This window comes from Dasypus novemcinctus, chromosome 27, assembly GCF_030445035.2.
Source record: "Dasypus novemcinctus isolate mDasNov1 chromosome 27, mDasNov1.1.hap2, whole genome shotgun sequence".
Classification (NCBI taxonomy): domain Eukaryota; kingdom Metazoa; phylum Chordata; class Mammalia; order Cingulata; family Dasypodidae; genus Dasypus; species Dasypus novemcinctus.
The window spans coordinates 15,319,998-15,392,086 of NC_080699.1; positions in this window are offsets into that span (position 1 = coordinate 15,319,998).

Below are 72,089 nucleotides of genomic sequence, written 5' to 3' on the forward strand. Positions count from 1 at the left end.
TATTCTTTGAGTTTGGCAGTTTGACCAGTATTATATGTTTTTCTTAATGTTTATCCTGTTTGGTGTTTTCTGGGCTTTTTGGTTGTGTATATTCACATATTTTGTTAAATTTGGAAAGTTCTTTGTCATATTTCCTTGATTATTTTTTCTATGACTTTCTATTTTTCGTCTCCTTCTGGAACTCCCATAATACATATATTGGTGCACTTGATAGTGTCCTAGAGGTTTCTAAAGCTATTTTTTGGTAATAGGTGATATTGATTATAGCACACATTGTAACATAATTAACAGCACTGAAATATATATCTGAATGTGGGTAAAAAGGAAAACGTTAGGTTATATATATGGTAATAGAATAAAAAATTTAAAAATCCATGAAACTGCACAACATAGTGAACTCTATGTTAAACTGTGGACTAAAGTTAATAGTATAATTAAAAAATTTACTATCATCAGTTGTAACAAATGTACCACACGAAGGCAAGGTGTTGATAACAGGGTAGTGGATGCATGGGAATTCTGTATTTTATGTATGATTGTTCTGAAAACATGTAACTTTCTTGTAAAAAAATGCAATTTCGTGGGAATATGGAGAAGCATGGGAAAATTACAATTAATGTAATCTATGGTCTATAGTCTATATGGTCTATGCAGCAATACTGTAATATTCTAATACAGCACTACCATGTTAATAATAGGGAGATATGGACAAAATGTGCCAAATATATGATACAGACCATAGTTAGTGGTAATAGTCTGATGTTATTATCTTGTAATCTGCAACAAATGTTCCACAATGGTGTGGTGTGTTGGTGAAGTGGTGTTGTATGGGAATTCTATACATGTGCATGATTGTTTTGTATGTTGTTCACAACTTCTGTAATTAAAATATTTTTAAAAAAGAATTCAATTTCATTTAGAATTTTACACTTTTAAAAAATTCTTCAAAGGCTTTGAATCTAGAGATTTACTGAATTATGTACTAGACCAGCAATTCTTATTATGCATCTTTTTTGCCAAGTGTAGCTTTTTTTAAAAAAGGATTCTTCAAACTAAATGTTTACTTTTCATAGCATGGTTCCATAATTCCTAGGTAATCCTTCATGTATGCTAGGCAAAATAAATCTTCAATTTCACTAAAACATGATTCTGAGTTTGGTTGGTGACATTCTTTCCTTGCCAGGTTTTTCATATTTAGGTCTATGATTTTTTCCCCATAACACCATCTGTCTTCTCCTACTCTTTTATCTTCTTTAAAACTGTTGGCATTCTTAGGTTAATGTGTAGGGAAGTCAGGCATAGTCCAGAAAAAGAATGTGTGTTCTAAGATGTTTAAACCAAACTAAATGGCTAAGAATGTCAAAAGCCCATCTTATATTCTACAGCAGCATTAAAGCAAACTTCCACTTCTTAATTCTTAATGTCACTGCTCTAATTTTTTCAGGGTTATCACTAAAAAAAAACCCCAACTTTTTATTTTGAGATAATTGTATAGTTATATGCCGTTTTAAGTAATAATACTGAGGTATCCTGTGTGACTTTAACCATATTCCCTCAATGATAACATCTTGCAAAACTATGGTATAATTTCACAACTAGGATATTAACATTTTTACAATCCACCAGTCTTACTCAGATTTTCCCCGTTTTATATGCACTCATTTGTGTGTGTGTTTTCAGTTATATACAATTTTATCATGTGTGTGCTTTCCTGTGTCTGCCACCACAGTCAAGATACAGAATGTTTCCATTGCCCCAAAGATCCTTTGTTTTACTTTCTTAAACCCATGCCCTGCCCACTTTCCTCCCACTCTACTCTGATCACTAACACCTAGCAACCACTAATATGTTATCATTTCTAAAATTTTGTCATTTCAAAAATGTTATGTAAATGGAATAATACAATATGTTATTGGCTTTTCTCACTCAACCTAATTTCCTAATTGTTTCCAGTTTTGGTCTGTTATGACTAAAGCCACAACGAACACTTAATGCACAGATTTTTTATGTGAACAAAAATTTCTTTGGAGTAAACGCCTAAGAATGTACTTACTAGTTGTATGGTAATTGAATGTGTAGTTTTATAAGAATGTGCTAGACTGTCTTCCAGAGTAGCCTGTACCATTTTTCATTCCTACCAGCAATGTATGGAGTGATCTACTTTTCCTCCATCCTTGTCAACATTTGATGGTATTACTAGTTTTATCTTTTAGTCATTCTGATAGTTGTACAGCCACATCACATTGTGGTTTTAATTTTCATTTCCCTGATGGCAAATGATGTTGAACATCATTTCATGTGCTTATTTGCCACCTGTATGTCCTATTTAGTGAAATGTCTGTTCATTAATTTTGCCCATTTTCTAATTGGACTGTTTGTTTTTTCACTGTTGAGTTCTGCCCCCAACCCTTGCGGCTTGCTTGCTGTCTGCTCTCTGTGTTCATTCGCTGCATGCCCTTCTGTGTTCTTTGCTTGTCTGCCTTTTTTTTGTTGCATCACCTTGCTAAGTTGGCACTCCGAGGTGCTTGCTGGCTGGGTGGCACTCCAAGGCACTTGCAGGCTGGGCGGCTCTCTGTGGGGTGCAGGCAAATTGCCTTCACAAGGAGGCCCCGGGAAGCAAACTCAGGGCCTCCCATATGGTAGATGGGAGCCCAACTGATTGAACCACTGTTGCTTCCCTACTGTTGAGTTTTGAGAGTTCATTATGTATTCTTGATACTAGTGCTTTGTTGGATATGTGCTGTGAGATATTTCTCCTAGTTTGTAACTTGTCTTTTTTTTTTTAACAAATCAGTTTTATTGATACATATTAATAAACATACAGTTCTTCCAAACTGTACAGTCAATGGTATTTGCTATAATCACATAGTTGCACATTCATCACTTTAATCATTATTAGAGCATTTTCATTATTCCAATAATAATAATAAAAAAACAGACAAACAAGGAAATTTCTCACCTCTTAATCTTTTTGTGCTTCCCCACTGTACATAGCTGCTGTTTCTGGCTATTCTATCCAAAGTGTATAATCAATGACTTTTAGTATAATCACAATGTTGCACATTAATCATATAAAAAATTTTAGAACAATTTCATTACTCCAGAAAGAAAGACTCCATATCCCTTAGCATTCCTTCCTCAGACCTCATAACCACTAACCTACTTTCATCTATATAATTTGATTTATATTTACATTTAATAGAAATGGAATCATACAATATGTAGTACTCTGTGTCTGGTCTCCTTCACTTAGTATAAAGCTATTGTTTTCTTTTGTCTGATATTAACATTTTATAGTATTAACTTACATTTGTTCAACTTCAAAGAAAAAAGGTCTTATTTATACAATTCTAACCCGTATTTATATTTCACATAATGTATTTATATTTCACATAAAAATTTAGTTCATAATAGTGCAGTCATACAGTATTTGTTCTTTTGTGTCTGACTTCCTTACTCAACATAATGTTTTCTAGGTTCATCCATATTGTCATATTTCATGACTTCATTTCTTCTTACTGCTGCATAATATTCCATCATGTGAATACACATCCAAAAATTGTATATTCACATTTTTTTTAATCCATTCATCAGTTGAAGGACACCTGGGTTGTTTCCAACTTTTGGCTATTGTGAATAATGCTGCTGTGAACATTGGTGTGCATGTGCAGATGTCTATTCATGTCACTGCTCTCAGTACTTCTGTGTATATACCTAGCAATGGTATTGCTGCATCCCATGGCAAGTCTATATTCAACTTCCTTAGGAACTGCCTAACAGTCCTCAACCATGGCTGTACCATTCTACATTCCCACCAACAGTAAATAAGAGCTCCTATCTCTCCACATCCTCGCCAACATTTAGTTTTCTCACTTTTTAATAGTTGTTAGTCTAATAGGTGTGAAATGATATCTCATTGTAACTTTGATTTGCATTTCCCTAATAGCTAGAGATGTTGAACATTTTTTCATGTGTTTCTTTGCCATTTGTATTTCTTCTTTGGACAGTTGTCTTTTCAAGTCTTTTGTCCATTTTTAATTGGATATTAAACCCTTATTAGATATGTGATTGCCAAATATTTTCTCCCATTGAGTTGGCTGCCTTTTCACCCTTTTGACAGAATCCTTTGAGGTAAAAAAGCATTGAATTTTGAGGAGGTCCCATTTATTTATTTTTTCTTTTGTTGCTCATCCTTTGGGCATAAAGTTTAAGAAACTCAGCAGAGTTGCAATACCTACTCTCCAGTTTGTTGGACTTACCCAGCTCAGCTGACTGGGAGGTGAGAATGGTCAACCACCATACCAGGGAACAACTCATCCATCAGCCATGTGGGATCTAAGCCCCCTCTCAGTTTAAAGGTAGAGTGAACATCACCATCCCAGGGTCCACAGGATGGAGGAATATAATATGAATTGGAGTGGACTTGCTGGTATTCTACTATAGAACTGTTGTGACTCTAGCAGTGGAAGAAATTGTATCAGATGTGGAGACGGTGGCCACGGGAGTTGCTGAAGGCAGGGATAGGCAGGAAGAGGTGTGATATGGGGCATTTTTGGGACTTGGAATTGTCCTGAATGATATTGCAAGGACAGATGCAGGACATTGTATATCCTGCTGTAACCCACTGGATGGACTGGGGGAGAGTGTGAACTACAATGTAAACCATGGTAAATGCGGTGTGGCAGTGCTCCAGGGTGTATTCACCAAATGCAATGGTGCCTTACTGATGAAAGGGAACGTTGATGTGGGAGGAGTGGGGGTGTGGGTGGCGGTGGGGAGTGGGGTATATGGGAAGCTCTTACTTTTTTTTTAAGAATATTTACAACAACATCCTGAACTCAGGATGTTCTCCCATTTATTTAGATCTTCTTTCTTTTAGCAATGCATTGGCATTTTCTGAATGCAATCTTTTCATTCTTTTTTTTAAATAGTCCTCTTATGTTTTTTAATGTAATGTTTTGTGTGATCTATTTATCTTAAAAAATAAGACAATAAAAAAATTGGCTTCAAAAACCAGTACTGGATTTTCCCTTGGTAACACAAAAACTGGGTGATGGTTGTGGTTTAGTTTCTCGGTAGTATGCAGTATTCTCAAAAAAAAGAAACTACTACCTACCACAAGATCTTGCAAATGCTTTCCTACATTTTCTTTTAGGGGTTTTATAGTTTTTTTATATTTAAATCCATGATCCATTTTGAGTTAATTTTTATATAAGGTGTGTGAGCTAGGGGTCTTCTTTCTTTCTTTGGGATATGGCTGTCCAGTTCTCCCAGTACCATTTGTTAAATAGATTGTTCTGGCCCAGCTGGTTGGGCCTAACAGCCTTGTCAGGAATAGCTTGACTGTAGATGTGAGGGCCAATTTCTGAGTTCTTGATTGGGTTCCATTGGTCAATCTTTCTATCTTTATGCCAGTGCCATGCTGTTTTTTTATGACTGTAGCTGAGTAATATGCTTTAAACTCAGAAAGTGGAAGTCTTCCAACTTCTTTGTTTTTAAAGATATTTTTAGCTATTCTGGGCCCCTTGCCCTTCCAAATAAATTTGACAATTGACTTTTCCATTTCTGCAAAATATGCCTTTGGAATTTTTATTGGGATTGAGATGAATCTGTAAATAAGTTTGGGTAGAATTGACATCTTAATGATATTTTGTCTTCCATTCCATAAACACGGAATGCCCTTCTATTTATTTAAGTCTTCTTCAGTTTCTTTTAGCAGTGTTTTGTAGTTTTTTATGTCCTTGGTTAATCTTATTCCTAAACATTTTATTGTTTTAATCATTATTATAAATCGAATTTTTTTCTTATTTCCTCCTCAGATTGCACATCAGTAGTGTATAGAAATACTACCGATTTTTGCATATTAAACTTGTATCCTGCCACTTTGCTGAATTCGTCTTTCAAAACTAGTAGATTTATTGTGGGTTTTTCAGGGTTTTCAGGATACAGGATTATGTCATCAGTGAATAGTGAAAGTTTTACTTCTTCCTTTCCTAAATGGGTGCCTTTTATTTCTTTGTCTAGCCTAATTGCTCTAGCTAGAACTTCTAGGACAGTATTGAATAATAATAGTAATGGTAGGCATTCTTGTCTTGTTCCTGATGTGAGCCGGAAAGCTTTCCGTCTTTCACCATTGAGTACAATGCTATCTGTAGGTTTTTCATATATGCATTTTACCATGCTAAGAAAGCTTCCTTCTCTTCCTATCTTCTGGAGTGTTTTTTTTTTTTTCCAAAAAAAGAGTGCTGTATTTTGTCACATGCCTTTTCTGCATCAATAGAGAGGATCGTGAGATTTTTCTTCTTCAGTTTATCAATGCAGTTTATTACACTAATTGATTTTCTTATGTTGAACCACACTTGCATGCCTAGGATAAAACCCACTTGATCATGATGTACAATTCTTTTAATGTGCTTTTGGATTTGGTTTGCAAGTATTTTGTTAAGGATTTTTGCATCTGTTTTCATTAGAGATATTGGTCTGTAATTTTCTTATATCTTAGTGTCTTTATCTGGTTTTGGTATTAGGGTGATGCTGGCTTCATAGAATGAGTTTGGTAGCATTCTTTCCTGTTCAATTTTTTGGAAGATCTTGAGCAAGATTGGTATTAGTTCATCTTTGAGTGATTGGTAGAATTCACCAGATGTGAGCCATGTGGTTCTGGGCTTTTCATCTTTGGGAGATTTTTGATGACTGTTTGAATCTCTTCACTTGTGGTTGTTTTGTTGCTGTCTTCTGTTTCTTCTGAAGTCAGTGTAGGTAGTTCATATGTGTCCTGGAATTTGTCCATCTCATTTACATTTTCTAGTTTTTTGGCATACAGTTGTTTATAGTATTCTCTTACGATCTTTCTTATTTCTATGGGGTCAGTGGTAATGCACCCTCTTTCTGATTTTATTTATTTGTGTCTTTTCTCTTTTTTCCTTTGTCAATCTAGCTAAGGGTTTGTTGATTTTGTTGATCCTCTCAAAGAATGAACTTTTGGTTTTGTTGATTCTATTTTTTCCCCCTCAACTGCATTTATTTCTGCTCTGATCTTTACTATTTCTTTCTTTCAGTTTGGTTTGGGATTAATTTGCTCTTCTTTTTCCAGTTCTTCCAGATGTGTAGTTAGATCAAGTTTAGCTCTTTCTTCTTTTTTAATGTAAGCATTAAGGGATATAAATTTCCCTTTCAGCACTCCCTTTATGGTGTCCCATATGTTTTGAAATGTTGTGTTCTCATTTTCATTTGTCTCAAGATATTTGCGGAGTTCTTTTGGAATTTCTTTTTGACCCACTAATTGTTTAATAATGTGTTGTTTAATCTCCATGTGTTTATGAATTTTCCTTTTTTCTGTCCATTATTGATTTCCAGCTTCATTCCATTATGATCAAAGGAAGTGTTTTGTATAATTTCAGTCTTTTAAAATTTATTGAGACTTTTCTCATGACCCAATATATGGTCTATCTTGGAGAAGAAACCTTGAGCATTTGAAAAGAATGTATATCTGCTGTTTTGGGGTGCAGCTCTCTATAGATTTTTGTTAGGTCTAGTTCATTTATCATATTATTCAAATTATCTGTTTCTTTATTTATGATCTGACCTGATATTCTCTCCAGTACTGAGAGTGGTGTGTTGAAGTCTCCAACTATTTTTGTAGAGACATATATTTCTCCCTTCAGCTTTGCCAGTGTGTGCCTCATGTATTTTAGGGCATTGAGATTAGATGCATAAATATTTAGAATAGTCATTTTTTTTTGTTTGAATAGCCCCTTTTATTAATATTTAATGACTTTCTTCATCCTGAATAACAGGTTTGCATTTAAAATCTATTTTGTCTTATGTTAGTATCACTACTCCAGCTCTTTTTTTTGGTCACTATTTACATGGATGACCTTTTTCTAACCTTTCACTTTTTATCTGGTTGTGTCCTTATGTCTAATATGAGTCTCTTGTAGATGACACATGGATGGCTTATATTTTTTAATCCATTTTATTAGTCTGTGTTTTCGTTTGGGGGGTTCAAGCCATTGTTAACATTCAATGTTATAACTCTAAAGGCATTACTTCATCCATTTTGACCTTTGGGGTTCTGTTGTCATATCATGCTATAGTCTTTTTACCCTTTCTAATATTCTTCATTTCTACACTCTTCTTCAAGTATCTCATCCTTGTTTTTTCCTTTCAGGCGGCATCCCTCCCTTTAATATCTCTTGTAATTTTTGTCTTTTGGTAACATATTCTTTCAGTTTTTATTAGTCTGTGAAGACTTTGAACTCCCCTTTCTTTTTGAAGGACAGCTTTGCTGGATACAGGATTCTTGGCTGGCAGTTTCTCTCTTTCTATACCTTAAATACATCATACCACTTTCTTCTCTCTTCCATGGTTTCTGATGAGAGGTTGGCACTTAATCTTACTGAGTTTCCCTTGTATGTAATGTTTTTCTTTTCTTGTGCTGTTCTCAAAGCCTTCTCTTTATCTCTGATATTTGTCATTCTGAATAGTAGGTGTCTCAGGGTAGGTGTATTTGTGTTTAATCTGTTTGAGGTGTGTTATCCTTCTTGGATATTGATATTTATGTCTTTTATAAGGGTAGGGAAGTTTTCAGTCATGATTTCCTCAAATATTATTTCTGCCCATTTTCCATTCTCTTCTCCTTATGGGGTGCCGATAACGCGTATGTTTTCACATTTCACGTTGTCATTCAATTCCCTGAGAACCTGCTCCATTTTTCCATTTTCTTCTTTTCCAGTTCAGATGCTCTGTCTTCAAAATCACTAATTCTGTCCTCAAGCAGTTCAAATCTGTTCTTATGTGCCTCAAATGTATTTTTAATCTCATCCATCATGTCTTTCATTCCCATAAGGTCTGTTACTTTTCTTTGCAGACTTTCAGATTGTTTTTTGTGCTCATCCAGTATCTTCTTAATATTCTTTGTCTCTGTAGTGATGTTTTCTTTCAATTTTAAAAAATGATTTAGGAGAGTTGTGTGATTATTGTTGGTTAATTGTCTTAAATCCTGAATCTCTTTAGGATATTTGGTTAGTTCCTTTTTCTGGGCCATTTCTTCCTGTTTCCTAATATTGTTTATAATTTTTTGCTGATGTCTAGGCATCTGATATGTTGGTGAATTTACTCTGATGGCCAGTTTCTCTCTCTTACCTATTGTTATTCTTTCACAGCTCTTTGATATTTGGTTCAACTTTTCGTAAGTCTTAAAATTGTCCAGTTTAAGTTAACAAAGAATATTAAAATGTTACTTTTAATTATAGTCCATAAGTTACATTAGTTGTATTTTTCTCAGTTATCACCATATTCCTAACACCTTGTAATAGTGAGGTACATTTGTTCTAGATCATAGAAGAGCATTCATGTATTTGTCTGTTAACCACAGTCCTCATTCACCACCAAGTTTGCTATGTTATTCAGGCCCTAGATTATTCTCTAGCTTTCTTTCATTTGATGTTTATATCCCTAGACTACCCCTTTCAGCCACAATCCCATTTATAAACCAGCAGTGTTAGTTACACTCACTATAATTTGTTAACCATCAGCTTTATCTATTTTCCCACTTTTACAAGCAAGCTTATTAAAACTTCTACTTATATTAAGCATCAGCTCCCTCTTCTAAACCCTCATTCTATCTCCTAATAACATATACTCTAGAGTTTAGCTCTATGGGTTTACTCATTGTATTTAGTTTGTATTAATGAGACCATACAATATTTGTCCTTTTTGTATCTGGCTTATTTCACTCAACATAATGCTCTCAAGGTTCATCCATGATGTCATATGCATCCTGACTTCATTTTTTTCTTACAGATGAATAGTATTCCATCATATGTATATACCACATTTTGCTTATTCATTCATCAGGTGATAGACACTTGGGTTGTTTCTAACATTTAGCAATAATGCCACTCTGAATGTCGATGTGCAAATGTCAGTTCTTGTCCTTGCTTTCAGTTCTTCTGAATATATTCCTAGTAGGGGAATTGCTAGGTCATATGGCAGTTCTACTGTCATCTCCCTAAGAACCACAAGACTGTCTTCCACGGAGGCTGCACCATTCTACCTTACCACCAAAAGTGAAGAAGTGTTCCTATTTTTCCAGACCCTGTCTGGCACTTGTAGTTTTCTGTTTTTTGTTTTTTTTTTAATAATGGCCATTCTATAAGGTATGAAATGATATATCATTGTAGTTTTGATATGTATTTCCCTAATAGGAGTTATGTTGGTGAACATCTTTTTATGTGCTTTTTTGGTCATCTGTATTTCCTCTTTGAAAAAATGTTTATTTAAGTCTTTTGCCCACTTTTTTTTTTACTTGGGTTGCTTGTCTTTTTCATCATTTAGTTGTATGATCTCTTTATATAATAGGGAAATCACTTATCAGATATAGAGTTTCCAAATATGTTCTCCTATTAAGTAGGCTGCCTTTTCACCTTCTTCACAAAGTCATTTGGAGCACCTAAGTGTTTAATTTTGAGAAGGTCCCATTTATCTATTTTTTCTTCTATTGTTTGTGATTTGGGAGTAAGGTTTAAGAAAGCACCACCTACCACAAGATCTTAAAGATGTTTTCTTATATTTTCTTCTAGGAGTTTTATGATTCTAGCTTTTTTATTTGGGTTTTTGATTCATTTTGAATTAATTTTTGTATAAGGTATGAAATAAGGTTCCTCTTTTTTACTTTTGGACATTGATATCCAGTTCTCCCAGTACCATTGTTTTGAATAGACTGTTCTGACCCAGCTGGGTGGGTTTGACAGCCTTGTCAAAAATCACTTGATATTGCTGTGGGGGGAGTGGTGGGGTGGGGGCGGTGGCGGTGAATGGGGATCTCATATTTTTTGAATGTAATATTTTAAAAAAATGAATTAAAAAAATCACTTGATCATAGATGTGAGCATCTATTTCTGAACTCTCAATTAAACTCCATTGGCAATATATCTATCTTTATGCCCATGCCATGCTGGTGTAATTTTAAAAAAAAACGCTATAGCTAAATAATATGCTTTAATATCAGGAATTGAGAGTCCTCCAACTTCTTTCATCTTTTAAAAAATATTTTTGGCTAATCAGAGCCCTACCCTTCTAAATTAATATGATAATTGGCTTTTCCATTTCTGAAAAAAAAAGGCTGTAAGAATTTTTGGGTACTTTTTAAAATGGCTTCTATGGATATCCAGTTGTTTTAGCACCATTTGTTGAAAAAATTATCTTTCCTTCATTAAATTACTCTTCCACTACGTCAAAAGTCATATTCATTTGGGTCTGTTTCTGGGGTCTCTTCTGTTCCATTGATTTATGTGTCTATCCCTTAACCAATACTAGACTGTCTTTATCACTGTAGCTATATAGTAAGCTTCAATATTGGGTAGACTGATTCCTCCCACTTTATTCTTCTTTTTTCAAGATTGATATATTATGACGTGCGATTTCATATAAATTTTATTATAAACTTGTCTGTGTACACACACACGTAGAACACACACACAAACCTTGCAGGAATTTCGATAGGAATTGTACTAAGCTTATAGATCAATTTGTGAAGAATTGATATCTTTACTGTGTTGAATTTTCCAATATGTGAGCCTGGTATGTATCTCCATTTTTTAAAAAGTCTTCTTTGATTTAAAAAAAAAAATAATTTATTGAAGTATATCACTCATACATAAACATACATAAACAATAAATGTATAAATATAGTTTTGAACTTAAAAAACACATATATAACATCATACAGGTCTCTCATAACTCACCCTACCTCCAATAACTTGCATTGTTGGTAAACCCTTTTAACTAATGATTAAAGAGCATTGTCAAAACATTACTACTAATCAAAGTACTTTCCCTCCCACCAACCTTATTATTATAATCTTTATATCAATTATATATATACATACATAAACAATTAACTGCATAGTAAAAGATGTGAACATACAAAGCAAACATGCATAACATCATACAGGGGTCCACACATCAACCTTCCACCAACACTTTGCATTGTCATGAGACATTTGTTACAAATTATGAAAAAATATTGTCAAAATCTTACTACTATTCATAGTCCTTATTTTACAATTTGGTGTGTTTTTCCTCCAACCCATCCTATTATTACTTTTTAAATATATTTTTTTATGGCAGAAGTTGTATACTTATAAAGCAATCATGCACATGTGCAGAATTCCCGAGCAACACCCTTCCATCAACACATCACACTGTGGTAGAACATTTGCTACAGATAAGATAATATCATCTGATTGTTACCATATCCATAGTGTATATTTGGTTCACATTTTCCATACTGCCTCATTATCAGCATAGTACATCTTTCATAAAGACACAAGAATGTTATGTTATTAGTACTAACCACAGTCCATAGGTCACTCCAGATGTATTTTTCCCATGCTTCTCCACATTCCCAACACCCTGCAGTAGTCATGTACATTTGCTCTAGCTCACAAAGGACACTTTTGCCTCTGTACCATCAACCACAATTCTCATCTACCTCTTGGTTTACTGTGCTATTCAGTTCCTAGATTATTCTATAGCATTCTGTCAATTGGTATACATATACCTAGACTACCATTTTCAGGCACATCCCCATTTATAAACTAGCTGTTACTCACTATGTGTTACCATCCACTCTATGCATTTCTGCACTTTTAAAGTAAAGCTAATTAAAACTTCTACCTACATTAAACATCAATAGTCCATCTCAGTCCTCTCTTATATGCTTTAAGAATCTACCACCTACCACCAGGTCTTGAAGATAGTTTCCTACAATTTCTTCTAGAAGTTTTGTGGTTCTTGCTTTTATTTTTAGGTTTTTTATCCATTTTGAGTTAATTTTTGGGTAAGGTGTGAGACAGGGGTTCTCTTTCCTTCTTTTGGCTATGGATATCCAATTTTTTCAGCACCATTTATTGAATGGATTGTTCTTCCTGAGTTGTGTGGGTTTGACGGGCTAGTAAAAAATCCCTTGACCATACATGTGAGGGTCTGTTTCTGAACCATTGATTTGTTTCCATTGGTCTATGTGTCTGTCTTTATGCCAGTACCATACTGTTTTTACAACTACAGCTAGGTAATATAATTTAAAGTCTGGAGATGAGAGTTCGCTTTCCCTTTTTATGATGTTTCTGGCTATTCAGGACCTCTTACCCTTCCAAATAAATTTGATGATTGTATTTTCAAAAATTTTTTTAATGCTGGTGGAATTTTTATTGAGATTGCATAGAATCTCTATATCAATTTGAGTAGAATTGACATCTTAATGATATTTAGTCTTCCAATCCATGAGCATGGAATAATATTCCAGTTATTTAGGCCTTTTAAAAAAAGTTTATTTTTGTCTTTATTTATTTTTTTAAATGTTACATTAAAAAAATATGAGGTGCCCATATACCCCCATCCCCCTCACCCACTCCTCCCATAACAGCAACCTCCTCCATCATCATGGGACATTCATTGCACTTGGTGAATACATCCCTGAGCAGTGCTGAACCACATGGTCAGTGATCCACATTATAATTTACACTCTCCCCCAGTCCACGCAGTGGGCCATGGGAGGACATACAATGTCCAGTAACTGTCCCTGCAGTACCACCCAGGACAACTCCAAGTCCTGAAAATGCCCCCGCATTACATCTCTTCTTCTCACTCCCTACCCTCAGCAGCTACCATGGCCACTTTCTCCACATCAATGCTACATTTTCTTCGATAACATTGAATTGCAGTTTTCTGAATACAAGTGCTTAACTTCATTGGTTAAGTTTATTACCGACTATTTGAGTTTTATCTGTCATATTTTATTTTCACCACTCTTTTGACACTTTTAGCTACTTTTATTGATATAATCTTCATTTCTAGACTCTCTTCCAGGCCTCTCTCTCCTGTCTTTTCTTTTCAGGCTCTAGGACACCCTTTAGTATTTCCTAAAAATCTGATCTCTTGCCTAGAAATTCTCTCTCTGTTTATCTGTAAATATTCTAGTCTTGCCCTAATTTTTGAAAGTCTTGCTGAATATTGGCTGGAAGTTTCTCTCTTATAGTATTTTTAAATATATCAGACCACTGTCTTCTTACTTCCATGGTTTCTGGTGAGAAATCAGCACTTAATCTTATTGGGTATCCCTTATATGTTTTGCATTGCTTTTCTCTTGCTGTTCTCAGAATTCTCTATGTCTTTGATATTTGACGTTCTGATGAGTATGTGTCTTGGAGTTGGTCTGTTCAAATTTTTTTGGATTGGAGTACGTGGATATCTATGTCTTTCAATAGGGTTGGGAAATTTTCTACCATTATTTCTTTAAATATCCTTCTGTCCCTTTTCCCTTCTCTTCTTCTTCTGGGACACCCATGACACATGTGTTTGCACACATTTTGCTGTCATTTTGTTCCTTGAGGCCTTGTTTAATTTTTTCCATTCTTTTCTTCATCTGTTCTTTTGTGCATTCACTTTCAAAGGTCATTTCTTCAAGCTCACCAATCCTTTCTTCTTCCTCCTCAAATCTTCTATTATATGATTCCACCATTTTTTAGTTTCATTTATTGCACCTTTCATTCCCATAAGATCTGCTATTTTTCTGCATATGCTTTCAAATTCTTCTTTGTGCTCATCCAGTGTCTTTTTAATATCCTAAATATATTAGGCATTTCATTGAATTTATTAAGATTTGTTTGAACATCTACAATTAGTTGTCTCAACTCTTTTATGTCATCTGGAGGCTTATCTTGTTCCTTTAACTGGGCCATAACGTCCTGTTTCTTGGTGTGGATTGTAATTTTTTGTTGGTGTCTTGGCATCTGGCTTACTAGAGTATTTATTCTGGGTGCAGTTTTTGTCTTTAGTTCAGGGCTTCCTGCTCTTTCTTCCTTACCGGTTGTGCAGTAGAAGCCAAGGTTGTAATTGGTGCTATAGCTGTGGAAACTCAAGCTGCCCTCCTTGTGCCAGGGACCAGTGAAGCTTCTCCCAACTTTCTCCTTTGCCAGGGGTCGAGACAAAGTCACAGCTCTGTGGGATAATCCAAGTAGTGCAGGCCTAGACTCTAATTGCCCAGAGAGACTGATGAAGCTTCACACCCTTTTCTCCCCTGCCTGGGGTGGGGGTGGAGCTGCAGATGTGGGCAGCAATCTATGCAGTGTGGGTCCAAGATGACCGCAGTTGCCCCGGTAGACTTCAATTTTCAGTCTGTGCCAACCAAAGGTAGCTACCTGTACCTGAATAGGCTGGTGCAGGGCCCGTAGGCCTCCTCCCTGCCAGAGGAGGGGCTGAAACCTAGGCTAGGGCTGCAGGCTGATCTGGATGAAAGAAATTGGTTCCTACAGTCACTGTGATTTTCAATCAGTTGGGCTTCTGCTCACACTGGGGTTGGAGTCAAAATGGCCTCTTTCTGATTTGGGCAGATTCACACCCCAGCTGTTCCCAGGATTATATCTTAGTCAGCCAAGTCTACCAATCAGTAGCCGAAATTGGCAGCTAACCATCTCCTCCTCCCCTGTTTTTGGGAAATGGAGCTTCCAATTCCAACCACAGAACAGCTCCTGGGGTGGTTCATGCTGAGTAGGACATCACCAGCCTCTGCAGCTTGGCCAGTAATTTCCTGGAGAGGCTGGTGCAGGTCTCCACAGCTTCCTCCCTGTTGGAGGTGGGGTTGAGGCCTAGGCTAGAGCTGCAATCTAATCTGGATGGAAAGAAGTGGGTCCCCACCAATGCTGGGATTTTCAGTCCACCTTGCTTACCCTTGTTCCAGGAGCAGAGTTATGAGGGCAGCTACTGGCCTCTTTCTGACTTGGAACTTTAGCAGTTCTCAGGATTATACTTTAGTCCACTGAATTTACTCATCAGTAGCTGAAGTTGGTGCCCAACCATCTCTTTCTCCCTCATTTTTGGCAAGTGGAACTTTCAATTCTAGCTGCGGAACAGCTCCCGAGGCGGCTTGTGCCTCCAGTGGAGGATGGGCACCAGCCTCAGGGGTGTGGAGCCTCTGCTTACGAGTTTCTTCTGCAGATGGGCAGTCTCCTCCTTCCACTCTTTCAAGGATGTGGCAGGATTCTCCTCTGGCCTCCTGGAGCCCCCAGACAGGTGCTTCAGGTAGCTCCAGATAGCTCTGAGTGTTTACTAACTGCCCTGTAGCAGGAACTGACTCTAGGAGCTCCTTACTCTGCCACCATCTTGCTAGTTGTCCCTTCTTTGATTTTTTGATCAATATTTTGTAATTCTCATCATGCAGATCATGTACATGTTTTATTAAGTATATACTTAAGTATTTTATTTTTGGAGCAAGTTTAAATGATATTGTGTTTTTAATTTCATTTTCCACCAGTTTATTATTAGTATATAGAAATGCAATTGATTTTCCTTTGTTGATCTTGTATCCTTGCTGAATTCACCTTTTAGTTCTAGAACATTTTAAAATAGATTCCTTGAGGTTTTCAGTGTAGACAATCTTGTCATTTGGAATGGGGATGGTTTTAATTCTTCTTTTCCAATCTAGATGCCTTTTCTTTCTTTTTGTGGTCTTACTGCAGTGTATAGAACTTCCAGTGCCATGTTGAATTTGAGTGTGAGACATCCTTGCTTTGTTCCCAATTGTAGAAGGGAAAAGCATCCATATTTTCACTATTAAATATGGTATAGCTCTAGGTTTACTCTAAATGCTCTTAATCGAATTGAAGAAGTTCTCTATTTCTTGTTTGCTGAGAGTTTGTATCATGCATACCTGTTGGATTTTGTCAAATGCTGTTTTGTATCAATTAGTATGATCATATGATTTTTCTTTTGTAGCCTACTGATATAGTAGATTATATTGATTGGGTTTTAGATGTTTTGTCTTGAATCAGCCTTGCATACCTGGCATAAATCCTACTTTGCCATGATGTACATTTCTGGATTTGATTTGCTAAAATTTTTTGAGGGTTTTTACATCTTAGTTCATGAACTATACTGGTCTGTAGTTTCCTTATTTTAATATTATCTCTGTCTGGCTTCAGTTTCAGGATAAACTAATCTCACAAAATGATTTGGAAATGTTTTAGAGATTTTAGAAAATACAAGAAAGTACTAAGAAAAAATTCCTTCCCATTCTGGTAACTACTCCAAAAATTTTGATAATCTCTCTCTTTCTGTCCTTCCCTTCCTCCCTACACATACTCTCTCTCACACAAATATATTACGTATATCCTTCTAAAAACATAACTGGGCAATATACCGTAAAGGCTTACACAGTCTTAGGAATAATTATTTTGGAGGGTCACTTCATACTTTTGTATATATGTACCTCAGTGCATTTAATCATTCTCCAGTTATTGAACAATTAACTTATTTCCAATTTGGTACCAAATAATGAACATCATTGTACATAAATCTTCATTCTAATTCTCTTTTATTTTCTTATGATTAGTCCCTGGTTTGGACTTACTGAATTAATCCATTTTCCCAGAACTATTTTATTTATTCATAAACTCATTCATTCAACAGATTTTTAGGGTCACCTCCTTTGTGTCAGGCTTTATTCTAGCTGAAGATACAGCAATAAACAAACAAAAATCCGATGCTATGGAGTTTACAATCGAATTTGTATAGGGGTGGGGGAAGTGAAAGTGGCAATAAATTAAAAAACAATGAAAACATTGTTTACCATATGATGACTGGTAAGTACTATGGAAATTTTTGATTAACCTTTAATTTCTTCATTATGAATACACCACTGTTATGGCTAAAGTTATAATACCTGAAAAGAAGTGTTGAGGAAAATGTAGAGCAACTAGTACTTACATACTTTTCTGGTAAGAGTACTTTGGAAAACCTTTGACAGTATCTACTAAAGTGAAAAATATGAATATCCTATAACTTAATTCTATCCTTGGGCTCTAATCAGGAGAAATGAGGGCTCATATCTGCTAACAGATGTGTATAAATGTTTGTAGTGGCTTCTAAATAATAAACCCCAAACTAGAAATGACCCAAATAGTAGAACTGATAAATTGTGGCATATTCATAAATGCTACACAAGAACGAAAATCTACTGCCACAGGTACCAACATGGATGAATCTCAAAAACCTAAGGAAGAGCAGAAAGATACTGATACAAAAGAGCACATTTTAATATAAAGCCATTTATATAAGGTTCAAGAATAAACAATACTAACCATGGTGATAGAGACCTGAACAGTGGTTATCTCTGGAGGGCAGGGCATTGACTGGGAAGGAGCATGAGGAAAAAACACACACCTGGTAAACAAGTGTGTGTGTGTGTGTGTGTGTGTGTGTGTGTACACACAAATGCACATTTAACATTCAGGCACTTTACTATATGTAGGTTATACTGCACATAAAAAAATAAAGCAAAGATTCTCATGTATACTGGATTTATTTGAGGGCTGTCTAATTTGGTTACAGATCTACTGATTTTTGTATGCTATCTCATCGTTTTGAAACTGAGATTTAAAATGGATTTTATTATATGATAATATCTTCCAGTTTTCTTTTTCAAATTTTTTTTCTCAAGTGAGAGCCCAGGTTTTGCCCTGGCAAGGCTGGCAACCTTCCTTGGGAAGCTCTCTGGAGAAATGGCCATGGCAGGCAGATTTCCCCAAAGGCAGCAGCTGGCAGTTAAGATCTATCTCTTCCTTTGCTTTGTTAAGTGGGAGTCCAGGTCTCCGTTTTCTCTAGATAAAACTGTCCCTTCTTTCACCTCTACTCCCATTGTTAGACATGAAGAAGGGTCTCCAAACTCTGCATGCATCCAGTAAGATCCCAGCATTCTACCTTAACATACGAAGCCTTCCACTGTTATCAGCATTGGGACCATCAGGATTGCTCATTTTCCCCCTGATTTCCATTTCTGCCAGTCACCCCAAGAAATCTTAGTTTCCGCAATAATTTTTTATTCCCAGGATTGTCAAACCATTGACTCTGTGGGGGAGAGATTCCATCACATACCCATCCCTTCAACTCCTTAACACTTATTATCATATTACACATGGATTTATTTCTTTATTTTTCGTTTGTCCTCTAGAATGTCAACTCCATGAGGGCAGGAATGTGTGTCTGTTTCAGTTCACTGCTATATCTGTCAGCATGCAGTGTGCTGGATCCAGTATACTTCACTACAGCAATAAAATAGAATTAAAACTTGCAGCATCTTTGCTTGAGGAAATTCCTCTCTTTCATCTTAGGCCTAGGGCCTAGAAAAAATTCTAGCTTAGGGTAAGGGTTTGGTAACATTTGTGGAATGAATACATGACATTTCCTGGAAAAGATGCTGGAAGGCCTTTTTGAAGTTCTGCTTATTGAGACAGCCCTAGCTTTGATTTCGTCCTGGCAAGGTTGGCACCCTTCCTTGGGAAGCTCTCTGGAGAAGTGGCCATGGCAGGCAGATTCCCCGAAAGGTAGCAGCTGGCAGTTAAAATCTATCTCTTCCTTTGGTTTGTTAAGTTTTCAAAGCACAGCTGAAAACGTTCACAGAATTCTATCCAATGCTGTCTAATTACGTTTTAGAATTTTGCTCAGTGCCGTGTAATTACATTTTAGAACTTTGCCATTTCACTGTGAAGCAATTTGGATGTTTGAAGGTGAGTGGCTGTGGGTGACGATTTTGGTCACTTTTGTGTGTGTATAAATCTTAAGTGTGTGCCAGAGAAAGCTTTAGGGAGTTGAGGGAGAAACAAGTTTTTTCCTCTGAGCAAATGAAGTTCTTTACTGTCCTAAGGTGCTAGGAAAGTCAGGATAGCAAGTAAGATTAGCATATGGATAGAAACCAGGCATTCAAATCAGATACATTGAGTTCAAATCCCAGCCCTGCCACTCAAGAGTTGTATGACCATTAGCAAGTCAGATAATCTCCCTTGTCTTGATTCCCACCTCTATAAAGTGGGGGTAATATTTGACACATTACATTATACAAGGATTGAATGAGATTAAAACGCCTCAAATGTAGCCTGTCATAAATTGGGCACTCAATAAATATTAACTTATTTCGTTCCTACCGTATTTTTGACATATGGGAATAAAGAAATCTCTCCATCTCTGATGGCATTTACCCCATGTCTATGTTATAATTTGGCATTGCTCACAGGCTAACATATTGTGAGACACAGAGCATCCAGCATAGACAATAATTAATGGATTTTCAAACACTTCTTGTGAGAACGAACTTGCAAAGAAATGAAGAGAGCAAAATAATGTGGGCTCACATCCCTGTAAATCTGTAAAAGAATAGATGGAATTCAATAGTGGCCACAAAAGATTATCCTTATTTCCACTTTCCATTTTTATATTACAAGTTGGATGTGGTCTCAGCACTATCTGTCTCTGCTGATTACACGTCATCTATGCAGTTTTTATCAGATTTGAAGCACCCTTAGAACAAAGGCTGTCATATCTACAGTTTCACATTTCCTAGACATACACTGTAGCCACTGGATATTTTGTAGGTGGGATAACGTTTTCTTTTGGTTGCATCTTTTGTAGGGCATAGGGATGACAGGACTCCCTAAGAACTTAGAAATGATGGAAAGAAAGATTACCCTCTAAGAAAAACTGAAATATCAATCCATAATGAACCAGAACAGACATGCAGTCCCTTATTAGATTCAGGATTGTGTCTAAGACCTTAATTTAATTGAAGACTAAGCTACCCAAAAATGCCATTACATTTTAAAATTATACAACAACCTTTATTCTGCCTCCATGCTTACCAAGCAACACACTGATTTTAGTTTCTTTTCCCATGGGGCCTGATACTAGATAGAATCACTGGCTGGAGGATCCAATGGGTCTAATTCTCTTGGAAATTGTATTTCTCATTTAAAAATTATAACAGTTGCTTTTGGTCTTCTGAGCTTTGTTACTGTGATATGTTGTTGGTGTACAAACATGAAAAATTAGATTTCTGGAACTTTTATGCCAAGAACTAGATTTTTATTAAGCAGCTCAGATGTGAAGTCCACTCTGGGAGACCTCTAGGGAGGTGACACAGTGATGCCATAAATATTGGCATTTCTCATCCTATATGGGACATCCTTACAAGGTGACTTGCCTAGAAACTCATATTACATATTTGAAGAGACCTTATGGGAATGAAGAGTAACCAATAAGAAAAACTAACCTTTAAGAGTTTTATCTGGAAATGACCTCATATTCTCTTTTATATAAGAATATTTGAGTGAAAATATTATAAAGTAATAGGTTTGAAAAAATGCTATCCATTTGCTCTGCCCTTAATTCATGAATTCTGTTTTGCTTATCTCTGGAAGGTTATCAACTAGATGAGTTTTGATAATTGTATACACATGTGTAACCACCATTCCAGATAACATATGAATATTATCTCTTCAGTTTTAAACAGATGTTATCATTAAATGGTTATTTTTTTTTAAATTTTGGAGCAAAACCTGAATGTTTGAAACTTCTTCATGCTAGTCCTATTTCCTTTCTCTGAAGCCATGCATATTCAGCATAATCTCTCTTCCCTTGATAGCAGTTCTAATATTTCAGAATTGAATATGAGAATATAAGCCCTTTAGAACATCATAAGAATCATATATTCCAAAACCTATGTCAATATATTTGTTTATTTAGGAAGTCAGGTGAAGTGTATGGTCTTTGGAATCTAACTGACATAAATTGGAGTTTACTGCTTTCACTTACTAATTGTGTGACCTTGGGAAAATTTCTTTTCCCTCTAAAGCTGGGGTGACCTCACCTGAAAAAGAGGACAATTTACATTCTGTGGGGGTGTTGAAGAAAAAAATGACATAATATATCTAAAATGTTTGAAATATTTCCTGGCCCTTAGTAAGGTATCAATAGAAGGTAGCAAATACTATTTTAGACAAGGTAGATTTGAACATTCTTGAAAAATCCTTGAATAAAACTTTTTAACTTTCCTTTTTAAAGACAGGGATTAAAAGAGTATAATGTAGTGAAAAGATAACTGGAGTTAGAATCAGATTTTCTGGGTTTTAATCCCCACTCATTTATTTATTTATTTGCCATGTGGACCTTAACAAAACACAGCCTTCCTGCCCTATTTCCATATGTTTAATGAAGAGATAATAATAATACTGCCATACCTACATCATAGTGTTGTTAAGCAGTTCAAGTTTAAATACAGTGCAAGTTAAAGTTCTTTTTAAACTGCAATTTTTTTTGTTATAAGATAAGGGGGAATAAAATGATGATACTTGCAGGACACAGTGACAAAGGAAATAGAATCTAAAAGTATCTCAGACTAAATATCCTGAGTAGGTCTTTGTGGAATACAGGTACAATTCACATGATGATGGCACACAAAGGTACAAGGTATAAGCAGGCTATATGTACCCCAGGTTACTCCTGAAATATTGCCTTTATTAGCTAATTCTTCCTTTCAAAAAACTCAGTGGGAAGTGGATTTGGCCCAATGGGTAGGGCATTCGTCTACCACATGGGAGGTCCAAGGTTCAAACCCTAGGCCTCTTTGACCAGTATGGAGCTGGCCCATGCGCAGTGCTGATGCGCGAAGAGTGCCATGCCACGCAGGGGTGTCCCCTGCATAGGAGAGCCCCACGTGCAAGGAATGTGCTCCTAAAGAGAGATGCCCAGCGCAAAAGGAAGTGCAGCCTGCCCAAGAATGGCGTCGCACAAACGGAGAGCTGACACAACAACAAAAAGGAACACAGATTCCCGGTGCCACTGATAAGGATAGAGGTAGTCTCAGAGGAGCATGCAGCAAATGGACATGGAGAGCAGACAACTGAGGGGGAGAGAGGGGAGAAGGAGAGAAAAAAATAAAAAATAAATCTTTAAAAACAAAACAAAACAAAAACTCAGTGGTGTACCATATCTAGGCTGTGAATGAATATGTTACTATACATACTACCTTCTACTCCCTTGGTTATCTAGGATATACACCTGGATGATAAGATCTTGACTGGGTTCACAGAGTCTTTTTCATTGGTGATTATTTGCTCCAGTTGCATGTACATACTCAACTCTCCTTGGCTGCCTTCACCCTAGTGAATAGACATTCCAGTCAATACTCATTAGCCATGATGCACATAGTGGGTTGAATAGTGTCCCCCCTCAAAATTCATGCCAGAACCTCGAATGTGACCTTATTTGGAAATATGGTCTTTACAGATGTAATTAGTTAAATTACCATGAGGTCGTAACTCTTGATTGGCATGGGCTTTAAATCCAGTGTCCTTGTAAGAAAAGAAGAGGACACACAGAGACACAAAAGGAATATGGCCAAGTGATAATGGAGGCATAGATTTGAGTGATTCAATTGCAACCCAAGTTGATGCCAAGAATTGCCAGCAATCACCAGAATCCAGGAAGAGCCAACAAAGGATTCTCTTCTAGAGCCTTCAGAGGGAGCATGGCCCTGCTGACACCTGAATTTCAGACTTCTAGCTTCCAGAACTGTAAGCAGTAAATACTGCCTCAAATAGCAGTGCTCCTGAGGGCTCTGGAGGCATCCCGATGCTTTAAGAAGGGCAGACAGCTCAGGAATTTGGTGCACTGCCATTGGGCCCTACTTTGGAATTTTATGCTCCCCAGTGTGACAGAGTTGGACTCAGTTGTGGTTTCCCTTCACATGGCTCTTCTGCCCATTCTATTTGAACCTATAGTTAGTACTAGAGTTGATAGGTTTATGTCCAAGATACTTAAATCTTTGGGCTTTCCATGTGCCAGTTGGGCCTTGATTGTCAACAGAGTTGCAACACCTACTCTCCAGTTCATTGGACTCACCCAGGAACTAACAAGGGGATAATAATGGACAACAACCATCCCAAGAACAGAGAGAGTCTACAACTGCAAGCAAGATAGTCCCATCCATCTTAGACCCCATGGGATCTAAGCCCCCTCTCAATTAGAGGCAGAATGAGCATCACCATCCCAGAATACTCAGGATTGGGAAATGAATAATGGACTAGAGTAGATTTACTCTTATTCTACTATAGACTTGCTGTTATTCTAGCAATGGAGGAACTTGTATCATTGACGAGTGGCCACTTGAGGTTCTGAGGGGAGGGAGAGGGAAAAATATGTGTATGGGGCATTTTTGGGACATTGGAATTGTCCAAAATACCATTGCAATGACAGATACAGATAGATATCTTGTCATAACTGACAAAATTGTGCAGGGGGGAGTTTAAACTATAATGTAAACTATAATCCACGCTCATTGACAATGCTCCAGTATGTTTTCATCAATTGTAACAAATATACTACACAAATGAGGGATGTTACTAATGTGAGAAAGTGTGGGAGGGGGAGGGCGTGGGGCATATGGGAACCCCCTATATTTTTTTGTGACATTTATGTAATCTAATGTTTTTTTTAATTTTTAAAAAGATATTTATATTACTATAAAAACATAAAGGAGTCCCATATGCCCCACTTCCCACATCTCCCATTTTTTCCCCACATTAACAAGTTCTTTCATTAGTATGGTACATTCATTGCAATTGATGAACACATTTTAAAGCATTGCCACTAAGCATGGAGTATAGTTTACACTGTAGTTCAAACTCTCTCCCACTTAATTTTGTAGGTTATGGCAGGATATATAATGGCCTATATCTGTTGTTACACTCTCGTTCAAGACAATTCCAAGTCCTGAAAATGCCCCCATATTATACCTCTTTTTCCCTCTCCTTGACTTGAGTACCGCCTGTGGCCTGTGGATGGTATGTTTGTTGCAACTGATGTACAAATATTGAAACTTAGCTACCAACCATGGTCAATGGTTTACATTATGGTTTACATTTTGGACCATACACTTTTATAAATTTTTATATGATTTAACATGGCTTGTATCTATCATTGCAAGATCATGTAGAACACTTCCTTTGCCCCCAATATGTCCCCTGTTCCATCTATTCTATTCCTCCTTCCCCCTCCCTCGGGACCCAATACAACTACCAGGTTTTACTCTTTGAAGAACAAGATGCATAGTTACTTGTAAGAACACTGAGGGCTTGACACACTGATCTGTCCCCTATATTAGGCACCACACATGCTCTTGAGAGACTCTCACTCCTCTATTTGAGAACATAGTGGGCCTCCCCAGGATGGGAGTCCACCACTTTGCCACTCATTATGTGGGTGTCCACCCACTGATATGACACACTCTGGCAAGATAAACACTCACATACTCCCTAGAAGCCTGCCCCAGGTACACCCTGTCCTGAATGCCCCCACACCCAACACCCAAAACCAGCAACCCTCATTTGCCATATTGCCAAGAGAGCATTTGCAAAAGAAAATAACTGTGAGAGAAGAAATTTCTGTTGTTTTAAGCCACCCAGTTTTTGGTACTTTGTTATAGTAGCCCTATAAAACCAATATGATGCACTTCTGAATTTCTCCTCTGAATCCCAAACAAGGATTTTGGTTGTCTTGTAACCTATTCACTCATTCTCAGAATAACTTCGTCAGTTTGTAGTGGAAAAGATGCAGTATTTTTATTAATGCCTGAGTGGCAGTGACTCTCAGCACCCTCCACCTTGAAGGTACCATCTCAGGTTTTTTTTTTTTTTTTCCAGTCACTCCATCCCCCTCCTACCCAAATTTACTCCTGCTTTTTCTGGAGCCCAGTGCTCTTAATGTACAACTAATATCATACTCAATGGGGACAGACTCTGTGCTTTCTCCCTAAGATCATGAACAAAGATATATCCTCTAACCACTTCCATTCAACGTTGTTCTAAATGTTTATACAGTGCAATAAGGCAGAAAAATGAAATAAGAGGTGGCCAGATTGGAAAGGAACAAGTAAACTATCTTAATTTGCAGATGGCATGATTGTCTCTTTAGAAAATCCAGCCAAAGATACAGAAAAGCTTCTAGAAATAACAAGAGAGGTCAGCAAGGATATGAGAGCAATATAAAAATGTCAATCTATTGCTATATACTAGCAATGAACTATATGCTAATCATAAATGAAAAACTGATAAACTCAACTCCATTAAAATTTAAATTTTCTGTTTTGTGAAAAGATGCCTTTATGAGAGTGTAAATGCCAACCTTAAGAGTTGGAGAATGTATTTGTCTTAACACATATCTGACAAAACACTTACATCCATAATATATAAAGAGATTATACAAATAAATAAGGAAAAGATAGAAAACCCCATTAACTAAAGCCAATTAACATTAATATAAAAACTCCAATAGGCACTTCCCAATGAGCAAGAAATATGAAAATTTGCTCAAAGGCATTTGTCATCAGGAAAATGTAAGTTAAAACAACTGTCTTGTACCCCTACACAGCCATCATAATGACTAAAATGAAAAAGGTGGTAAACATCAAGAGTTGGTGAGGATGACAAAAATTTGAGGTTCTCATTCTGTTGCTGGAAATATATAGTAGTATGCTAATTTTGGAAATCTACTTTAAAAAGTGAAATTATGCATACTCTATAATCTAGAAATTCCACTGCAAATATATATATAAGAGAGATGACCACTTTTGTCCACCAAAAGACATGTACATGATTGTTCAAAGAGTAAAAACATGGTAACTACTCAAATGTAATCACAGAAAGACTATGAAGTAACAGGAATGAATGAACTACAATTACATGCAACAGTGTAGATGCATCTCACAAACATTATGTTGAGTGAAAGAAGCCAATGCAAAGAAATACATACATACGAATTTTTTTTTTAGATTTATTTTATTTATTTCTCTCCCCTTCCCCCTGATGTCTGCTCTCTGGGTCCATTCACTGTGTGTTCTGCTGCGTCCACTTGCATTATCTGGCGGCACTGGGAAACTGTGTCTCTTTTTCCTTGCCTCATCTTGCAGCATTAGCTCTCCGTGTATGCGGTGCCACTCCTGGGCGGGCTGCGCTTTTTTTGCGTGGGGGGCTCTCCTTGCAGGGTGCACTCCTTGTGCATGGCACTCCTTGTGCACGGCAGCACTGCCCATGGGTCAGCTTACCACAAGGGTCAAGAGGCCCTGGGTATGGAACCCTGGACCCTCCCCATGGTAGGCAGACACTCTATCAGTTGAACCATGTCCACTTCCCCACACAAATTTTTAATACAAAGTACAAACAGGAAAACCTAAGCTATTAAAAGTCTGGATCATAATTATTTAATTATTCTTGGGTGGGGGAGGGTTGTAGTGATTAATTCAAGTGCTGGCTAGTTCAATTTGTGAAAATTCATCCGGCTAGAAAAGTATGTGTACACTTTTCTGCACGTATACTGTACTTCAAGAAAAATTTTTAATAAGGGGAGATGAAATAAATATGAGACAAACATTCCCTGACATAATTTGTTGCTAGCAGTCCTGAAGTAAAAGAAATGAATTACTCATGCAGAAGAAAATGATCTCTGATGGAGACATGAAAATGCAGGAGGGAATAAAGTATAACATAGTAAGGTAAAGGGACTGGAAAAAAGAAATTGTCATTTTTCGCTGATGACATTATTGAGAATCTACAGACAACTGATAGAATTAAGAAGAATATAGCAAGGGCATTAAATATAAGGTCCACATATAAATATCAATTGTATTTTTATGTATCTGGGACAAACATTTAGAAAATGAAAATTTAAAATGATACAATTCAAAATAGTATTTACAACATCAAGTATCTAGGAACAAATTAACAAAATTTTGCAAAACCTTTACATAGAAAATATATAACATTGTTGAGAGAAATGATTGAAGAACTAAGCACATAAGAACTAAGAGAAATGATTGAAGAACTTGTTCATAGATTGGAATACTCAGTATTATAATGATGTTAACTATCCACAAATTGACCTATAGGTTCAACTCGGTCATGATAAAAATCCCAGGAACTTATGCTTTTTTCCCCAGAAACTTAGGAGTTGATTCAAAAATTTATGTGTAATTGCAAAGGGTCAAGAATAGCAAGACAGTCTTGAAGAAGTTGAACAAGGCTAGCAAACTTGCACCATCATTTATCAAGACATTTTAAAACTATAGTAATTAAGGCAGTACGGTATTGGCACATTGATAGAAACAGAATAGACAGACCTAGACTTATACGCTCACTTGATTTATGGCAAAGGTGCTACTGAAGTCCTCTGGAAGAAAGGATGGCTTGTCAACAAATGGTACTGGATCATCTGGAAAGCTATATACAAGAGTAATAATCCTGATTCCCTACTTCACATCATATTAAAAATCAACTTCAGATGAATTTGTTTATCTAAATATGAAATGTATAACAATAAATCTTCTAAAAGAAAACACGATGGAATATCTTCATGACCTTTTGGTATACAAAGATTTCTTGAAAAGAACACTAAATGTAAAGAGCAACAAACTGTATTTTGATAAAGTTAAGGATTTCTAATAATAAAAAAAAAGGATTTCTAATAATATCATTTAGAGCAAAGTGATAAACTACACACTGGAAGAAGATATTTGCCATATGTATATCTTACTAAGGATTTATTTAATTATATAAAGACAATTAGGAATCAATGAGAAAAAGATAGTCAACTCAAAGGAAAAATGGGCAAAAGATGTGAACAGACACTTCACAAAAGAGGATGGACAAGCCACTGAGAAACATAAGAAAAGATGCTTAACCTCATTGATCACCTTGAAAATTCAAATCAAAATCACACTAACACATACCAAAAGGGCTAAAATAAAAAGACAATTCTAAGGACTAGAAAAGATGGGAAGAAACGGGAATTGTCATATACCCTGGTGTGATCATAAATTGGCACAGCTTCTACTTAGGAAAGCTGTTTGGCCTTACCTATAAAATCTGAATATATGTATATCCTATGAGCCAACAATTCTACTCTTATTTTTGTACCCAGAAGTAAAGAATACGTATGCGTACCAAAAACATTGCAAGGATTTTCATAGTGTTATTATTCATAATTTATCCAAACTGGAAAACCAAATTGTCTATTATTAGTAGAATGAAGAGGATTATACTACCATGAAAATGTACAAACTATTGTAACTTGGAACCATCTGCATGAATTTCACAAATGTTGAGAGAAGTCAGATGCAGAATGATATATCCAGTATTATTTCAACTATGTAAAATTCAAAAATAGGTAAAACTAATCTATTGTATTAAGAGTTGGAATAATGGCTAGAGAGGTGGGTATAGTTACCAAGAAAGGGTACAGAGGTAATATTCTATTTCTGTACTTGAGGAGTGGATAAATGAGTATGTTTACTTTGTGTAAATTTAGACATAATGCTTATTTGTGCTCTTTACTGCATTTGCATTATAATTCAATAAAAAGTTTTAACAACAAGACAACTGCTTTACCAGCCTATCCTCATACCTCTAACCAGAGGAACATCTGAACCATAATTCTTGTCTGTCTCTGACTTCTATTATATTTATGTATTACCAAAATCCCATAGATAAAAAGTCTTCATGGCTTACTTTGCTTTACCTGTTGTGTGGGGCTAATGAGGCCGGTTAGCTTACTATAGCCTCCGAAAGTAAAAACCACAGAGGTGGGGGCAAAGTTTTTTAAAAAAAATTTTTGTTTGAATTCCTCATAGGGGCTTACCTCCTCTTCATTTCTGTAGCTCTAGTGCCAAAACATAGAGAAATCATAACTAGCATTTGTTAAAATAAATTAGTAATGCTGTGTGTACATGCATGCATTTTTACATCTAATTTTTAAACTTTTAAAAATTGTGCAATTTGAGAAAAATGAATCATCTATTTTCTTGTTACCATCCTCCAAGAAAGAGAGCACAGCTAGTGTTACAGAAGGCCCCCTCTGTCCTGTGTGCTCCTCTCCTTATCTCTGTGTGGTGTGCATATGTGCATATATGTATGTGTATGTGCATATTTACATGGATACAACACTTTACCATTCAAATTTAAATTTTGTTAGTTGACCTGATACTATCCTTTATGGTATTTTCCCCATCTATGAAAGGATCCAATTTAGGTTCAGAGATTAAATTCAGTTGTCATGTCTCTTCAGCCTCTTTTAATCTGAAATATTTTCTTTGTCTTTTATGATATTGACAGTTTTGAAGAATATAGTTCTCCCCCTCTTTTTAAAAGAATGTTCCCCACTTTAAGTTTGTCTGGTGTTTCCTCTAATTGTGATTAGATTAAGGTTATGCAGTTTTGGCTAAATTGCAGCAAGGTGATATTGTGCCCTTCTCATGGTGTCACATCTGGAGGCACTGGTGTCTATATGTCTCTCTGGGGATGTTAGTTTTGATCACCCAGTCAGATGTTGCCCAATTCCTCAACTGTGTTTTACTGTTTATTTTCTTCCCTTGCAACTAATAAGCATTCCTTAGGGAGACATGCAAATATATTGCTCCTTATCAAGATTTTCTTCTTGAATTAACACACCCTGATGATTCTTGCGTCATTCAATATTTACCACAATGACTGTAAAATGATCATTTTCCAACTCCAATACCAGCATTTCTTCCACGTTTATCAGCTGGCACTCACCAGTCTACTGTAATCATCTATCTACTTATCTAATATCTAAACTTCTAAATAACTCCCACAGTCATGTTTATTTATATAATTTTCATCACTATGGGCTCATGAATCTCTATTTTAAAAGCCGTTTTATTGAGATATAATCACATACCATACAGTTCGTCCCAAATGTATGATCAATGGCTTTTAGTATAATCACAGAGTTGTACATTCATTATGACCCTCAATTTTAGAACATTTTCATTACTCCAAAAAGAAAACACCCTACCTTTTAGCAATCACCTCTTATTCCCTTTATCCTTCCCCAGCCATAGTCCATAGTTGATTTTAGGTGTATTTTTGGCCATATACCACTTTATTATTAACACCTTGTAATAATGACATACATTTGTTGTAATTCATGACTTATATTTGTACTATTGACCACACTTATTGTCCTTGACAGGGTTCATTATTTTATACGGTCCCCTGTTTTAGCCTCTTGCTTTCCTTCTAGTGACATAGACAACCCTAAGCTTTCCCTTTCAACCAAACTACACCCACATATCAGCACTGTTAATTACACTCATTATAATGTGCTCCATCACCTGTATCGATTTCTAAACATTAACCATCAAGCTTATTACAAATTATGCACAAATTAAGCATCAACTCCCTATTCTCTACCCTCATTTTATCTTTTGGTGTCCTATATTCTAGATATTAACTCCATACATTTGTTCATTATATTTAATTCATATTAGTGAGAGCACACAATATTTGTTCTGACTTACTTCACTCAACATAATGTCCTCAAACTTCATCCATGTTGTTGCATGTATCAAGATTTCATTTCTTCTTACAGCTGAATAATATCCCAGAATCCCTATTTTGAATAGTTTGTAATTTTTTACTAAACAATTTTTTTTGGAGTTGAAATTGCCCCAGGTTTGGCTAGTGGGAACCCCTTCAAACTGGATCCTTGTGATAGCCACCACCCCCTTCCTTTTTTTTTTTTTTTTTTTTAATGATTTCCTTACTTTCTGATGTAATGAATTCAGCCAGTTATTTAGGGCCCAACTCAAAATGTCACCTTTTACAGGGAAACCTCCAAGACTAACTCTGCCTCAAAAATGATTTTATTTTTAAGCACATTGGTGTACAGATCATACTGAATTCTCTCATTCTTGCTTATACTTAGAATTGTTTTCAAGTTGTTTCATGTATTTAATTTATCTCTTCTACAGACTGAGAATTTCAAGACCAGAACCTGTGTTTTCCATCTAAAAATTTAGATGCCCCTTGGGAACCTGGACTGTTCTAGTTATACAATAGATGCCACTGTATTATTTAATGTTGTTTGAAGCAAATCGTCTTCCTAGAAAAGTGTTTCTATTTTATGCTTTCCAATTTACATGTTGATTGGAAACTTAGCTAAACTTTGGAAGGTAATTAGAGTAGGAGAAAGCAGTGGGATTTGGGAGCCCACAAGCTAGTGATATTAAAAAAAATAAAGACATAAGATCTGATGCCTTATAAATTAACTTTTAATGATCTCAGTTACCCAATCGACTGGTTAATTTATTCTTTTTATTAATAATTTAATACAGTTGTATTGCATTATTATATTTGAGAAGGTTTTGGTGTTCATTTTTTAGGTGATGTTAATATATAATTTTTATTATTATTTTGGTGAAGATTGCCTTTATTTTTATTAAAATTCACTTCTTGGGTAGTTTGATTCAAAAAGTTATTGACTGTCACATTAAGGACTTTTGTAGGTGGTAAACCAATTTATAGTCAGGAGCTAAACAGCAGAAGCCTTCACACTTGGTGTTGTTGCTTGTACTGATCCTGTCATGTCCATTTCTCCCTTTTGACCATGTACCAACATAGATGAAGTATGTGTGTGAACATCACCCCTTGCCTCATGCCCCATTTCCCTGGTATACATAGCTTTATTCCAGTTATCAAATTCAGCAAAACGTCTAATCTGAGCTAGTATAGGGAGATTTGATGAATATATTAGAGAATATTTACATTGTGAAAATTATTCTTTTTAAAAGTAATCTTGTAATTATAATGTATTAGAATGTGTTTGCCATATTAAAGGAACTTGGAGACTTGATTTGTTAAAATAATTAGGCTTTTAATCATTTGTAAGCAATTGGATGTGTTTTTCATAGACTCATAAATGTAACTCTGGAGGTAAGGTCATCAGATCTGCTCTTTGCACAGATGAAGGGATTGGGACCTAGAGGGGTCAATAAGAGCCAGTCAGTGGCAAAGCTGGAAAGAGTCCAGCTCTTCTGGCCCTTGATTGCAGGCTATGTCTACTATACCTCAGAACACATTTAGTTTATCTGCTTATTAAATTCATTCACTGTATTAGTCAGCTGATGCAAAACACAAGAAATCTGCTAGGCATTATAAAGGGTATTTATTGGGAATAGAAGCTTACAGTTACTAGGCGATAAGCATAAGTTACTTCCCTCACCAAAGTCTATTTCCACATGTAGGAGCAAGATGGCTACTGACGTCTGTGACGGTTCAGTCTTCCTAGGTTCCTCTGGGCTCAGCTCCTCTGTTTCCTCCAAAAGGTCACCTGTAGACTATGAGGCTCTCTAGGCTTTGCCTCTCTCCACAAGGTCAGCTGTAGACTATCAGGCGAATGGCTCTGTCTCTTTCCCCGGGACTCCAGCTTAAGACTTAAGCATCAAACTTCAACATCAGAAACCCTCAACTCTGTTCTTTGCCATGCTTTTTATCTGTGAATCCCCCACTCCTTAGTGGGTGGGGACTCAGCACCCTAATCATAACTCAGTCATGTCCAGGTACAGAAGCGATTACAAGCATAATACAATATCTGTTTTTGGAATTCATAACTATATTAAACTGCTACACTGACCTTATGTCACTCATACCATTTACTTAGTGGGGCTTTATAATTAGAGGAAGCAAGGCAATTTCAGCCCACTGTGAGCACTGTATTGAAATCCGGATATCTGAAATCTAAATTTATGTGTTTCTACTGCAGTTCTTTGGAAGCCACCAGAAAATTCAGGTACTATTTTCTGGGTAGAAAATGAGTTAGCCAGCTATAGAACCTCTACTAGATGAATTTCTGCATTGTGAAGACATTCAGATTAATATGTAATCTATTTAGCTACATCTCTTCTTTTCTTTAAGGCAGTTTTATTCAAACACCATATAACCTGAGCAGAGTCCCAGAGACAGATAAAGTAGATACAGCCCCAGGTATTGGTTCTTCTGAGGGCTACAGAGACCCACAGGTTCTATGGTCATGGCAGATGTAGTTCAGTGCCATCTCAGTTGGCCCTACTTTGGAGTTTGTGTGTTCTGTGTGATGGAGCTGGACGTAGATGTGATCTTTGTCCACAAGTCTCTCCTGTTACTTTTACTGGAACTGTAGTTGGTGCTGGGTTTAATGTATACCCAGGGGACCTGAATCTCTGGACTGACCATGTGATAGCCAGGCCCTGAGCCTCAACAGACTTGCAACTCCTACACTCTGGTTTATTGGACTTACCCCACTCATCTAACATGGAGGTGAAAAAGGTCAACCACCACACCAGGGAGCCAAGAGTGCCTACAACTGAAAGCAGGAGAATTGCATCCAGCATCCATGTGGAATCTAAGCCCCCTCTTGATATAGATGTGGAGTGGACACAAGCATTCTAAGGTCCACAGGATTGCTACTCCAGTTCTTTTATGGTTACTATATGCATTTTTTTCCAACCTTTCACTTTTAACCTGGTTGTGTCTTTCCATCTGAGGTGAGTCTCAAAAATATGAGCCATATTTTTTTATCCATTCTATCAGTCCATGTCTTTTGATTGGTGAGTTCAGGTCATTAACATTCAATGTTATTACTGTATAGGCATTACTTACTTTGTCCATTTTTTTCTTGGGGTTTCCATTGTCATATCTTACTATTGTGTTTCATCCTTTTATTTACTCTTCCCAATAATCTTAATTTTTACACTCTTCTCCCAAGTCTTGCACCCTTGTTTTTTCCTTTCAGGCTGCAATACTCCCTTCAGTACCTCTTGTAATTCTGGTCTTTCAGTAACATACTGTATTAGTCAGCCAAAGGGGTGCTGATGCAAAATACCAGAAATTGGTTTTTATAAAGGGTATTTATTTGGGGTAGGAGCTTACAGATACCAGGCAATAAGGCATAAGTTACTTCCTTTACCAAAATCTATTTTCACGTGTTGGAGCAAGATGGCTGCCAACATCTGCAAGGGCTCAGGCTTCCTGGATTCCTCCCTTCCAGGGTCTTGCTTCTCCCTGGGTTCAAGGTTACTCTCTTCTGGGGCTTCCTTCTCTTTCCTCTGTGAATTTAATTTCCGGGGTTCCAGCTTAAGTCTTCAGCATCAAACTCCATCAAAACTCCAACATGAAAAACCCCCAGCATCAAAAAGCTTCAACTCTGTCCTCTGCCATGCCTTTTTATCTCTGAGTCCCCACCCACAGGATGGAGGAATAGAGTATGGATTAGAGTGGACTTACTGATATTCTATTCATGAACTATTGTGATTAGTAATCGAAGAAAATGTGGCATTGGTATGGAGAAAGGGGCCCATGTTTTATTCTCTAGCTTTCCTTCTCACAACATATACAACCCTAAAATTCCACTTTCAACAACAATTGTATGCAGAGTTCAGCACTGTTAATTACACTAAAGATAATGTGCTACCATCACATCTATCCATTTCCAAATATTTACAATGAACCTTACTGAAAATGCATGAAGTAAGCATCAGGTCCCCACTCTCTACCCTCATCCTATCTTCTGGTAACCTATATTCTAGATATTAACTCCATGAGTTCACTCATTTTATTCAGTTCATGTTAGTGACATCATACAATATTTGTCCTGTGTCTGGCTTAATTCACTCAAAGTAATATCTCATGGTTCATCCATGTTGTTGTATGCATCAGGACTTCATTTCTTCTTACAACTAAATTATATTCCATTTGTTCATGTCCCTGCTTTCAGGTCTTCTGAGTATATTCCTAGTAATGGGATTGCTGGATCATAAGGCAATTCTCTCTTACATTCCTGAAGAACTGCCAAATTGTGTTCCATAGTGGCTCTGCCATTCTACATCCCCACCAGCAGTAAATAAGTGTTCCTGTTCTCCACATTCTCTCTGACATTTGTAGTTTTCTGTTTTTCTAATAGTGGCCAGTCTAGTAGGTGTGAAATGATATCTCACTGTGGTTTTTATTTGAATTTCCCAGTAGCTAGTGCTATTGAGCATCTTTTCATTTGCTTTTTATCCATTTGTATTTCCTCTTTGGGAAAATATCTATTCAAATCTTTTGCATAATTTTTAATTGGATTGTTTTTCTTTTTATTGTTGAGTTGTAGAATTTCTTTATATATTCTGGACATTAAATGCTTATCGGATATGTGGTTTCCAAATATTTTCTCCCACAGACTAGGCTGCCTTTTCACCTCTTTGATAAAGTCCTTTGAAGCAAAAAGTTATTCAGTTTTTAAAAATAAAATTCTATTGAAGTATATAATTCATATAAGAATAAACAATAACTATACTAAATATTTATGTACCTAACCTGAGTGCCCCAAGATACAATGGCAAAACTGAAGGGAGAAATAGATGTCTATGCATTAATAGTTGGAGACTTCAATACACCTTTCGCAGTATTGGATTGAAAATCTGAACATAAGATAAATAAAGAAACAGAGAACTTGAATATGATAAATGAACTAGACCTAACAGTCATCATTTCTTCTCTGGGATAGACTATATGTTGGATCACAAGATAGGTCTCAATACATTTTAAAAGTTTGAAACTATACAAAATGCCTTCTCTGACCATAGTAAAATGGAAGTGAAAATCAATAATGGGTGGAAAAAGGAAAATCTCATAAATATATGGAGACTAAATAACTAGTGGGTCAAAGAAGAAATTGCAAGAGAATTCAGAAAAGATCTTGGGATGAATGAAAATTAACAGAATGTATCAAAATATATGGGACATCATAAAAGTGCTGAAAGGGAAAGTTATAGCTTTCAATGCTTACGTTTAAAAAGAAGAAAGAGCTAAAATTGAAGATCTAACTGTACACATAGAGGAACTAGTAAAAGAACAGCAAACTAATCCCCAGCCAAGCCAAAGGAAAGAAATTGTAAAGATCAGAGCAGAAGTAAATGAAATTGAAAACAATAAGAACAAAAACAAAAAATAGAAGCAACAAAAACAAAAGTTGATTCTTTGGGAAGATCAACAAAATCAACAAACCTTAGCTACAATGACCAAGAAAAAAAGAGCGTAGGTGCAAATAAATAAAATCAGAAATGAGATGGGGGACATTAGCACTGACTCCACAGAAATAAGATAGATCATAAGAGGATACCATGAATAATTGTACACCAAAATCCAGACTTTTAGATAAGATGGACAAATTCCTAGAAACACATGGGCAACCTACTCTTACCCCAGAAGAAATAGTAGATCTCAACAAAGCAATCACAAGTGAAGAGATTAAAGCAGTCATGAAAAACTTCCCAAGGAGGAAAAGCTCAGATAACTTCACAGGTGAATTCTACCAATCATTCAAAGACTATCTAGTAGGAATCTTTCTCAAACTTTTTAAAAATTTTGACTAGGAAAGGACACTACCAAACTCAGTGTATGAAGCCAACATCACCCTAAATAACAAAACCAGATAAAGATGCTACAAAAAAAGAAAATTACAGACCAATGTCTCTAATGAATATAGATGCAAAAATCCTCAACCAAATACTTGCAAACCGAATCCAAAAGCACATTAAAAGAATTATATGCCACAATCAAGTGAATCAAGTGTGTACCCCAGGTATACAGGGGTGGTTCAACACAAGAAAATCAATTAGTTTAATAAACCACATTAATAAATTGAAGGAAAAATAACATGACTCCCTTTTTTCAAATAAACTACATTTTAGAGACACTGGATTATCATTAGTTTATTATAAAAGAGTAATGGAAATAATCTACATGATGGAAGATTTCAGAACTTCAGTGGAATGGGCAGATTCACATGATGCCATTTCAATAGTGATCTGTTTCAGTCACCATCTCTAAATAAGAAATAATCCTTATCATCTAGAACTACTTTGGTGCCTCATTCTCATAAGTCTGTTATTTTACTTTGCATGCTTTCAATTTCTTCTTTATGCTCACTCATTCTCCTCTTAATATCCTTGATCTCTTTAGTCTTATTTTCTTTCTATTCTTTGAATTGATTTAGGAGATTTCTTTGAATATTTTTGATTCATTGTTCCATATTCTGTTTTTCTTCTTATTTTTTAATTTGTTACTTTGACTGGGCTACACCTTACTGCTTTTTTGTATGACTTTTAATTTTTTGCTGATGTCTAGGTATCTGATGATCTTGATGAGTTTACTCTGATGGTCAGTTTGTCTCGCTTATCTAGAGTTTTATTGTTGATGGTCTTTGTGTTAAGGCTCTTGTTTGATACTTGGTTCAACATATTCTAGATCTTCAGTATTGTCTGTGCTTAATTGATCAAAATAGGACCAGGGACCCACAAAGGGGGTGAAAACCATTTCCAAAGGGCCCTGGAGAAAGAGTAAGGAAAGACCAAAAAAACTTTCATTTTTCCCATAGCTGTACTTTTGTGACCTGCGCAGCAGATGGCTCTCTCCAGCAAACCTTTTCCCTCAGCCCAAAGGAGGGAGTGTATTTTTTTTACTCCACCAGGTGGTATTGAAACAATGGCCATGGCATCCCCGTTATGGGCAGGCCAGATCCCTGATTCAGAGCCAGAACCCAAGAGTCCGAACTCTCCCATCAGAAGCCACTGTCAGCACTTGATGGTGTCCTCACCCCTGCGTCCACTCCTGGGAATGAAGGCATTCCTGCCCCTTTCCAATAGGAGCATCCAGCCATGGCAAGTACTTGAGGCAAACCTCCATTGTTGGGGACATATGCTGGCCAGTGCCACAGGTGGGACTCACTCTCAGTTATAGCTGCAGCTTCTCAGACTTCCTGTCCTGCTTTTTTCTGGATGCTTTATAATGCTCCCCTGGTCTCCAGAGTGCCAGAACCATTGATTCAGACAGTTTTTGCCTGTTCATTGGCTGTTTTTGTAGGAGGAGTGTGTCCTATAGCCCTTTACTCTGCCATCTCCTCTAGAAGGTCTCCTGCTACATTTCTGTCTCATAATAAATATTAGCATTAGCAGCAGCATCTTCTCTATGCCAAGGGGCAGGATATGTTATACTAATTACCTCTTCTTGCTCACCTAACCGCAACAAATGCATTCATTCAAAAAATATTTGAGACTTATGTGCCAGACCCAGTGCTTACAGCTGGTAATACAATGTAACTTGTAAGAATTGATCACACCTCTCATTGAGCTTGAAAGATGATTGAAAAATAAAAACCCTAAAGTAAGAAATTATGATAGATGAAGAACATGCAACCATGAGAACATATAAGAGGAGGACCTCACAGCCTGTGAAGTGATGCTTAAACTGAGACCAGAAGAATAACTAGGATTCTAGGCAGTGGGAACAATATATGGGATAACTGGGGACAAAAGAGAACCTAACAGGGACAGAAATGACTTGGATGTAAGGAATTTTATGGGAGGGAGATAAGACTCAAGAGCTGGGCAGAAGCCAAATTAATGGAGGGCCTTGAGAGCCATATGAAGGAGCTATGACTTCATCCTAAGGCAATAAGAAACCAGTGAAGGGTTCATACATCTCTATGAGCATTGCCATGCTGAATTAGAATTATCGTTTTATATGTGTGCCTGTCTATTAGATTCATAACTCTTTGATCATAGAATTGTCTGCATCTTTTACATCTTTGAGTACTGAATCTCTAAGAGCAGGCCTGACCTAGAGTAAGTGTATAAGTAACCACTGAAGGCTGAATGAATGATACAGTTAATGATACATACATACTTACCATCACTCTTCCTGGTTTCAGCCTCTGAAAGAATTCAAGCTATGTTAAGGTTAAAGGATTTTTATGGAGTAGGCAGGATAAATTTCTGAGATGTTTTAGAACTATGTTCATAGGATATAGTTGTCTCCACTGTATCCAAAGTATAAAGTTAAAGTTGGCTCATAGGTCATCGGGCAGAGTTCTGCCAGTTATGTTCATGATGTCTAGGTTGTTTAATTCCTCATAACAGTTCAGTTTTAGGTCTAGATAACAAACTATCAGTAGTGGTTCTTGTTCAAAGCATTTGTTGACAGGAGCCATCAGACAATGGGTCATGCTTTACAGGGGAATGTTGACATTCTGTAGACCACAGCTGTAGGTGACCCAAATGTTACAGCCTCTTCTGGTGCTCCCTAAGCACTGTTCAGAGTGGCCAAATTCAGGCACAGCTAGCTAGGGGTCAGCCCTGAATCATATCTGTTATTTATGTGCCTTTGTTGGGGTTTAGCATAGTCACCATACTATTGGACGACTTTGTAAATTCTCCCTTATATTTTTAGTCAGGGGAAACTCCATTATTTTATAAAACTGACATTGATCAGTGCAATTTTGATTGGTTTTGATAATTCCTTTTATCTTTAAATGACATATTTTACTGATTTCTGGCCTTTCTCTTCAGGATAGATAGTCTCAGACCTCAGCTTAGTACTTATCGCCATGGAAACCAAATCCAGGGTGACTCTGCTGCTTCAGAAATTTTCATTACTCTGGGTTTCTTGGGAATGCTCTTTGCTAGATTTTGCAATCCCTTATAACCTCTTTCCATTAACAGTTGTGTTACATATTGTGTTTCTTCACTTGGATAAGGTGTTGCCTTGATCTGAGGAGCCCCCATGGTCCCACCTCTCTCTCTTTCTCTCACTCTTGCTCTCTGTATATGTATGTATTCCTGTTGGAGAAATAATAAAATTGGTGCAAACTGCCATGATTTTTATCTAATTGTATATGCAATCACACAAGTTCAGTATCTGCACATAGCAGAGTGGATCTATTTTGCATGAATGACTATATCATGTGACTTTCTGCCACTGAATCTTGTGAATTCATTTCTCATGCCTGGGATATCCTGTTTGCATGACTCTGCCAATTGTAATACCATTTATCTTTTACACCCCTTCAAATATTGTCCCTTCTATTGAATTTTTCTTAAATCTCTTTTTCTTCTCATCCTATCGGTGTTCCCTTATTCCCCTTCCCCAACTAAATTTGTACTTTCTCTCTTCCTTCTGGTTGCTTTGAAACTCCCTATATCATTTGGCATATAATGGTGTCATGTTTTGGATGTTTGGATATTGGCCTTCGTTCCTACCAGTAATGGAGGTTTTCTCCTGATGTTCTTTGGCCCGCCTTATTGAGCATTTTTTTCTCAATGATTTGGACAAAAGTTTGGAAAGCACGCAGATTACATTTGTGGATGATGTGGAGCTTAGGGTATTGAATGCCTTGGTATTTGAGAAAGCTTTGAGAGGCAGGAAGAGTGGATCACAGGTGAACTACTGTGGGGGGAGTGGTGGGGTGAGGGCGGTGGGGGTGAATGGGGACCTCATATTTTTTAAATGTAATTTTTTAAAAAATAATGACTAAATAAAATAAAATTTAAAAAAAATAAAAGATAAATACACTTTATGTGTGAAGGTCTTAAAAACAGTTGTAAAGTATAAGATAGGAAATATGTGGAATATAGAACCCTGTGCTTTAGGTAACAGTGGGCTCAGTATGGGAGCAATGGTATGGCTGCCAAAATTCTGAAACAATCTTGATCTTTGGATACCTTGATAGAAAGACTCTAAAATGAAGGAGGTAATAGTTCTCATTTACCTGAAGCTTAAAAGGCCATTTCAAAGAGATACAGAAACCCTGGGGCATGTTAATGGAGAAGGACCAGGATTTTTAGTTATCTGGAAGTCAAGGAGTCATGACATTTTTAAGAAACTAGAGATTTTGGCATAAAGAGGGATCATAATAGCTGCCTCCCAGATGAGAGACCTCCTTTATGGAAGAAAGATTGGAAACTACAGGAGGCCTCTGGGGAGTCAGATGAGGAGAGACCCTTGTGTTGGTCAGAGCTGTCCCAGGTAGAATTGACTTTCTTCAGATTGAGTTTTCTGTTCCTGGAAATGCTTAGCTGAAGGTGAATGGTGGAACTAAATAGTTTCTAAGGTCCTTTATATTAATACCCTACATTCCTAGGACTCTAGATTTTTTTTTTTAATTTTTTAATTTTTTATTGACTTTGTAATAATATTACATTAAAAATATATATGTGAGGTCCCATTCAACCCCACCCCCCCACCCCCCCTCTCCCCCCCCCCCAATAACACTCGTTCCCATCATCATGACACATCCATTGGATTTGGTAAGTACATCTTTGGGCACCTCTGCACCTCATATACATTGGTTCACATCATGGCCCATACTCTCCTCTATTCCATCATGTAGGCCCTGTGAGGATTTACAATGTCCGGTGATTACCTCTGAAGCACCATCCAGGGCAGCTCCATGTAGGACTCTAGATTTTTAACTTTATTTGGAAGCATAGTAAGAGTTTTTCCTTTTACCCTTATATGTGCCTGTTAACTTATTTACTGTAGGTACTTTATTAGTGTGGATTAATTTTTTTTTTAATACATTCTTTCTGGAGTTTCTACAATGGTGCGTCAATTCATCATCTTCATGCAGAGATGGAATAGGTGGTTGCCTACTCTCTGGATACCAAATAAATACTCCTGCCACAGCAATTGAGATTCTACTATTATTAATATGCTTCTTTATTATATATTTCTTTACTAATATGAGGGATAGTGTCCCCTGACATCTGATATTCAAATGCAATTACCCCTTTAAGGTAATACAGTAATGAGTTGTTATTTATGACTTATCATGAATTACTTTGCATTTCAGGGGGAAGTTAGTTATTTGATAGTAAACAAGGTGGTAAGAAAATAGGAGATGGAGATGTCAACTGTGATGCAAGATGTAGATCAGAGTAGGGTAAGGCCGGAGATGAGAACCTAAGGGCAGTTCTTGGTATAGGGCCACAGTAGATGGTAGGGTGGATAGGTTTTATTTTTTCTGGAGCCTTGAGAAACCCAAATGTGTTCAAGGTAAAAAGCATGGTGTACAATATACATCAGTTACATTTCCTTATTTCTTGTTAAAAATAAAGTTAAAATAATGCTGGATACAGAGAACATAAAAAGATCACTGATAATGTATCTATATACATATATACACATATGTCTATATACACATACATACATATATCTGTTAAGATTTTGTGGTAGAAGCTTTGAGGTCCCTTGCCCAGGCCCTGGCAGGGGCCTAGGTATTTCATATTCATCATTTTAAAATTCTTTTCCTAAAATGGTCTCTGACCTTCCATATTGTATATGCTGTTTATAACCTGGATTGACCCATGTTCTTAGTTTATTTACTTGCAAGTAAATTCCATTTTTACAGAAAATAGCACTATACTCTATTAGCTTTTATTTCCTAAAATAACCTCAATATCTTTCCATACTGCTGAATAGTTTACAATACAGTTTTTTGAGCTATTGTCATTTGTCATATGCCGATACCACAATGTATTAAATTAAGTGACTATTATTGAGACATTGAGGCAGACAAGGCTTATATCTGTCTACATCTGATACCCATTAAATTCATGCTGCAGAACTCATACTGGATGCTACAATTTACATGGCATGCTCTGCTGAGGCCTTCTGGAGCATTGCTCTCTATATGGCTCTGTCTGGGAGTGGAAGTAAAATCCTGGGTGAATCATTTGTTTCTCCAAGTTTTCTCTTCCTGTTTCAGTGGTAGTGTGGATTTGGGCAGAGTTTGGTGGGGCTCTTGCTTTAGTTGGAATCAGTTGGATAATCCATAATATGTGAAATAATCCAATTAAAAATTCCTCCTGGTAATGTGTGTTTTAAAACTTTTTCAATTAATAGAATGTTCATTAAAATTTTTAAAGTAGTTTATGATTCCTGCTTACTTTAAAAGATAAAAAATTGATTAGGTGAATGACTTTTCCACACATCTTTGAAACAGATTTATTAGGTATTCAATTATAAAGGCATGAAATTATAGTGAACAAGTTAAAAGCTTAATTTAAAAATGAAATGGGGATAATTTTGAAAATCTGTAAAATGCCTAAAAAGAAATGCGATTCCATCTAAAAGATTATACAATTATACAATTGAATTTTTAAACTAACAAAGAAAATAACATCACAAGAGTATTTTGGTATTCAGATAATAATGCAAACATGATCAGATATCATTGCATGAAGTGACTTAATATTGATAGATAATCACCTGTTTTGGGGAGTTAAAAATTATTGCTCATCAAAGGGTTTTGGGTATTTCTTAGGTTGGGAATTGTCTCCTAGTGTGTATCCTACTGTATTTTTTTTTAATTGACTTTGTAATAATATTACATTAAAATATATATGTGAGGTCCCATTCAGCCCCCCCCCACCCCCCCTCTCCCCCCCCCCAACAACACTCGTTCCCATCATCATGACACATCCATTGGATTTGGTAAGTACATCTTTGGGTACCTCTGCACCTCATAGTCAATGGTCCACATCATGGCCCATACTCTCCTCCATTCCATCCAGTGGGCCCTGTGAGGATTTAAAATGTCCGGTGATTACCTCTGAAGCACCATCCAGGGCAGCTCCATGTCCCAAAGACGCCTCCACCTCTCATCTCTTCCTGCCTTTCCCCATACCCATCGTCCACCATGTCCACTTTTCCCAATCCAATGCCACCTCTTCTATGTGGACATTGGATTGGTTGTGTCCATTGCACCTCTATGTCAAGAGGAGGCTCAGATTCCACATGGATGCTGGATGCAATCCTCCCATTTTCAGTTGTAATCACTCTAGGCTCCATGGTGTGGTGATTGTCCTTCTTCAACTCCATCTTAGCTGAGTGTGGTAAGTCCAATAGATCAGATTGTAGGTGCTGGAGTCTGTTGAGGCTCAGGACCTGGCTATCACATTGTCCCTACTGTATTTTTTACACCCATGTTGGTGGTTAAATATGCAGAGCAGGAGATCTCCAGTTAATATGGTAGACTGAGCTGATGTGTGAAGTATGGATAGCACATTCCAACTCATGGAATTGTTACAATGTAAAAAATTAAAATGCATAGCCCAAGTCAAAAGGAAAAAAAGAAATTCTGAGGACCTAAAAACCAAGAAGAAACAAAGTCAGAGCATTAGAGAAGGTTAAATTGAATGGCCCACAGAACTATTGAAAAGTACAGACCGTTTTCTCTTATAAATATAGATGTAGAAATCCTCAACAAAATGCTTGCGTATCGAATCCAAAAACACATTAAAAGAATTAAACACCATGATCAAGTCATTTTTATTCCAGGTATGCAAGGGTAGTTCAACATAAAGAAATCAGTTAATGTAGTAATAATATACCACATTAACAAAACTAAGGGGAAAAAAACCCCACATGATCATGTCAACTGAAGCAGAAAAGACATTTGCCAAAATTCAGCATCCTTTCTTGATTAAAATAAAAAAAACACTTAAGAAAGATAGGACTAAAAGGCAACTTCCTCAACACAATGAGCTTATATGAGAAACCCACAGCCAACAGCATACTCAATGGTGAAAGACTGAAAGCTTTCCCTCTAAGATCTGGAACAAGAGAAGGATGTCCCTTGTCACTATTATTATTGTATTAGAAGCTCTAGCCAGATCAGTTAGGCAAGAAAAAGAAATAAAAGGCATCTAAATTAGAAAGGAAGAAGTAAAGCTTTTACTCTTTGCAAATGACATGGTCCTATATATAAAAAATCTGAAAAATCTACAACAAAGCTACTAGAGGTAATAGACGAGTTCAGTGAATTGGCAGGGTACATGAGCAACACCCAAAAACCTGTAGTGTTTCTATATACTAGCAATGATCAATCTGAGGAGGAAATCAAGCAAAAATTCTATTTACAATAGCAACTACAAGGATCAAATATTTGGGAATAGATCTAACCAAGAATGCAAAGCACTTGTATACAGAAAACTGCAAAACATTATTAAAAGAAATCAGATCTAAATAAATAGAAGGATATTCCATGTTCATGGTTTGGAATACTAAAAGACTAATTATCATTAAGATGTCATTTCTGCCCAAAATGCTTTACAGATTCAATGCAATCCCATCAAAATTCCAACAGCCATCTTTGCAGAAATGGAAAATCCAGTTATCAAATTTATTTGGAAAGGTAAGGGGCTCCAAATAGCCAAAGTAATCTTTTTTATAATATACTTTTTTTTTCTATTTTTAAAAAGAAATGCAAATTGCATAAATGTTACATAAAAAATATAGGGATTTCCATATGCCCCACTCACTGTGCCTCCTGCATTTTTGCATATCAACAACATCCTTCATTAGTGTGGTACATTTGCCACAATTGATGAGCACATCTTAGAGTATTGCCACTAAGCTATGATTATAGTTTACATTGTAGTTTACACTCTCTCCTGCATATTTTTGCAAGTTATTACAAGATATACAATGGCCTGTATCTGTCATTGCAGTGTCATTCAGGATAAATACCAAGTTCCAAAAATGCCCCCAAATTACCCCTATTTATTCCTTTCCCTGCCCTCAGAACCTCCAGTAGCCAGTGCTTCCACATTCATGATAAAATGTCTTCCATTGCTAGGATCACAGCAAGTCTACAGTAGAACAACTGTAAGTCTACTCTAGTCCATTGTCCATTCCCCAGTCCCGAGGAGTCTGTGATGGTGACGCTCACTCCACCTCTAATTGAGAGGGGTCTTAGATCCCATGGGGCAGATGGATGAGACTATCTTGCTTGCAGGGCCCTACTTTGGAATTTATGCTCCCCAGTGTGACAGAGTTGGACACAGTTGTGTTTTCCCTACACATGGCTCTGCTACCCCTCTATCTGAAACTTTAGTTAGTACTAGAGCTGATAGTTATATGTCTAAGAGACTTAAATCTTTAGACTGTCCATGTTGTCGTTGCAATCCCTTTAGCCACACAGGCACACACACAGGCAGAACGGATGTCGTCGCAAAACTCCTGGGGTCTCTCTGCTGGGTTAAGGCTTCTGCCTCGAGCCACCAAAGGAAAGGGCTCTCAGCGGGGGTAAGGCAGCAGAGTTTCAGCCACACAAGCACACTTAACCACACAGGCACACACACAGGCAGAACGAAATGAGACTCTGGAGACAGCTTGATGGGAGAAAGCTAGTCCGTTTATTGTAAAGGGGGAGGCGATCTTATACTCTTTTTTGAAGGATCGTGTTAAAGGTTGATTGGATGATATTGAAATGAGGTGAGACGCATGTCAGAGCTCTAGTGCTGGTTGCTGTGCCCTTATTGGGTCTGTGCTTACTCGGTTTCAGTTGCCTTTTCCTGGAAACAGGCTGGTTTCCAGTATATGCTGAGTCATTGCCCTAGGCGCTCTTTTGTTACTTTTGCGCCGTTTGGTTGGGACTTTCGCGTTCTTTTGTTCTTTCGCACCGTTTGGTTGCCCTAGGCGCCATTTTGTTCTCTCAGGGGCCTTAGGAGGGGGATCCCTACAATTCTTCCCTTCATTTTTAGGCAACTCGAGGAGATGTATGTCAAGATGACCGTGCCTGTCTTAGGTTGTCTTCCTCTGAGGATCTTACCTGTCATTGGCTACCGGCCAAGCTCACTGACCATCAGACCTTAGTTGGGGGCTACCAAGCTCTGAGCGGTGGATGTATGCATCTTTGATTGACTGTATGCTCACTTTAGGCAGGACCGGTTCTGGGTATGGGGTGTTTATAAGGGGGTGTCATATTGGGGATCTGCTTGTGGGAGTCGTTGATAAGGGGCTAGCTGTAATTGAAAAAAACGTTAGTCTGGAAATGTCTCGTAGCTTCTTCTGGAAAAATTTGATAAGACAGGGTGCTATAAGGAGAAGAAATATGATTAATATTAGGGGGCTGAGTATGGGGGCAACCTATGCCATAAGCAGGGAGGAGAACTAGTCTAGGACTGAATTCTGGTTCTGTTTACGTTTGGTTAATTTTTCCCGCAACTTGTGTAACTTTTCAATATTCTGCTCTATAGTTTGCTTTCCCAGAGAAGATTTTTTAGAAGAGCTTTAGCTGCAGCAGCATGGGAGACTTTACGGTCAACTGCTTTTTTTACTCGACTATAAAAGTTTGAGAAAGGTTCATTAGGGCCTTGGAGGAGCATAGAAAGTTGGACAGGTTTTCCCTGAGGGTTAACTTTCTGGCAGGCAGTTTTTGCAATAATGTGAACCTGCTCAAAGTAGATGGGTGGGCACTGCACTGGGTTTCGGGCAGAGCCCATTGGTTTTCACCCTTAAACGCATCACTTGGGAGTTCAGTGAGATTATTGCGCAAATTAGAAATACCTACATGGTTAGCTTCGTCAAAATAGATGGCTTTCCAAGTGACATAGTTGCCTGGTGTTAATATTGCTCTGGTGACATTTTTATAATCGAAAGGACAGTTATTTGCCATGGCTATGTTTTCCAGTAACATCTGGGCATAAGGGCTATTAAGGCCATCTTCTTGGACTGCTTTACAGAGGTTAGTAATGGTCTTATAGTTCCAGGGAGACCAGGTTATAGTTGAAGAGTTGCTAATAAGGGAGGGAGTAAGTGTTACAGGAAATAGATGAGGGCAGTGAGTCCTGGGAAAGTAGGGCCAGCGAGGTTCGTGGTCAGGGGAGTCTGGGAGGAAAGGGGTAAAAGAGGGGGATGTAGAGGAGTTAAGAGGTAAGAAGGGATTCGTGGGTGCCCTACTAGGGGTAGGGGATTGAGGGAATTGAGAGGTGTTTTTAGAGATGGGAACAGGAGGTGTAGAGGAGGTAAGTGGTGGAGGAGAGATAGTCGTGGTGGTAGTAGGAAGGGAGGCAGTAGTAGAGGTATTCAGAGGGTGAGGAGGTAAGGGAGGCTCCTGGCCATTATTTGGAGAGGGAATAGAGGTGGGCGGTTTGAGGGGGTCTAGTGGGGGGTATAGAGGATCGACCGAGGAGTAAGGGGGTATAGGACAGTCAAGGAGGGGAGGTTCAGTGAGAGGGTCCATAGGAGAGGGGGTTGAGAGGTTGGAAAGGGGGATAGGGGGGTCCTCAGTGGTGGGAGCACCGGAGAGGGAACTGTATATAGCCAAGAGAGCAGGCATGAGGCCGAGGGGGAAAACTTTGTCTTCATGCACCTCAGTTGAGCGCACGTGTTTAATTAATTTTGCCCAAGTAGAGGGTTCCCAGATGGCAGTGGTGGAGAGCCAGGGATTGAAGCAGATCACTATGTCCCAATATTGGTTCAATTCTTTTTCCGAGATTTTTACTCGGCGGCTAGTGAGGAGAGAGTGCAGGGTGCGAGCTTGAGGTGTATTTTCTGAGGAAGAAAGGTTTCCCATTACGATTTACCTTACCCAAAGATGGAGAGATGGGCGCTGGGTGCCCCACATTGGGCACCAGAAGTCGTCGCAATCCCTTTAGCCACAAGGCACACACACAGGCAGAACGGATGTCGTAGCAACACTCCTGGGGTCTCTCCGCCGGGTTAAGGCTTCTGCCTCGAGCCACCAAAGGAAAGGGCTCTCAGCGGGGCTAAGGCAGCAGAGTTTCAGCCACACAGGCACACTTAACCACATAGGCACACACACAGGCAGAATGAAATGAGACTCTGGAGACAACTTGATGGGAGAAAGCTAGTCCATTTATTATAAAGGGGGAGGCGATCTTATACTCTTTTTTGAAGGATCGTGTTAAAGGTTGATTAGATGATATTGAGTGAGGTGAGACGCAGGTCAGAGCTCTAGTGCTGGTTGCCGTGCCCTTATTGGGTCTGTGCTCGGTTTCAGTTGCCTTTTCCTGGAAATGGGCTGGTTTCCAGTATATGCTGAGTCATTGCCCTAGGCGCTCTTTTGTTACTTTCGCACTGTTTGGTTGCCCTAGGCACCATTTTGTTCTCTCAGGGGCCTTAGGAGGGGGATCCCCACACCATGTGTCACTTGGGCCCTGAATCTCAACAGATTTGTAACACCCACTCTCCAGTTCATTGAACTCACCCAGGATGACTAACAAGGCAATGATGACTGACAAAGACAATCTCAAGGAGCAGAGAGTCTAAAATCATCTTGAAAAAGAAGAATGAATTTGGAGGAATCACACTTCCTGACTTTAAAGCATCTTACAAAATTGCATGATATTGACACAAGTGTAGACATATTGACCAATGGAATTAAATTGGGAGTTCAGAAAAAGACCATCACATCTAAGACCAGTTGATTTTTGAGAAGGCTCTCAAGTCCACTCAATTGGGAAAGTATAGTCTTCTCAACAAATTGTGCTGGGAGAATTAAATATCCATATGCAAAAGAATGAAAGAGTACCCTTATCTCACACCATACAGAAAAATTAACTCAAAATGTATCAAAGACCGAAATAGAAAAAGCAGGATTATAAAACTCCTAGAAGAAAATATAGGGAAGCATTTTAGGGATCTTGGGTTAGCCAATGGTTTCTTAAACTTTACACCCACAGCACAAAGAATGTAAGAAAAAAATGATAATTGGGACTTCCTCAAAATAAGAAAATTTTGCACATCAAAAGACTTTGTCATAAACATGAAAAGACAAATTATTCAATGGGAGAAAATATTTGGAAACCATATATCTGAGGAGTGTTTATGTTTAATCTCCAGAATATATAAAGAAATCCTACAACTCAACAATAAAAAGACAAACAACTTAGTTAAAAATGGGCAAAAGCTTATACCATTGATGTGGAGGCAGTGACCACCAGAGGTTCTGAGAGGAGGGAGAGGGAAAAACAGGTGTAATATGTGGCATATTAAGGACTTGGGAATTGTCCTGAATGGCACTGCAATGACAGATACAGGCCATTATATATCTTGCAATAATTTACAAAAGTGTGCAGGAGAGAGTGTAAACTACAATGTAAACTGTAATCCACACTTAGTGGCAATGCTCCAAAATGTGTTCATCAGTTGTAACAGATGTACCACACTTAATGACAGATGTTGCTGATGTGGGAAAGTGTGGGAGGGGTAGGGAGCAGGGCATATGGGAATCCCCTATATTTTTTATGTAACAATTATATAATCTAAGTATCTTTTTTAAAAAATAAAAAGTATATTTAAAAAATGGGCAAAAGACTTGAATAGATATTTCTTCAAAGAGGCTATACAAATGGCTGGAAAGCACATGAAAAAAATGCTCAACATCACAAAGTATTAGGGAAATGCAAATCAAAACCACAATGAGATATCATTTCACATCCACTAGAATGGCTACTATTTAAAAAACAGATAACTAAAAATATTGGAGAGCATATGGAGAAATAAGAACACATATTCATTGCTGGTGGGAATGTAAAATGGGGCAGCAAAATTACCATACAACGTAGCAACCCTGCTACTAGGTATATACCCAGAAGAATCGAAAGCAGGGACTCAAACATATTTATACACCGATGTTCACAGTGGCATTATTCACAATTGCCAAAACATATAGCAACCCAAGTGTGACTGTTTAAAGTTCTTTTATGAATCCCAAAAAGAAAAATATTATATTTTTGAACTAATCCATTCCTGTGGGCAGGGGATCCTTTTGATTGGATTATATCAGTGAGGTGTGACACAGATTGTTTCCTCCCTCTTTGTGGAGCTTTAAATAAATGGAGACACAGAGACACATAGAGAAAAGAAGCTACAATTTTAAATCCTGCCATGTGTGAAAGAGGACTGCAGAAGGCCCGGAGAAGCTGAAAGAGGTCCCAGAGTATGGAATCAGCAGATCTAGAGGCACAGAAAGAGGCCCCCAAGGGGCTGAGCATATGGAGCAGCTCAAGACTGAGGAGCCAAACCATATGCCTGATAGCCCACAGCTGAACTCAGGAAGAAAGTGGAGCAGCCAAGACAGAGAAGACCCAGAAAGAGACAAGCCATATGCCTGATCTCCCACAGTTGGGTTCTGGGAGATGGTGAGCCTGGAGGGGAAAGCAGGGACCTTGGCAGAGATGGGCTTCCATCTTGCTTTACCATATGGCAGGCCCCTATGATCACCAGTAGCTGACTGGTGAGAAAGCATCTCTGCTCATCCCTTGATCTGGACATTTCACAGCCTTGGAACTGTAAGCTTTTACACCAAATAAAATTGTCATTAGAAAAGCCAGCCCATTTACGGTACTTTACATCGGTATCCCTGTGGCAAATTAAGGAATGAAGTGACCATCAACTGATGCTTGGATAAACAAAATTTGTTATATCCATACAGTGGAATTTTCTCTAGCAGCAAAAAGGTATTAAGTCTTGATGCATGTGACAGCATGGATGAACTTTGAGGACGTTAGGCTGAGTGAAAAACGTCGGACACTAAAGGACAAATATTGTATGATCTCACGATATGAACTAATTATAATAAGCAAACTCATAGAGTTAGAATTTAGAATGTAGGTTACCAGGAGAGAGACTGTGGTCACGAATGGGGAATTGATGCTTAATTTGTACAGAATTTCTACTTAAATTGATTGTAAAGGTTTGGAAATGGATGGTGGTGATGATAGCATCTATTAACAGCACTGAATTATATAGGTAAATGTGGTTAAAAGGAGAAACTTTAGGTGTATATGCTACTAAAATAAATATGAAAAGATAAAGCATAGCATTGTATAACAAAGCAAACCCTATTGTAGATGAACTAGTTAACAGGAAAAGTATAAGACTATTCTTCGATGAATTACAACAAATGTATGACACTAATACAAGATGTTAATAATAGGATGGCATATAGGGAAAAATACCTAATGTAAACTATTGATGATAGCTAATAGTACTATTTTAATAATTTTTTTATCAATTGTAACTAAGGTAACTACTGTTAAAATAATAGTGTGCTTACAAAATGTGCTATCATCATTTGTGACAAATGTTTCACACCAATGCAAGGTGTTGGTGGTGGGGTGGTATATGGCAATCAAATATTTTATGCATGTTTGGTATGTAAACCCGCAGCTTCTCTAATAATAAAAACACATCTTAGTCTAGGTGAATTATTTTCCTCAATGTAAGGTATACCTCTCAATAATTTCTTGATTAAGTTTTCTCTTTCTTTAGTTTCAAATTTAGCTTGACTTCTCCCTAGAGGCAGAAATCTCAAGAGGATTTTCCTGTCTTCTTGCAGGGTATGGTATGCTCTTAATAAACTCCTTGGCCTCCACAGAAGAGGCATTGTTTCCCCCTTCTGTCTCTGATAAGTAACCCCAAAGCTAGCTTCCAGCGGTAAGAATCTCCTTTTCTCCTCACAGTCTGTAAGGGAAGCTCCAAATCTCTGTCCTCTCAAAACTGAACAAAATCTCATGAAAGAAAATATGGTTCTATGGTCTAAACTTTACTTCTCCAAATTTTCAGCGGTCAGCATCAGTGTTTTGGTTCCTTTCATCAGGCACCGGTTTTTTCACTCTTCCCCTCATATTACTTCTTTGGAATAAACAGATGCTCCTCATTGGATATCACCTATTGGTGTCCAGCAAACATTTGCTTTCCACACTTTTGTTTGTGAAGGCCCTCATCTGTCTCCTCATGTTGTGGAACAGTTGTTAGGATGCTGTGCTGCTAACAGCTACAGCCATTTCCTTATACTTCAGTTTAACGACACCCTTCTCCTTCTCACAACCCTGCATTGATGCTAACTCTTTGGCTTAAGGCAATGAGTGTGCACTTAAGGATGCTCTTCTAATCAGGACAACCTGTTAACCTGTGATTCTAATTTCCTTCTCTCTTGGATCCCAGCCCTTTGCTTGAGCCAGGCAGTAAATTTGTATACTTGTGCACCTGTTCCACTCTCACCTTTAAATCACTGCTTCTAACCTGAAATTTGCTCCTTTGCCTTTCTTGCTAAACCATTTCCTTTCTCTGTAAAACATTTATTTGGGATTCACACTCAAGGTTCCTTTTTATCTCTGAAATGGCATGAATCTTCCTTGGAGCCTTCCCAGATTATCCCTAGTTGGAAACCCCTAATGCTAACTCATGAACCCCTTCTTGCCTCTCTTCTGTGTACATAAACATTTCCTTGGATACCTGGGCCTATGGAGAAGTGCTTGTGCATCCTCATTTACTGTATATTTCAAAAAGTTTATATTGTATTGTTGCTCTTATTTTAGTTAATTAAATCTTTTCTGGTTCCCCAAAGGATTTGAGGCTACTGTCAAAGACACTTAAAACAGGAAAAGATAAAAAAAAAAAAAAAACTCATTTCACAATAAGCAGTAAGTAATTCAATCCAAGGGAAAGTAGAGATAGAAAAATTAAGCTGAAGCCAGGAGTGGGGCTATGCAAAAGCATATTTTTTTCATAATACATTAAAACACACACATGGAGGAGTGACAGGGTCAAAGTATGGAGTTGGTAATTGGTTTTGACTGCTTAACCATGTAACTAAAACTGATCAATGATTGGGAAAGTAGAGGTAGTTTTTAAGCTTCGGGTCAACTTTGTAGGGAAGCAGCATGGAAAGTATAAGGATTTGAAGTTTAGTTGGACATGTGTTTGAACTTCATCTCTACCATCAGCTGTGTGACTATTAATGTTTTTTAATGACTGGGAATCTCAGTTTTCTCATCTGTAATACCTACTTAGGTGGATAATATTTTGAAATGTCATCATTCATTCCCTTTTTGGTAATTCTAAGGCTTTGAAGATTGGCCATGCATCTACCTAGGAACCAAGAAGATTCATGGGTAAAAACACCAAAAAAAAGTTTGTAAGGATCTAGAAACATTAAGGCTACTGTCCTGCTAATATCTAAGGAGATTCCATGACTCTTAAAGAAAACCACCACCAGCCTAGAGCTGTATCTAACATGGTATGGCTTAAGGAGGAACCTGAGTGAGTTGGTCTGAGGTTGGTTTTACTGGCTCCCATTTGCACACTTCAAATGTGGTGCAGAGAAATCAGCTGAAAAATCTTAGATACCAATGGAAGGTTTGTGTTTAGAAGTGTTAGGAAGGCTAGTGGTCTGTAGAAATCTTGGTTATGATAAGGAGGCTGAGAATTTGGAGAACTGACTGGGGACAGTGAGAAAGGCCATAAGCTCTTGATGCCCCAAAGACCACGTGGAGTAGGCCACAACTCAACCAATACCAGCCCAGTCCATCCAGTGAACAGACAGGCCACCATCATGTCAGCAAAACCAGAGATCAATGTCAGTCACCAACCAACTCCATGAGGAACGGGTAGGTGCCCTTTTCAAAAGCCTATAGAATGGGCAGGCTTTTCTCTGAACCTTACTGCCATCTTGCAGAGAAGTGGAAGAGAAAAATGCTAAAAGACTGAGTAATTACTTAAAACAGAGCTACCTCGGATCATCAAAGTGATGTTTATTCTGCAATTTCTGCCATCACTGGGACTGAGAGCTCAAGGATAAGGGGAGAATGTTCAGACTGTTACTTTATTTTTTCTGCACATATGAAGAGTTGTACGTAATTTTGACCCATTTTTCACTGATTATTGGGAAGATTAAATGAGAACATATAAAATGTCTTGCACAGCATGTGGTACTCAAAGTTCAACAATAGTCGATTTATTCTCATTTAAAAATTGATAAGAAGCCCTGACGTTTTAAAGAGACTCTTTCTGCTGATGAAAACTCAGAACATCTAGTCTGACAGCCAGGAAAAGATTATCTTGGAACAACCAGGGGCTCAAAGAGGGGCAAGAATAGAAATGAGAGTAATAGAAATAATGGGTAACTTCCTTTCTCTCACCTTCTTGCAATAGCTTGAAGAAATGAAATGCCTTTAGTGGATGTGGTTGAATTGTGAGTATCCATTAAAGCCACCCCAGTTCACCACTATTTCTCAGGTTTTAAGGCTAGCCACACAGCACCTCACCATCATTATGGGGCTTTAATGGCATTTACTTTATACTGCCAATTAGGACTTCCCCAAGATGGGTCATCCTGGTTCTATAAAATTCTCTGAAATAATCCTCTGAGTCTCATAGGAATGGGACTGTTCACCATAATGCCAGTGGAGACATAGCTTTACATAGGCTTTATTCTCAAAAGCACTATGTAAGATGGAAGATAAAGGAAGATAATGCCTCATTGACACACTTTAATGTTCCTGGGGGTCTTTTGATTGCATACTCAGCATTTGAGGTTGTTGACAACTTATCAATGCAGATAAAGTCACAAAATACAAGCTGAACAAAATTAATTTGGTCTGGAGTTGGGCAGAGCCATTGGAAAAGGAGGCTGCATTAGACATACATTCTTCATTACATGTGTCAGCATTTCCTTCTAAGCTCTATGGAGCCTGGGGCTCTGGAGATGATACCTGACTGGAAAATTCTTTTTAATTTATAGCACTGATAATTAAGTGGCAGCTCTTCTCAGGGGAATGTTTCTATTATAAAATAGACTTCAGAGGTGAAATGACACTTTCCTAGCTAAGGATATTTTCCTTTAAGGTTTGGATATGTCTGATGCTTGTTTTAATATATTTCTTTTTTTTTTTTTTTTGAAACTTCTGTAAATGTTGATTCTATAATTTTAGGGTGCTAGTGGTGGCCATATATTCCATAAACATTCCATATATTTTAGGGTGGCCAGATATTCCAAATCCCAAATAAGGATATTTGGTAGGATATAATTTGGAGGTCAAGGTGGTCTGGGAAAGGTCATTTAGATAGCATAATATTAGAGCTTTTCTCTGAACTTAAAAGAGTTTGGGATATAATAGATGTAGTAGTTGCAGCCAGGACTTATTCACAATTTTGGACATTGCTCCTGTTGTCTTTCATCCCTCTGAAGGTCACTGTTCAAATTAGTAGAGCTATTTCTTGCTTCTAAGATCTAAATTTGAAGCTCAAATACAATAATATCTGTAAAAATACTTTCAACTTCTGGGAAGATGGAAGACTAGAAAGCCATGGGACTTTCTTCTCTCCCAGAAAAATAGCTAAAGGAAGGCAGAAACTTCCTGGAATTTTTTTTTTCTAGGGTTTAGGACACCAGGAGAATGCTGGACACCATCCAGAGGAGAGAGGGACAAGGGAAAAGAATCATGACAACAAAACTGTGAGTTAAAAGTGGCAGGTGTTCAAAATTGGAGAACCAGTTGAATACTTTTTCTAGTGAGACTAGAACACTACAGATATTAAATTTCAGGATGATTGTGGGAAGATGGCAGAGTAGGGAGCTCCAGGATTCAGTCCATCCACCAGAACAACTATTAAACAGGCAGGAACTATCTGAAACAACTATTTTTGAAACTCCAGAGGTCAGTTTCAAAAATTATACATTGTACAGCATCTAGGGAAGAGTGAGAGGAAAAGCCTAGTAAATTATGGTAAGACTAGTAAATTTCTCTGCTCACTAGTTACAGGCACCCAGCCCCCACTGTCACAGCAGATTGTCATGAGGTCCAGCCTCTGGCTAGCTCACAATTAACAGAAAGGGACATAAAAATCCTATTCCCCAAAAGCAGGAATGGTTACAGCCAATCATTGACAATGGCTTTTGATTAATGACTTTGGATCACTGGGGGCCTGACTTTAAGGGCAGCCATTGTTCCAATCTGCTCCAGACAAAGGCACTGGCAGAAGAGACTTAAAGATGCTATGTTTCCTTGAGGCTGCAGGAGAAAGTTAGTTGAAGGGCTGCATTTGCTGGGCAAGTCAAGAAATCTCCCATATGGAGCTGTGGAAGAAGCTCTTGGCACTCTTCCTGATGCCCTTATAAGACCTTTGGAGCTGGTCTGTGGCCCTCTTTTAGCTGGGAAAGACTGACTTGGGAAATTACTTTTCAGTGTGCTTTTCCCTCCCAGAATTTGCTCTCCAGGCAAAAGCAACTTGAGACAACAAAATGAATATAAGACACTATAAAGGCAAAAAAAGACTGGGGGAAAGGCTTACCTGCATTAAACATCCCAGAGAGGGAGGTCTGTCTCCTGGGATATAGAGAAGCATTCAGACTCCTGTAAAGAGGGGAACTCCAATACAACTAACAAGCATAAGACAAGACACAATCCCAGAAAAGACAGGCAGGACTCTGCACACTGCGTTCACTTTTGGAAGACCTTCCTAATAGGAGGGCTGAAGCTCAAGAAAATCTCAGTCTTATCACCAGCTGGTTACAAATTTAAGAAACGGACATCTTATGGAATAAATCCCAAAATTAATATTTTAAAATATTAAAATGTGTAGTGTGCAACAAAAGTGTATAAGACAGGAAATGATGATTCATTGAAAGGAACAAGATAACAATCCAGAAAACACCAATGAGGAAGAACAGAATGTGGAGACACCAAAGACTTGATAAAGAATGATCTTAAAAATGCTCAAGGAGATAAAGGAAAACATAAAAAGATCTGAAGGATATCAGAAAACAATGAATGAGGAATATGATAATTTTAGTAAACAGATCGACATTTCAAAAAGAAAGTTACCAGAACTCCTGGACTTGAAGACCATAATAAACCAAAATGAAAAATTCCCAGGAGGGTTTCAAGAGGCAATTGGAGGGTGAATTCCAGGAAGATGGCAGGCTGAAAGACACAGGACTCTCTTCTCTTGCAGAAAAATAGCTAGATGACAGGCAGAAATGGCCTGGAAAAAAAACTTCTAGGTTTAAGACACCAGGGGAAGTCTGGACACTGCCCAGAAGAAAAAGGGACAAAGGAAAAGAATTGCAACAGCAAAATTGTGAGTGGAAAGCAGCAGCTGCTACTGTCAGTACCCTTCCCCACACCACAGACACTTGAATTCTCAGGTCTCAGACTACAGGCACAGCAGGCTCCAGGAATGCATCTCTCCAGGAAAGGGGAGAGAGAGTGACACAGCCTTAGGCTGACGCAATTTTGACCCAAAAATGTGGTCTGTTTTGTCCCATGAGCCCTTCCAGGCCAGGTGGGGCTGCACCATTTTTTGCCTTGGGAGCCTGCAAGGGGCTAAAGAGATTTGATCCTCTCAATCTCCCTCTCTACTGATGGGGGCTGATTGTTGAAGACACAGAGCGGAGAGGAATTATTCCTGACTTGGGAAAAAGGAGGGGGCTGCCAGCAAAAGTTGGAGAACTGCCTTTGGAAAATTTGAAATATGAGGCTTTTAGCCTTCAGGCAGAAACTCTATCACATTGATCCAGTCTGTGTTGCAGCAAACACATTCTCTGACACAAGGCGTTGTACTGAGAGGGCTGTCAAAGAGTGCCATCTGCTGGCACACTAAGGAAGTACACCTAAAGAAATTAAATAAGAGAAGATATTTCTGGCCTTTATAACCTCCCTCCCAAGACCCTAGGAATTGGGTCTGTAACTTATTACTAGGTTCAGAGCCCAATTTTGAGCAAATAACTGGGACAATCCCAAAGATTCAGGTTGAACCAAGAATCAAAGAATAGCAGTAACACACAGCCTCCCACCCTTAAATCCCTATGAGAAATTGAGCGTCTAAGTAAATTCACCATCCTAATCAGATGTCTAGACATCAGCAAAAAATTTTGAGCCATACTAAGAAAATGGAAGACATGGCCCAAGACAAGGAATATAACAAAGCCCCAGAAGAGACACAGGAATTGAGACAACTAATCAATGAGATGGACAAATTTCCAAAATCAAATTAATGAGTTGAAGGTCAGTATGGCTAAAGAGATAAACTACATCAAAAAGACATTGACTGAGCACAAAGAAGAAACTGAAAACCTGAATAGAAAAGTAACAGAGCTCATGGGAATAAAGGACATGATGGGTGAGATCCAATACATGTTAGAGGTATACAATAGCAGATTCAAAATGATAGAAGAAAGAAAAAGTGATACTCAAGACAGAACAGCTGAAATTGAAGAGTAAAAAGAACAGAAAGAGAAAAGAATGGAAAAAATTGAGCAGGGGCTCAGAGAGTTGAATGATAACACAAAATGCAACAACATACGTGTCATGGGAGTTTCAGAAGGAGAAGAGAAGGGAAAAGGGGCAGAAGGAGTATTTGAGGAAATAGTTACTGAGAATTTCCCAATTCTCATGAAAGAAATGAACTTACATGTTCTAGAAGTGCAACATACCCCAACCAGAATAAATGTGAATAGACCTACTCCAAGACACATATTGCTCAGAATGTAAAATGTCAAACATGAAGAGAAAATTCTGAGAACAGTAAGGGAGATGCAAACCATCACATACAAGGGAGACCCAGTAAGACTTAGTGTGGATTTCTCATCAGGATTTCTCATCAGTAACCACGGAGGAAAGAAGACAGTGGTATGATATAATTAGGATACTGAAAGAGAAAAACTGCCAGCTGAGAATTCTTTATCCAGCAAAACTATCCTTCAGATATGAAGGTGAGTTTAAAATATTCACAAAGAGAAACCAAGAAAGTTTATGAAAAAGAATCCACCTTTGCAGGAAATATTAAAAGGAAGCCTTAAAGCCTGAAAGAAAAAGACAGGAGAGAGGCTTGGAGGAAGGTATAGAAGAAAGAATAGTAGAAAGGATAACCAAGAGTGTAAAAAGACAGATAAAAATAACATATAGGGAAGTGGACTTGGCCCAGTGTTAGGGCATCTGTCTACCACACGGGAGGTCCGTGGTTCGAACCCCGGGCCTCCTTGACCCGTATGGAGCTGGCCCACATGCAGTGCTGATGCGCACAAGGAGTGCCGTGGCATGCAGGGGTGCCCCACACGCAGGGGAGCCCCACATACAAGGAGTGTGCCCCGTAAGGAGAGCTGCCCAGTGTGAAGGAAAGTTCAGCCTGCCCAGGAATGGCGCCACACACATGGAGAGCTGACACAACAAGATGACACAACAAAAAGAAACACAGATCCTCATGCCGCTGACAACAACAGAAGCGGGCAAAGAAGAATACACAGCAAAAATTGACACAGAGAACTGACAACGGGGTGGGGGGGGATAGGGGAGAGAAAATAAATAAAAATAAATCTTTAAAAAAAACATATGACAAATGAACCAAAGAATAAAATGATGAAAGTAAATAATGCATTTACAATAATATAATTGAATGTGGCTGGATCAAACTCCACAATCAAAAGATATATGCTGACAGAATGGATAAGAAAACATGAGCCATCCATATGCTGTCTACCAGAGACTCATCTTAGACCCGGGGATGCAAACCAGCTGAAAGTGAAAGGTTGCAAAAATATGCTGCAAAACAGTAACTATAATGGAGCAAGAGTAGCTATATTATATTGGACAAAACAAACTTTAAATGCAAAAGAGTTTTAAGAGATATAGACAGCCATTATATATTAATAAAAGGAACAGCCCACCAGGAAGAAATAACAATCATAAGTATCTATGCATCTAATCAGGATACCCCAAAATACATGAGGCAAACTCTGGCAAAACTGAAGGGAGAAATAGACATTTTCTACAATAATAGTTGGAGACTTCAACACACCCTTCACATCATTAGCTAGAACAACTAAACAGAAGATCAACAAGGAAACAGAAATTGAACAATATGAAAAATAACTTAGAACAGACATGTATAGACTATTGGAGCCAAACTCAGTGGGTTATACATTCCTCTCAAGTGCTCATGGATCTTTCTCCAGACAATGCAAGTCTCAATAAATATAAAAGGACTGAAATTATGCAAAGCACCTTCTCAGATCATAATGGAATGAAACTGGAAATCAAAAATAGCCAGAGAAGAGGTAAATTCCCAAATGTGTGGAGGCTGAACAAAACACTCCTAAATAATCAGTGTGTCAAAGAAGAAATTGTAAGGGAAATTAGTAAAAATATAGAGACAAATGAAAATGAGAACACAACTTACCAAAACTTATGGGATACAGTGAAGGCATTCTTGAGAGGAAAATGTATAGCCCTAATGCCTATGCTAAAAAAGAAGAGAGAGCTAAAATCAAAGATCTAACTGAACAGCTGGGGAAACTAGAAAAACAACAGCAAACCAGTCCCCCAAAAGCAGAAGGAAAGAAGTAATAAAGATTAGAGCAGAAATAAATGAAATTGAGAACAACAAAAAAGAAAATAGAAAAAAAATCAAAACCAAACCAAAAGGTAGTCTTCTACATCAGCGAAATGGACAACCCCCTAACTAGACTAACAAAAAAAGAGAGAAGATGCAAATAAATAAAATCAGAAACGAAGGAGGTAGATTTATGACTGACCCCACAGAAATAAAAAGGATCATAAGAGGATATTATAAGAACTATGTATCAACAAATTAGACAACTTAGATGAAATGGACATTCCTAGAGATGCACAAATAACCTACACTGATGCCACAAGAAATGCAAGAACATAACAAACCAATCACATTTAAAGAGATTGAATCAGTTATCAAAAATCTTCCAGTGTTCTTTTGTGTCCACTTGCATTCTTGTCAGCAATCTGTGTCTCTGTGTCTCTTTCTGTTGCATCATCTTGCTGTGTCAGCTCTCCCTGTGTGTGGCACCACTCCTGGGCAGGCTGTGCTTTTCTCACGCTGGGCAGCTCCTTACTGGGCGCACTCCTTGTGCGTGGTGCTCCTATGCAGGGGGCACCACTGCGTGGCACGGCACTCCTTACCCACATCAGCACTGGACGTGGGCCAGCTCACCACATGGGTCAGGAGGCCCTGGGTTTGAACCCTGGACCTCCCATATGGTAGGTGGACACTCTATCAGTTGAGCCAAATCCACTTCCCCTATCTTTTTATTTTAGCCATTAATTTTAGCCATTGTAGATATGCAGTGATATCTCATTCTAGTTTTAATTTGTATTTCTCTAGTGATTAGTGTGGTTGAACCCCTTTACAAATTATCAGCCATTTAGTAAAGTACCTGTTTAAATCCTTTTGTCCATTTTTATTGGATATTTATCTTTAAAAATTTTTTAATTTTAGGATTTATTTATATACTCTGGATATAAGACCTTTGTTGATTACATTTATTACATATATCCTTATCGATTTTTTAACCTGTATATTTAATGCTTCCTCGCTTTTTTAGATAACTTTATATATCTCGATATATATGAATCCCTAAGCAATATATTTTTAGTTTTGAATATTTTTGAACATGTAGTCAATAGGATCTTACAGTATGAATTATTCTCCTTTGTTGATTATATGTGTGCAAATACCTCAAATATCTTCTCCTAGTTAATGGCTTGTCTTTCTACTTTCTTTAGTATATAATCTGAAAAATAGAAGTTCTTAATTTTAATGTAGGATTACTCCAATATTTTCCTTTCTGTACTTTTTCTATCTTGATTAAGAAAATTAATGGATATGAAGTTAAAAAGATATCCTATTTTTTCCCAAAAGTTTTATCTTTCAAATTTAAGTCTTTATTCCTCTTTGAATTTAATTTTTTTATGTGGTAAATAAGTAACATGTGTTAATTTTTTTTTCTACATGGGTATCTAATTTTCCCAATAGCATTTTTGAACAGTCTACTCTTTGTCTACTGATCTGCAATACTCATGCACCTTGTTCACATATATGTATTCATTTAACATTCAAAAAGTAATATTGAGTGCCTAGTATGAGTAAGGCATTGTTCTAGATGCAGAACCCGTATACTTGTTCCATTCATCAATTTGTCATCCCCTTGCCAATATCAACTATCTTAATTATTATAGTTTTATATTAATCTGGTCTTTTCCTTATAGTTAAGTGATAATTTGATTGGGTATCAAATTCTAGGTTGTAAAAAATTTTCTTTTATATCTTTTGAAGGCATGGTTCCATGGTCTTTTAGTATTTGCTGTGGCTGTTGACAAGGCTTTGGCATTTTTATCCTTGATCCTGTGTAAACAATTTTTTTTTCCCCTCTGGAAGGTATTAGGATCTTCCTTTTAGTCTCGGTTTCCTGAAATACCATGATGATATGTCTTGGGTTTGGTTTTATTTTTATTTGTTGCTCTTGGAACTTAATGGGTCCATTTGATCTGAAAAATTATATTTGTTATTTCTGGAAAATTTTTTGTATCATTCTATGATGATGCCCTCCCCTCCATTCCCTCTCTTTCCTCTTTCTGAAGCACCTATTAATCAGATGTGAGACCTTTGAACTATTTCTCTAATTTTCTTATCCTATTTCCACTGTGTTCAATCCCTTTTTGTGCTGTATCTCCTAGAAGATTTCACAAACTTTATCTTCCATCCTCTCTATTGAGTTTTTCATTTACATGATAATATTTTACAACCAGTGCTGTTTTCCTGTTCCTTAAATGTTTTCTTTATGGTATGCTGTTCTTGTTTCATGGATGCAGCATTTTCTCTTGTCAATCTAAGGTTTATTAATAGTTCTATTATTTTAAAAATATTCTTCTTACTGCATAATATCTGTTTTAGGTTATATTTTGTATATATTGGATTGCTTTGGTTCCTGTAATACTGTGGGCTATCTTGAGATGCTTATGTTCTTGTTTGTCTGCTATGTTTAGTGGCAGGGCACGAAAAACCTGATTGGAAACTTGTATTGCATATTGCATGTGTGCACATGTGCCCACTTGTGTGACGCAGTCTTGACAATGAGCATCCTAGTAAAGTGGGATTTAGATGGGTGAGTACAGGGAATTTGTTAATCTGTTTGGGGAGAGTTGACATAATTGCAGTTTTGAGTTTTCCAGTTAGTGAAAAAAGTTTATTTCTCCACTTATTTAGATCTTTCAAAATATATCTCAATGTTAAGTTTCAGAATTTTCTCTGTAGATTTATTTCACATTGTTTAAAAAATTTATTCCGATATACTTGATATTTTTATTCTATTTTAAATGGTATATTTAAAATTTTCATTTTCTAAAATTTTTGTTGCTGAAAGAGAATGATTTTTGTATGTTGCCTATGCATTCAGTAAACATGGTAAACTTTTATTTATTCTAATAATTTATTTATAGATTCATTTAGATTTCCTACATACAGGGTTATATCACCTGCAAATTTTTTTTTTCATTTCTAATCCTTTTACCTTTTGTTTTTTCCCTTGCCTTATCTTCTTGAGAACTCCCAGTGCCATGTTGAGTAGAAATGGTGAAAATAGGTTTCTTTTTCTAGTTTCTAATCTCAAAAGCAAGTTCTCAAGGTTTTACCTTTAATTATGGTATCTGTTGTGCAATTTTTTGTGCATAAACATTATCAGATTAGGGAAACTTTTAAATATTCCTTTTTGCTAAGAATGTCTATAATGGATGGATATTTAATTTTATCATAGGATTTATTTTTGCATATATTGATAGGCTTATATGATTTTCCTTCCTTTTTTTGTTAATATGACTTAAGTTTAATTTTTAAAAAATGTTAAACTAACCCTGCATTCCTGGTTTAAACTCAACTTGATCATGGTTTATCACCTTTGCTATATCTTTTGAAATTTTGTTTGCTAATATTTTCCTGTGGGTTTTTGTTGAGTTGTGGCCAGAATTTCTCAGGCATAAGTCCTCCCTCCCCTTCCCTTCCTTTCATTCCTTCCCTTTTTTCATTTTTTCTCTTTTGCTCTCCTCCCTTCTTTTACCCCTCCTCCCTCCCTCCCTTCCTCCCTTTTCCCCTCCCTCCCTCCCTCCCTCTATGTACCAAAGCAAACTTCCCTGTAGTTTCCCAAAGTAGGATTTGGAGAAAGGCAGTATGGATTTAATTCTGGTTCATATTTATCCAGAAGTTATAGAATTTGGGGGTTTCAAGGCAAAGTGGGAGGGTCTTTTATAAGATTCCTTACCTCTAGTTGGATCACTCCTGACTTCTGCCACCTTTATCTAGCTAAGTCCCACTTGGAAGACCCAGTTTCTTGGTATTGTCAACGTACTCTCAGGGCAAAAGCAGTTTAGATGCTCTTTAGGTAATCACCTTCCACCTCTAATCCCCCACTGCCTCCCAGTATAACTTGCAGACTCCACTTCCTGCCAGTTCTTTGACTCTTGTAAGGTGATTTAAATACACACACACAAATTATATAGCCTTATTTTCAGCAGAAGCATTTTCAGAAAAGTGCGTCTGAGTTGCTAGAGAGAGAGTCTCCATTTTTAAAAATGTTATTCTATTAAGTAGGGAGAGCTCTATAAGTATTTGCTGTAAATATGATCATTTGAATGTGTAAGTATTCACATCGGAGGCAGTCTGAAGAACTGGGTCTACTTGTTAATTCACTTCTTTCAGTACTTTTTTTTGGAAAAATGTATATTGATCTCAAATTTTCTTACATGTTCTGGGTTCTTTGGCCAAGACTGAGTTGTACAGTTCTAGTTAACGTAATATGACTGAGGTCATTTTCGTACTACATAAAATTTATCTCTAAAGTGTAACTCATAAAAGGGATTAGTATGAAAATAAGCACAGTTAGACATGGTTTCAAGTGAATATTGAAAAGAAGATGTCCAAAGACCTTTCTCAGTGGTGGGCTGAGCCCAGTTTTTCATGTTATTTGATCTGTGCTTTGATTGTACTCATTCATGGGGTGACAGTTGGTTTTTGACATATTTCTCTGGCACTTGAAATACTTTAATTCTGGCTTAATTTAGGGTTTTAAATGTCTGTTTGTGTCAAGTGTTCTCTACATTGCCATTTTAAATATACACTTACACATATCTGCTCTATAACTAGAAATGAGGACCATCGACTGGTGCTATTCTGGATGAAGAAATGAATTCACACCCAGCAGTCATTACAATTTATGCACTTAAAGAGACTTAGGTTTGTTCTTGAATCCCCTTTTGATAGAATCTCTTGTTTTAACAAATTTTTCAACTGCTCAAGCCTAAGTATTATTTTTGCTTCTGCCCACTTACATTTCCAAGGTTAAGAGAATACTTTCATGCATGAGTACACGTAGATTTGGAAATGGTACAGGCAATAAATTTCCTGAAAACTCGATATTGGCTTGTACCTCTGGGTCTTTGCTCATGCTTCTCTTTCTCTTGACTTCTCTTTTTATGCTTTCTGCATGGACTACTCATCATCTTTCATGACTTCTCTGGGAAGCCTTTTTTGACTTTCTAATATGAATAAAATTGTACAAACTTTGTACCCTTCATAGGCTGTACTATTCTACCATGATGTAGTTAACCATTACCTGGAAGCACAGGCTATGGAATTCCATTGCCCAGGCCCAAACCAAGGTTCCACTATTGACAAGCTGTGTGACCATGGATAAATTACTTAATCTCTTTGTGCCTCAGTTTCCTTATCTCCTCAAAGTAATGTCCTTGAGGCCCTTTGGAGGTCCTGGAGAAAGACCTCAACCTAGGGGTGGAGGATTCTTGACAGAATGGTGAGAAAATTCAAGGACTAGTCATAGAGTAGCAAGAGACTGAAAGACAGGAGTGCAGGCATACTCCTATGGGTGGCAGTTGCAGTAGTCATGCCTCCCATTGTTTGGAGAGTCATCTTATGAAGGCTTAGAGTTCTTTCCTCCTCCCTACTTTAAGCAAAAGAGGGCTTGAACACATATGGCTTTTTACTGGCTCCCTCCTTATTCCTGCTGACCAGAGTAGGAACTGTCCAGGGGAGGGGTCAGAAGAGTGGGTGGTGGTCAGGTGAGGGGTTAGCCTTTTGTCATCTTGATTCTTCCAGCACGAGGCCTTGGGCCCTAGGCCTTGGGTGGGTGATTTTCCACTGCAGTTAGGTATCATCTGAGGGTAATTTTCCATTGGTCTCCTCAAGTTAACTTCCTTCTCCTACCTCTTTTCCTACCTCAAAAGTGTTGTTTGAAGATTCAATAAGGTAATATATGGAGATCTTAATACCGTTTCTATTGGTGCACAATAGGAACTCAGTAAATGTTTCCTATTAGTTTTTGAAGCTTTTAGAGCATTGCCTTGAGATCACTGATTAACTTCTATGTAATCTTCACCTCTCCTCTCTCGGACTGAGATCTCTTTCAGGAAGAGGAGGACCAGAGAATGAATGAACCTCTGGTTTCCCGAGCTCTCAGAAGAGTCACCAAATGGTTTTGTGTACTGATGCTCCAGATTTATGTGACCTTAAATTCCTGTTGCATCTTCTCTAGAAGGTGCTGCCAGGGTTGCCTGTTATATAGGCTTTTATTATCATTTGCTGCCAAAGCAGTTGTAAATATCAAACGGACCAATCTGAAGCATCATGGGAACGAATGATAGAGTTGTTTTGCTGTGTGTGCATCAGAGAGAGAAAGGGAGAGTGAGAGAGAACGCGAGCTCCTAAAGATAGCATAACCCAATTTGCCTGAAATTGTGAGCTAGAAATTAGTAAAGGCCAAGAGTTCTTAGAAAAATGTTCACCAGTACTCTCCAGTGTAGATTCCTTGAAGACAAGGGGTGAAAGAAAAAGCAGATGTCTTGCTGCTCCCCAGTTCCCTTCCTCAGGTTACCTTTGTAGTAAATCCAAGAAACAGGATCATCCAGCCTTCCTGTGACTCCCATAGGAGTCAGAAATGGTAAGGGGAGAGAAGTATTTGGAAATCGTGGCTCAGATAAAACATTTCACTGCGGTGGCCTTGCTGCTGTTGAAAGTTTTATGTTCCTGTTGTTTGCTTTGCCTGTTGTGTGGGTCATTTTCCTACCCCAGCAGTACCTTCAAGGGGCAGAAATTTGTGGTAGAAAAAAGTCTGGGCTTAGAGTCAGAAACCTGGTCCACCTACCCCTCTCCTAGCTGTGGCCTTGGACAAATTGCTTAACCCTTTAGTTTTCTTATCTGTAAAGTGGGTGAGGCTCTACCACTGCCTGATTTCTTCACAGGATTGTGAGGTTCCACCAGAGCTGGACAACTAAGTATTTTTATTATTCTTATTTTAAGGCCCCCTAATCCCTGGCTCTGTTGATACGCGTACTTGCTTTACTACAGTCTGCCTTTCTCAGGGGGGAAAACCCTGCTTTAGGGGTAGTGGCAAAAGCAGTGTGCCTCAATGAATAATTTGAATTATTTTTAAAATTTTATTTTAAAAAAATTTTATATCATGTTTTTTATATTGTATGTTACTTTTTAAAATTTTATATCATATTTTTTGTATTACATGTTACTCAGTTAACACATGATAGCAACTACAATAACAATAAATCTGCTTTAGTCAGCACTTACACTTCCCCTTATTTTTGTTCATTTCTAAGTCTTGTGGGATTTGGGACCATGTCCACTCTATTTCAGGCTAAGAAGGGATATAGATTATTATGTGGCAGAGGAATGGAATTGTTTTGCTTGCAGTTTATTTATTTTATCTTTAAAGTAAGGACCGCCAAAGGACTTCTGAAAACACTCAATTTGAAGCCTTTTTCAACTTCAGAGTCTTTCTTGATTAACCCAGGGTAAATTTTAAAAAACATTTACTGCCTTTTGTTTTCATGTCTGCCCTTAATCATTCTGTTGAGGAAAAGAAAGTAGTTTAGACTATTTGAAAGTTTTATTCATATACTATTTTTGGGATCATTAGTATTGCAAGATATTAGAAGTCCCACAAGGCAGCATTTTATAGACTAGAAGAATCTCATACATATCTGATATAATTAAATCTTTACAAATCTGACTTCTCCCATACTACCGGCCCTTCTAGGACAAATATCAGGTTCTACTTCAGAATAGGAGTTTATCAAATTAATAAATGCATTTCCAGAAATGCTGCTAGAAGAGTAGATTTGTCCTCGTAAACGTCATAGTAATGCTTTCAAGTCCTCAAACATTTGAAAGATGTTTCTGGAATTCCTATAATAGGCCACGCCTGAGGGCAGAGAAATCTTCCTATGATCTGAAGGAGCTTCGTTATTGGGGAGAACGTGGTGTGAAGAAGCAGGGTATGCTCTGCCTTGTGGTACCACCGAAAGGGGCGTGCCTAACTCCATCGGGGAGTGCTGATACGTTAGCCAAGTGTTGCAGCGTTGAGTGCGAATTTCCCAGGAAGACAAAGAAGCTCCGCACGCAGTCTGAGAGAGAGAATAGCTTGTAGAGGATTAGAAGCCCTAGACATCACCAGACTCTCCTGCGGGGGTGAACTTCCCTCCTGTTTCCTTCAGGGGGTCCAGCATGACATCCTACATGCTGGTACAGGGAGAAATTTGTGCCTAGGGTACCTGAAACAATAGCATATAACTGCCTTAGCAAAACACAATCTCTCTTTGAAAAAAATATGAAATTTTCTGAAAATAATGCAAATTCATTATAAAAAACAAGGAAAAAATTTAGAGTGTTCATAAAGAGAACAAAATCGTTGCCCAGGATACCTTTTACCAGAGGTAATCATTGTTAACATTTTTGTTTATATTTTTCCTGACATATTATTTTACTCAGTTGTAATCAGACAGTATATATGATATCATATCTTTATTCTTAGTATTTTCCAGTGTCACTAAAGTTTCTTTAAAATGTTCTTGTTAAAGTTGGCATAATATTCCATAATATTTGTGTACCTATGTTGCTGAGAATTGAGATTGGTTTCTGATGGCAAATATCTGGGTCATTAAGCTTTATATTTAATATTTTTTTCTTTAGTGGAAATTTTCATAAATGTGAAATTTACTGGTTAAAAACTATTATAATTTAAAACTCCTTTTATACAATGTAATGCAAAATTACTTTTTGAAAATATTGAACCTGCCTTCATTCCCCAAATAGTGAATTTGGTGGTCATTTACATTATCTTTACCTGCTAAAGATACTCTCAATTACAAAAAAAATTTCCTATTACTTTTTCTTAAGTAGGTAAAAAATGCTACTTCATTAAATTTTTCACATTTTAAACTAATAATAAATTTATATCTTTCCAGATACATATTAACATTTTCTTTTATAACATAAAAGAAATATCCTTTGGCTTTTAGCTATTAGAAGATGGGTGTTTGGATAGGGCAAGATTAATTTTTTTCATATAAAATTGTATCGGCTTGATATATTACAATTTGATTGTATTTGATGTAAATATTTTTTGTATAGTTTCTTGATTGCCTTTAAATAGGTTTAAAATACAGAAGTTTAAGATTTCTTATGCTGACAAAGCTGTTAACATTTTCCTTTACATTTTCTTGGATTCCTTTTAAGCCTGGAATGTCTTTCCATGCTTAAAGATCAGACAAATATTCACTGCATTTTCTTTTCTTTATTTTATGACTTGATTTTAACTTTTTAACCAATCTGGAATTATTAGAATGAAATAGCATGAGAATTGAATAGATTATTTCTCAAATACCTAAAAAAAAAATGGTCCCAGCACTGTTTGTTGAGTGCCTCTACCTTTTTCCCCTCTAATTTGTGATTATATGTTAATACCCTATATATACTACCTACCATGTCCTGGTTATATATTCTGTTTCATTGATCTGCCAATCTATTTTCATACCAATGCCTCACTGATGAGCTTTATGTTTTTATATCTAATGAGGCCATTACTTTTCTTTAAAAATTTTTTTTTTGGCTATTCCAGATGAACTTTAAAATAATTTGGTCAAAATATTGAAAAAATACTGTTGGAATTTTGAATTGTAACAAATCTTCAACTTAATTTGGAAATTACTGACACTCTTTGGTAGTTTGTCTTCTCATCCAGGATCTTGGCTTGCCTATTTAATCAGCCCTCTTTTTATTCTCTCAGTAGAGTTTGGTAGTTTTCTTTTTACTCCATTCAACTGTAACATGATTGTAGCTGATATCTCCTTTAAAATTTTTCTTTTTTCTTAAAAATCTAAAAAAGTTTTCCTTAAACTCCAATTCTACAATTTGTGGTGTTTAGTGTCCTCCATAAAATATTTTGCAACGTAATTACTTAAAAATTTTTTTAAAATTAGAAATGTTGTAGGTTTATAGAAGCATCATGTAAGAAATACAGCTTTCCCACATATTGCCCTTCTATTATTAATACTTTGCACTGGTATGGTACCTTTGTTACAGTTGATGAAAGAATATTATAATTGTACTATTACTATAGTCCATAGTTTATATTAGGGTGTTAATGCAAAGTGTTAAGAATAGGGTGGTATATTTGCATTAATGGGATACATTTATTATAATTTGCAAAAGAATATTTTTATAATTGTACTACTACTCTTAATTGCTCTGAGCTCATGCCTTAGCTAATAAGTTTAGTCTATGAATCATTTGCTATCTTACCCTGGCTGCCCCTTTTCTGCCCTGCATTGAACCAGATGTGGACTTGAGCTCCATTTCCTGATTTATACCCACATGTACACAAACACACACAAATATACCCATACACAAATTCATACACTCACTTGTATATAGTCTACTCTCAAAAAGGCATTTGTAGATTTGGGAGATTTGCCAAAAGTTTGAAGGGACATAAAATTGAACTTTAAACATAAGGTTATTAAAAACCCTTAGGCTTTCTTGTTTTGTCCAGGAGGCTTTTCCTATCCCAAAATTCTTCTTTATTTACCCTGCAGACCAGTTCAGCTATCTCTTTTGTTTCTTTTTCCTAACTCCCTTTGTCCTTGTGGTCTCCTCTTCTTCCCTAGTTGCTCACCAATGTATTTTCCCTAATAGAGACAGTTCTGTCTCAAGCAGGGCCAGATGTTAAAATGATATTCCCAGCAAAATAGGTTTCTTGCATTTCTTGTTGGACTTGTTCCAATATATTTTATATTTTTAGTTATTAAGACTGGACATTTTTGTTGTCTTTTAACAAATTATTGGTATTCATGAAACCTTAAAAATGACATTCATTTTACATTCTGATGCTTTACTAAGCATGCTTATCATTTCTAA